The sequence below is a fragment of the Mchenga conophoros genome, linkage group LG3 (genome assembly GCF_057382185.1).
Source record: "Mchenga conophoros isolate Kocher_MC1m ecotype Shallow Benthic linkage group LG3, M_conophoros_male_GT1.1, whole genome shotgun sequence".
Taxonomy (NCBI): Eukaryota; Metazoa; Chordata; class Actinopteri; order Cichliformes; family Cichlidae; genus Mchenga; species Mchenga conophoros.
In genome coordinates, this window is record NC_140528.1 from 24,406,462 (window position 1) to 24,467,793 (window position 61,332).

Consider the following 61,332-nt stretch of genomic DNA (forward strand, 5'->3'; position numbering starts at 1 on the left):
GCATCCTTTCTCTTTCGCGAGTGCATACGTGCACATCTACAGTGCTGCATGCCAACGAACCCATTTTCTTGGAGCACCTACACAAGCTGCAATCTACAGATCGTGTTTCACAGCGCTACAGCGAGAGGCAAACACCTCCCTCTGTTTGTGCTTCATTCTAGCTTCGCCCTTCTCTTCCCAACCACACACACCAACACCTTCCTCTTGTGAATTTTATTTTAATCCTTAACATAAAGACAGCTATAAATTAGGATAATCAAACTTGATTTATTACCTCCTGCACCCCCCCACTGTGTGTTCAACAGGAAGCTAAAGACTGGTGCTGTTAAAGTGTTCAAAAAACAGCAGGAGCTCGGTGTGAGGCCACAGTGGGCCAAAAAACACAAGATGACCTCCAGCAAGGACAAAATGTATCTGGACGTCTCTGTGAGCATCTGTCTCACTGTGTAAGTGTAGCACAGTGTCTGTGTGTGCATGGCTGGGCAACAGAGACAGCACAACTGAAAGCCAGCACTCAGACGAGGACCCGGTGCATCGTCTGTCTCATCTCAGCCAGTTTACTTACAAACTCTTTAAGTTTGAATTTTAAAGCCGACAATGTGCACAGGGCAGTGATATTTAAAATGAAGGTAAACTATTCCAATCTCTGCAGCCCCAATTGTGTATCTCACACACACAGTCCTGAATTCATTACTGAAGTCTCATCCAGACATTCAATGTGCTCTGTAATTAAATTGAGATGTGGGGTCAAAATTCCCACCTAGATTGAGTGAGATGAAATAGAAATCGGCTCTCCTCTAACTGACTTTATAGAAATAATTACATAAGCTGCATTTATAACTGTTATTAAATAACAGCAGCACACGAGAACTAAAGTGTAATCCCAGCACATTTCGCTTCGCTTCCACTGATTCTTTAGAGATGACGACCGTGGTGGGTAATTAAGGGCAAACAATATACAAGTGGCGTGAAAAATGGAGGCTGCATTACCTTTCCAAAGCTTCCTTTCCCGATGGCCCGCAGTATCTGGAAGTGGTCAAAGTTTACTGTGGAGAAAATGAGAAGCAGTTAGTGAGAACGTGTCAGTTTGAGCTGAGCTATAAAACAGGGAACATGACATGTACAGCACTGTGCAAAAGTCTTGAGCCATCCCTCATTTGCTTCCAGGGATCCGGACTTCCCTGTAATCTTTAAAGTGGTATTAAGGAATAGCTCTCCAGGCTTTTTAAAGTGTTTCTGTTAAGACCCTTCACACTAATCTCTGAAACATTCAAACATAAACAGACACCTAAGTCATGGAAAGGACCAGAAAACTTAACAAAGAACCAATTTTAAATTGTATCTTTACTAGTGCTGTCAAAATTATTGCGTTAATTGTTAAGATCAACGCGAAATGTTTAATGCATTAAAAAAATTTAACGCTGATTTTTTTTTTATTAATTTCCTGTAATCTAAGACCTTTAAATTCATGAGCACCTCTGGAGGAGGGGGCAACAGTGTGCTATGCTGGCGTTTGGCCTGACAGAAATGATTAGAAGAAGAAGAAGAAGTGACACCATGCTACTATCTAGCTAACACTAGCTAACACACGCAAGCATGGACGAGGGCGGACTTTTGGGTGGAAAGTTTCTCTTTAAGAAGTTGCCTGATGGCTTGTTGGACAAAACGAGAGTAAGATGCACAATTTGCAAAGCTGAATTCAAGTACCACAGAAGCAGTTCATCACTGGCGTATCACCTGAGAGCAAAACACCCAATTGAATCCACCTCTACGGGACCTCGCCAGTCTACGCTTCAGGAGTATGGTGCTTGTGGACGAATAACAAAAAAATGTGAGAGAAAAATTAACCAATTCCTTGGTTGTTTGGATAGCTAAAAACTGCCGACCAGTTAGCATAGTAGAAGATGATGGACTGAGAGAAGTCATTCGTGCTGCATCAGGAGATGAGTGTTACAATCTGCCCTCGAGAGGAACCATTGTGTCGAGACTGCACACTTTGTATGGGGACCAGAGGGCTCAGCAGTCCAGCAAGCTTGTGCAAGTAAGGAATGTTGCTCTCACCGGAGACCACTGGACTTCGGTGAACAACGATAATTACTTGGGGGTCATGGCGCATTTTATTGATAACGACTGGACTATGCAATCGTTTGCACTAACAGTGAGTAAAACTGAAGAGAGACACTATGCTGAGGCGTGTGCTGACCATTTTCTGAATGTTCCAAACGAATGGAAAATCAAGGACAAGGTAACCACGCTTGGGACCGACAGTGCTCGTAACATGGTTGCAGCCGCCAGACTACTTCCATTTGAACACATGCCCTGCATGGCCCACATTCTGCAAAGAACGGTCACAGTTTCTCTTAATGACAGCGCATTTGAAAGGGCTCTGGCCAAATGTCGCAAGATTGTTGGACATTTTAAGCATAGTCCAGCAAACGCTCAGGAATTAAAGGCACAGCAAGCTGCACGTGGACATCAAACAGAACCGCTTGTTCAGGACGTTCCAACAAGATGGAACTCCACCCTAGAGATGATCAAGCGGATCCAGAGAAACAAATTTGGGCTGACCACCATCCTGACTCAACAAAACAGCAAGGTGACCATGTTGACTGACCAGGAGCTTGACAGACTGCACAAGCTGGAGGAACTACTGGAACCTTGCAGGTAAATCATTTTCTTTCTCATGATTGTGTGTCTATCTTTGCATTCTAGCTTTGTTTTCAAGTATGTTCTCCACCTCCACCTCTCTGTGTATTTTCACATGTTGTATTTATGTTTGTCTCTGTGTGATTAATAGAAAAATACAGACTTGATCTTTCTATTGCAGATATGTTACCGAACTGCTGGGGGGAGAGCGGTATGTCTCTTGTTCCATGGTGTTGCCAGCCTTGTGTCATTTGTTCAGGATTATGGAGCCCTCAGATGATAACCCAGTTTACGTTTTGAGGTTTAAGAAGATTTTTACCACAGACCTAGCTCAGCGGAGGGACAGCAGCAATCTCACATGGCTGAAGATCGCTACTGCCCTTGATCCCAGGTTTAAAGACCTTAAATGCCTTTCCAAAGATGAAAGAAGAGAGGTGTGGGCATCAGTACATGACCTTCTGATGTCAGAGACGGATGCACACCAACCATCTGCTCAGACAACAGAGGAACCCTCACCAAAGAAGAGCAAGATGTCCATCTGCTTGCTGGGTTCTCCTGATTCAGATACAGAGGAAGATGCTATAGACTGCTGTCTGAATCTGTACAAAGCAGAGCCCAAAATTGACATAGGAGAGTGTCCACTACAGTGGTGGTTAAAGAGAGAAGGAGCACATGCCAGGCTGGCACCTATTGCACGCAAGTACCTGTCAACCCCTGCAACCACAGTGCCTTGTGAGAGATTATTCTCACTCTCAGGTCACATCATTCAAAAGAAGCGTGCTTCTTTGTCATCAGACAATGTAAACAGAATAGTCTGCCTCAGTAACTGGCTGAGAGCAAAGAAGGACTAAGCCAGATTGCTCCTTTGAAGTGAAAAATGTTCAACATTCTGGGTTTTCAGCCGTGTCTTTTTGTGTTTTAAATACTGAGTTTTGTGCACCCTTTATTGTTATGATATTCACTTTAACCTGTAGGCCTGGGTTCAGTCACTGTTGATGGCCTTAAAGGTTTTTTGTAAGTTTTCACTGTGTTAAAGATTGATGAAAACTATTAAAATTTTCTTTGAATTTCAGCATACATTCTTTGTGTTTATTCTGCATTTACTTCATTGTGTTGCATAAATGTCTGTTACAATCTTAAAATATAAAGAACAAAAAAATGTAATTGGAGGCAGGCTATTAATAAAGTAATTGAGATAACTCTCAATTAATAACAGAAAATTGTGAGATTAGTTAGTTAATTTTTTTTAATCTATTGACAGCACTAATCTTTACACATTTACTTGCAGCCTATTGCAAAAAAACAAAAGCCCACATCATTTGTTCTCACTTCTTTAGTTGAAGAATGCAGTTAATAACACCGTTAACACAGACTGACCTGGCAAAACACGAAAAAATAAGGGGGTGGTTCAAGACTTTTGCTCGGTACTGTATGAGAAATGGAAATGTGCACTTCACAATGTATCGCTGCACTTCGGCAGTACTGTGAAGATTAAATGTTTTTTCCTTCCCGATGCATGTGAAAGGTTAAGACTTACATCTCCAAATGTACTGGAACTGATTTGAACCAGAGGACTCAGCCACACTGTTACTATGTACTGCATAAACACGTTTACCGATGAAGCTAAATCAGACGCTGTCCTGACTGTGTGGCTAAATTTTGTGCTGAAAGCATCAAATCAATTGAATATGATTAACTTGCTATGAGAGGTTTTTACTCCAAGTGTGACTTTTTCTGGCTTCATACACCTTTCAGGGTCAAATTCAAGCACTTTGTGAGCACGTTTAATGTCCATTTTCAACATTTTCCAGCACATTACCATAAAAAGGATGCATATTTCACTTCGCATCACCTGAATAAGAGCACGTGAAAGGCCAAATTAATAAGTCTTCTCATCAGATATTGATGCTTCTTTCTTATGTGACACAAAAAACAGGAGGAGACAGATCTTTGCTTGTGTTGTTTTTTAAGTTCATTCATTCAAAACTAACTGTAAGACGCTTAACTACATTGCAGTCTGTGTTATTGTTGTAGACCTAATTATCACCTTTAAAGTGTTTGTGCTAATAACATCATGTAGAGTAAGACAGGCATAGAGAACAGCACTGACTGGGAGAGGCTTTGAACAGATGACATACTCAGATCAATTCAACACTTTAGACTTTAAAAATGCACAAGCGTCTTTCAAAAACCCATTTATTTAATCTATCATCATTGATATTATTATGTACAGTTATAATGTACTGTTCATCTCCCTTAAATAAACAGGCAGCCTTAAAGTGTGAAATAGTCACTTGTCTACTGTCTCAGTGGCTGATAGTGCCCCACAGGCCTCAATGTCAGCTTGAAGCCATTATGTTTCAATTGTTTCATGATAAACAGATTTTGAATGAAAGCGAGGAAACTTCGGTAGCACAAAAAAGTGCCTATTCTTTCTTCCCATATGGTTCAGTCATATTACCGTCATTTCCCCCTAAGCTGTTCCCAAAGACACCAGGTTAATACTTGAAAAGGCTGCAGCGATACACAAAAATATCATCAATATTCTGTTTACTTGGTGACAACGTCGCTTTTAGCCTTCAATCAGAAAGCCTGACGTTGGCTAGTTAAGCATCGGGCTAACGTTTAACGCTTTCACTTGAGGGAAGTAACTCGTATTACTGCTACTGCTGTGTAATCTTGGTTCAATTCACAGCATATTCTACAAGTTACCCTGCAATAACTAACTGTTAGAATAGCGCCACCGTATTGTATCGCACTGAGTGCACTTCAATCCTTTATCCCGCGAGTTTGCTAGCTAGCAAAATAATAATACCAATTTGAAACAAATAACATGTGTAACGTACACACTCGAGAAAATTATTTACTAGTACTTACGCAAACTCCCCCGTTGTGAAAACGTACAAATCCTTCTTGTATTTTTCGTTTTCCAGCAAACACTCATTAAAACGGCCTCCAGGCACATTAGCGCACTCACCCCCGACTGATCAGGGAGGGGGTGAGGGGTCACACACTGAAACAGACTAACGTGCAGAGGTACAGCCCAGGCAGAGAAATGTTGCTTTTAGACTTTGCGACTCGTTTTATTTCTCTATCTGATAAGAAAACTATTCAATCAGATAGTTATTTGTGGTGAATGAAATACGGTTACAGTTTCAAGAAGTTTTAAGCACCAAATCCGAAATCCAAGCACTGCAATATTAAAATCCAATTCAATTTCTTGTTTGCTCCGAAATCTACGACATGACTATATACAAAAAAGCTTGACATGGTATGCAAAAAAAACCCCGAAGACAATACAAATACAAATACATGAACAAAAAAGGTTTTAACTGTCAGTTATGTCATTTTAAAATTTTCCAAAACTAACATTTTCTTTGATTGACTGATATTAAATTGATTAGGGTCAAGTTTAGTGTGAACAATATTACACAAACAAGCACGTGTGTGCGCATGCGCACATATGAGAATCCCTTCGATCGCTTCTCATATGTGCGCATGCGCACATATTAGAATCGCTTCGATCGCTTGTGACGCGGTAACTTTGCTTTGATCCTTTCTGACGTTATAACTTAGCTTTGATCCCAAAACCCATAAATAGGAGCGCTCACCTGTTACTTTATGCTTAACGGACGTTGACCTGCAGCAACTGAAACCCTTTCGAGAAGTTTTGAGAGCAATTTACGAGAGAAACCAAAACAAGTTCAGTTTTGTTTCTCACCAATCCACAGCGCAAACAGACACATTACACCATGTCAGCCAACCCATCCTTCGGCTCAGATGAGCTTGGAATATCTAAAGGGACCATTTTGGGAGATCACCACATGGTGGAGGCTTTCCTTGGAGAAGGAAGCTTTGGTGTTGTAACGAAATGTCGCGATACAAAAAACAACAAAACGGTTGCTATTAAAGTCAACAAGAGCGACCCTGAAATTCTGCTCCAGGCAAAACTGGAAATTTTCATCCTGGAGCAGCTACGACGCTTGGATCCAGACAGGTGCAACATTGTCGAATGGAACGGCTATTTCCTCGATGGAGAGCGCATTTGCTTGAATTTCGAACTCCTCGACCAAAGCCTGTCAGACTACATAGGGGACCGGAATAACCGAGGTCTCCCAATGAGAGAAATCAGGCCAATTTTGAATCAGCTCGCAAATGCTCTGTTCCACCTGGGTTCTGTGGGAATAGTGCATGCTGACCTCAAACCTGTCAACATCATGGTTGTGAACCGCAGTGAGTCTCAATTCAGAGTCAAACTTATAGACTTTGGCATCGCATGTAACACCTCTGCAGTGATTCCTGGTGACTGTGTGGGGACAATTGGTTATTGTGCACCTGAGATTATGCTTGGCACTCCATATGATGAAGCAATTGACATGTGGTCTCTGGGGCTGGTAGCTGTGGAGCTTGCTACAGGGGTGCCTCTCTATCCTGGGGAAGACGATTATGACGTTTTGAAATTCATAATTGAAACTCAGGGTCAGCTACCAGATCATCTTCTAGAGTCTGGCTTGTACACTGACAGCTATTTCATCGAGGATAACCACAACGAACAGCGCTGGACATTTAAGACCCCAGAACAATTTCAATACGAGACAGATTATCGATCCAAGGAAACTCGATCGATCAAACTTAAGTGTCTCGATGACCTCGAACAACTGCTGAAGGTTAGGCGAGGACTGGAAAATGGCCAAACATTATTTGTAAGGCTAATCAAAGAAATGTTGGCCTTGGATGCAAATCAGCGCATAACACCCTCGGAGGTTCTGAAGCATCCCTTTTTCGACCCTGGCCTCTCAAGGAGAACCCCCTGCACTGACATGAATAGTACAGGGGGAGAACTCCTTGTGCTCTCTCAGCAGCCTTCAAGCTGGAAAAGTCATGGATCGCAAAAATTCAGCTGCAGTTTCCAAAACTCAGTTGAATTTCCTCAAAAAAGAGACATCAACACCTCAGCCAACCCATCTGCCTCTGAAGATGATCTTCAAATAACGAAAGGGACCATTTTAGGAGATCACCACGTGGTAGAGGCCTTCCTTGGAGAAGGAGGCTTTGGTTTGGTAACCAGATGTCGCGATACAAAAAACAACAAAACGGTTGCTATTAAAGTCAACAAGAGCGACCCTGAAATTCTGCTCCAGGCAAAACTGGAAATTTTCATCCTGGAGCAGCTACGACGCTTGGATCCAGACAGGTGCAACATTGTCGAATGGAACGGCTATTTCCTCGATGGAGAGCGCATTTGCTTGAATTTCGAACTCCTCGACCAAAGCCTGTGGGACTACATTGGGGACCGGAATAACCAAGGTCTCCCAATGAGAGAACTCGGGCCAATTTTGCATCAGCTCGCAAATGCTCTGTTCCACCTGGGTTCTGTGGGAATAGTGCATGCTGACCTCAAACCTGGAAACATCATGGTTGTGAACCGCAGTGAGTCTCCCGTCAAAGTCAAACTCATAGACTTTGACCTCGCATGTCCTGCTTCTGCAGTGATTCCTGGTGACCGTGTGGGGACAATTGGTTATTGTGCACCTGAGGTTATGCTTGGCATTCCATACGACAAAGCAATCGACATGTGGTCTCTGGGGCTGGTAGCTGTGGAGCTTGCTACAGGGGTGCCTCTCTATCCTGGGGAAGACGATTATGATGTTTTGAAATTCATAATTGAAACCCAGGGTCAGCTACCAGATCATCTTCTAGAGTCTGGCTTGTACACTGACAGCTATTTCATCGAGGATAACCACAACGAACAGCGCTGGACATTTAAGACCCAAGAACAATTTCAATACGAGACAGATTATCGATCCAAGGAAACTCGATATATAAAACTTAAGCGTCTCGATGACCTCGAACAACTGCTGAAGGTTAGGCGAGGACCGGAAAATGGCCAAACATTATTTGTAAGGCTAATCAAAGAAATGTTGGCCTTGGATGCAAATCAGCGCATAACACCCTCAGAGGTTCTGAAGCATCCCTTTTTCGACCCTGGCCTCTCAAGGAGAACCCCCTGCACTGACATGAATAGTACAGGGGGACAAAACCTTGTGCTCTCTCAGCAGCAATCATCGTTTGGGTGGCCAGAATTCTGGGGGAGCTAGAAAATCCTTGTGGAAAAAAAGCCCAAAACAATAACATCAACAAAAACAACCAATGAATATGGTCTTAAACTTGGGCACAATTTGGCTTGAAATCCATCAACTAATCTCTCAATATTCAAAGCGGAACAGCAGACAACTTACCATCACATCAGTCCCTCAATCAGACCTACAACAAACGTCTTCCTTCTCTCACCCCAACCGGTCGCAGCAGATGGCCGCCCCGACCTGAGCCTGGTTCTGCCGGAGGTTTCTTCCTGTAAAAAGGGAGTTTTTCCTTCCCACTGCCGCCAAAGTGCTTGCTCATAGGGGGTCATATGATTGTTGGGTTCTCTGTATGTACTATTGTAGGGTCTACCTTACAATAATACATACAGCCTTGAAGTGACTGGTGATGTGATTTGCTGCTGAATGAATTGGGAACTAATTGGAAATCTGGATATTAATTAAATAAACCTGCTTTGAGCATCAATTAATTGTTGTTTGAAATTCTTTATAAATATATAAATATAGTGCCACTCTTCTACTGTTTAAATTGCAACTGTTTAAAACTGACTAATTTATTCATACACTTGAGCATAAACACACGCACAGTAAATGGCCTGTATTTGTACAGCGCTTTACTTAGTCCCCAAGGACCCCAAAGCACTTCACACTACATTCAGTCATTCACACATTCACACACTGGTGATGGCAGCTACATTGTAGCCACAGCTGCCCTGGGGCGCACTGACAGAGGCGAGGCTGCCGGACACTGGCGCCACCGGGCCCTCTGACCACCACCAGTAGGCAACGGGTGAAGTGTCTTGCCCCGGGACACAACGACCGAGACTGTCGGAGGCGGGGCTCAATCTGGCAACCTTCCAATTACAGGATGAACTGCGAACTCTTGAGCCACGATTGCCCTATATACACATATACTTTACAGTACTAGTCAGTGCTTACATACTAGTTCTTTTCCCTACTTTTTCATGCTTACTGGTACAAATGCCTGTTACTAGAGTTAAATGCTATCAATGTATTCTCACAGTTATGGAACTGTACAAATGCATACAAAATAACGCTCACGTAAACATAACTGTGCACTAGTTTGCCCTTATTGCTGCAGTTTGTTTCAAGTTGTTCTCTCTCTCTCTCACACACACACACACACACACACACACACACACACACACACACACACACACACACACACACTATGTAACGTTTCAGCAAGAAAATACCGCCCCTCCCCCCCACAGTGACACCACCACCACTAGTCTGCACAGCTGACATGAGGCAGCATGGATCCATCCTTTCATGCTATTTATGCCAAATTCTGACCCGACCATCTGCATGTCAGAGCAGAAATCAAGACTCATCAGACCAGGCAACATTTATCCAATCTTCTCATGTCAAATTTTGAGAACTGTAGCTTCAATTTCCTGTTCTTAGCTGACCAAAACGCTCTTCTGCATTCTTTGGTTGCAACAAATGGTTGTATGAGCTACGGTTGCCTTCCTATCAGACATTTTTCTCTGACCGTTGACATCAATAAGGCAGTTTTTCCAAGAGAACTGCCTTTCACTGGATATTTTCTCATTTTTGTCACCGAAAAGGGTGTCTGTGTTACTTCTTGTCTTATATATATTGTCTCTGTTTTCCTCTGTCCTTTGTCAGTGTCTGTTCACCTACCCCTGTGTCTCCATATTCCCAGTGTTCAAGGTTTCCGAGTGTTTTCCCAGTTTAGGTTTTCATGGTTGGTTCTGTTTGCTACTCAGCCAGAATAAACAGCTCGCTCTTTTTAAAAGTAGGCTCCAGAATGGATGATGGCATGTTCGCATGTCTTTATGCAACACTGAGTGTGCTGAACTAAAGGTAGGCCTAGTTTCATTTTCATGGTCATTATTATCATGACAATGATTACGCCTTATTCTGATTATTTCTCCCTTTTGGAGATGTAACATTTACATGAGGGGTGTAGGAACATTTCCCCCTAAATATTTTTAGATACATTTTTGTTGAAGTCACTGTTTTTGTCGTATTGATGATGCAGCTAGAATAAGTGCTTTTAAATAAAAGAATAACCATTCAAAGTGCTCAGTGGTGAAACTAACTCTTTCAGAGTTTGACAGCTGGACAAGTGATGCCGTATTTAAAGAAACATGAGATGAGTGCAGCATATTATCTGAACAGAGATCATTCAATGAGCAAGAATAAACACTGAAAGAGAAACACTTCACTGTTGATTATCATATGAAGTCTAATAAAAGCTGTTAATCTGTTAATATCCTGCTAATCTGCATACAGCAAATACAGAACATGCGACTTTAAAGCATCCAGCAAAGTGATAACTGTCCTCTGCCCACTAAGTAGTGACTCTACAAAAGATTATTTTCAATATCATCTTTATATTATATTTAGTTATTCTCCAGCGCAACAATGTAAGGAGCTCTGTGATTGGTTAGGAAAGGACAGACTGGCCACCTCGATTTTTCTTCACTGCACATTGATCCATAGCTTTGCTCTGTAAAGGCTAACAAAGTGCTTTTGCTTTACAAAGACATTCAGCGTCGGTATTCACTCTTTTAAAATGCCACTGAACACTGGAGTGAAATGGAGCCCTGATCCTCAGAGTTTTATTGTTGCTAACATTTCTTATAGATAGCACAGATAGTGCCCCACTGCAGTAATCACTCATGTCTAGATATTCCTGTTAAAAAGGAGTTTTTCCTCCCCACTGTAACATGGCAAACATAGCAAACGGATAATCCAGCTGAAGCTTCAGACAGCCGTCAGACAGTGAAACACTGCCATCTGCTGGACGCGAATAACAAAGACGCTGCTTTGACGGGTGAGGGAGTTTCAACAAGTCTGCAACGACTCAAGCATCAAACTACAGAACTATTCTAGCGGACATGGTGCTCTAATGACTGCTTCATTAACGCAGGTCAGAAAGGATCAAACATATCAATAAATCATAAAACACAAAACGTCTCTTATTGCCCAGGGCTCAGGAAGTGAGTGTGTTCCTTATAGCCCAACACGTTCTCACTCCCAACTCGTCAAACGTGTGACGCATGGTCAGGCTCCCTCTGCTTCACTTATGGACCATATGGACCACCAGGTAAGACCATTTAAACGGACAGCATTTATAGAATGACTATTAAAAGTCAGCGAGTGTCAGTAATGTTAATGTGGTTATGTTAGTAATACACCGAGTGCTAATATAACAGCTTTAAGATGCATTTGTAGATATTATTACGTGTTTTACCGTCTTTATGGTGCTAGCTTAAAGTTACGGTGTAAACGTTAGCTTATATTGGAGGAAAGCTGTTACTGTTTAAACGATGTTAGCACAGAAATATTAGCTTCTGTCATGACTGATGAAGTTACTAGTTAATAAAGTTTCCAGTAAAGTGTTTAATCGCAGCCACAGACTGACAGCAAATATCTCGATTAGCTTCAGTGCATCTGTAATAAATATGTGCAAGTTTCAGTGCTTCGTTTAAACTGTATGATACTTATACTGACCCAGGGTCAGTGTAAAATACAATCCTAGCTGTGTGAACAAAGCCTGGCTGCTTTAATCCTGCATGACAAACCTCAGGATGCAGGTTATTATTACTCTTTCCTGCTGGCACACCTGTCACACCTGAGAGTCAGCTAGAAACTCACAGTGACGTGGACATCATGCAAAGACTGCCAGACTCTGTAATACTGCAAATGATCAGTGACTCAGGTTATCACTAAACTTTAAACGGCACCTCTATGTCTCTGTGTGCTGAACATCTAGGATTGAGTCAGGCTGCATTGACTGTGGGACTTTAATGTGTTAAAAGCAGGTTGAAGACGGCTCAGAAACATTTGAAGATTAAAATTTAGCATTATGGCTGCTGGTGGTTTGTAAAGCCTCTACTCAGCTGTATTTTTGTTACTAATTTATGTTTGTTGTTGTTTAACACAGATTTCAGAAGAGCAAATATGCTTAATAGTTTAACTAGATTTCATTTGTCAGTGTGGGACTGCTGAGTCACCTGAAGAACTCATTTCATTCATTCTCCACATGATGTTCATTTACAGAAATGTTTCACAGGAACTGATTTCTCCCAAAGGGTGAACTAGTGTGTTTCCATAGATTACCTCTGTATGAATGTACTTCTTAAATGAAGGCAAGTGTTTGTCCTTTTTTGTTCCTCAGGTACAGTACGTGATATCAAGGGCAGGCGGTCATCACTGGGGGTAGACAAGAAGCAGACGTACTTCCAAGAGGGAGCTGCAGTGAGGTCAGAGGTCAGAATCTGAAACAGCTCAGGTTTATATTTTAGAGGTTATAAAAAATCAAAATGTATTATTTAAAGAAACCTTTAAATAATAGTCATAATTATGATTATTATAAGAAATATCAAACATTTAAGTGGATTTTCTGTTACACATATCGTGTTAGCCCTGCAATAAACTGGCAGCCTGTCTTTGTCCTGTATCAGCTGGGATAGGCTTCATCCTCCTGCAACCCTGAATTGGATACATTGTATTCCAATTATGTAATCTGATCATTTACAAACTCAAGGTATCTAATCAAAATGTAAGTGATGCCGCCCTTGACAGACAGGGAGATTTTATTCCTCAAAGACCATCATCCAGTCGAAGTACTAGTTGCCACGTGGTCAGTGTTCTCACAACCATTGATTTTATCTCACAACTTGTTTTCACCAAAGAATTTCAGTAAATATTCTTCAATCTCTTTTTCCCCCCAGTGTCTGCAGATCAGCATCAGTGTCCACGTGAAGAACCTAGTTATGTTGCCAGTGTCAACCCAACAAAAGGTACTTTACCTTCTTGTATATATTGTGATTCCTTTACTTTTATATTTGTTGTTATAGTTGAGTTAGGCAGGGCTTTTGTGCAGTCCTAAGAAACATACTGCCTAGAGTGTTTTTCACTTTGTGGAAGAGTTTCTTTATTTTTTTTCTGTTAGTGTGTGGAACTGAGGTGCTTCGTCAGGAGCTCCTTCAGTTGTTGGAGGATGGAGAAGAGGACGCAGCCATGACTTGTGAGACGTTGTCTGAGTCAGCTGCTACTCACTGGGCGATCAGAAACATGGTGTCCTTGCTAAAGTGGAAAGAGGCCAGGCTACATGTTAGCTACTCTGGATCCACAGTCACACCGTGTGTGTCAGTGTGGCAAACAAGTAGTTGTGAGGTGTCTGGACTGCCTGCCTCTTCCATTCCTTTGTGCTGACTGTGATATTGCAGTTCACACACGCTTTGTCCTGCACAGCAGAGAGGCAGTAACAGGAGGGTTTTTGCAGCCTTCATCAGAGTTTCACAATCCAATAGGTACGGTTTTTAAGTCTTATGCATTTATTGCTATGTACTATGAGTGTGTGCTGTTATTGTATATTTATTGTGTATCATTTAATTTCCAATTCTTTTTATATATATTGTGTGTTTTTAATGTTAGTTCGGCTGTTGCCTGTGCAAAGACCAGACTGTGTGTGACTGCCCAGCAGGTAACGTTGAGGTTTCACCCGGTGCAATTGTGGCTCTTGTAACCATAAATGGTAAGTTGCTCTTTTGTCACACAGTACATACACAATAGATGTGTTTGCAGGTTTTATTGCAAATTGTACATTGCTACATTGTTTTGAATTACCCTCGGCCCGCAGTATATGTGGGCACCTGTCAAAGGTCATTTGGATTTACCAGACCGCTTTGAAAACAACATGGGAAAAAATGAATGTCTTTGTTGAGCCATGACTGGATTTCTCCTTATCCTTCCTAAAGGCCGTTATAACCTTGCACTGCCAGTGGTGAGCTGCACCAGCTGTGGCCTAATGTGGTCCCCCTCAGTTAAGGACTTCCAGGGTGGTGGATATTGGCCTGGCACCTTAAATTTCTGCACCCTGTTTTCAATGGATGTCTTTCAGTCTTTCTATGACATTAAGAAGCTGCAGCAGGGATGTCACTTAAGGCCTTTGTCAAAGTGCTGGATGAACGAACAGCCCATTTTGGAAGGGTGAGTTTCTAAATTTGTCAAGTTTAAGGAAATTGTGCAAATCAATGTTTATGATGACTGTCCGTGAATATTCTGTTGTTTGTCCTCTACTTAAAAGACTGGCCGAATATCAGCTGATGCCTTCAGCAAAAGTTTCTTGGAGTGGAGTGCTGTAAAGTGTGAGGTGGACAGGATGTGCAAGGAGCCATGCTTTAGCTGCCCTGCCTGCACTCCAGACATGCTCGCCGTCTCAGTTGATGGAAACTGCAAGCTTTATCGCTTTCAATCAAATGCAAGGTACGTTATGCATTGTGTACATAAATCAAATATGGATTTGTACAAAAATTGTATTTTGATGTTTCTTTTCAAACAACTGTCACCGTGTTCGTTCAGCACTTCAGAGCAGGGGAACTTTGAAGGTGTCTTCATTGAGAAAGATGAGGAAGTTGCTGAGTTTGTGAAATACATCCAGAGACACACAAATGATGTAAGATACACATATATATCAGTGCTGTCAGCGTTAATCTTGTTAAAATGACGTTAACGCCATAACCATATACTCATACGTGTGTGTGTGTGGATACATATTTGGATGGGTGGATATTTATTTTGTTTTTCTCTTGGTGTTGTCGTAATACTATTTACTTGACTTTATCTTAATGTGTACTTCATTTTGAGTAGCTCACACTTGGATGTGCGAGGTATACTGCAGCTTGTAGGCTTGGATACGTTTAAGACATTTTGTTATAAGGTTGAATGAATTCAGCAGTCATGTATTGTGACCTCCTTTCTATAGATCAAATGGGGAGGTGCGTTTCAGGATGGGGCCGGTTCTACAGTTGGAGAAGAGGTGGAACAAGTAAACAGTTTCCTGTCTAGGGCGGCCATCACAACGAAGTACATGTCTAAAGCAGGTGTGTGTCTGTGTGTGAGATTCCACTCAGTCTCCTGCTCATTCATTCTTATTTGTATACTAACTGAAATGCAGGGCGAACAGACATGCTGAGCCTCCTGGCTTTGGGCTGGAACAAAAGGAAAGTGGAACAACTGGGCCGCACTTTGAGCCAGAGATATCTAAAGGTCATTTTTTCAACACCCATTTTAATGTGTGTGGTAATGGGGCAAAAACACCAGTACTCTAAAAATGTCCATATGAATGACATTTATTAATGTATTCTTAGATCATAAGGATCCTTAGAGAACAAGTGGAGAGCCTGAATGCGAGCAGAAATGAGCTGGGTGTGGATGACGACACACTGCAGCAATGGGCTGAAGGTGAGTCTCAATATAATGCACTCGTGTATAACAACAGGACCCACCATGGCCTCATTAAAGAACTTAGAGTTAAGATCTTTCTGACAGTGTCAACAAACAATGAAAAATAAGCTTGTAAAAGCAGAATTGATGGCAGAGTTGTTGCGTTTGATCAAATTGGATTGGACCTGGGTTGAAGTGATGTCGTACTAGTTGGTTTTATAAAGCTGAACACCAACATACTTGTTATCTCATGATAATGCAGCACATGAAGGCTCCAGATGTCTTATAATGAATATCATCAAGTCAGTGATTACAGAGTCCACTGTAGTTTGGTGACTGTTACTCATCCTGTGTTCTGATTAATATTCCTCTCACTTAGAAACGGATCAAACTGATGGCAGCCTTGGAGCGTTGCAGGCACGAGTAGAGGAGCTTGTCGTCATCATCAGAGTGCGAACACAAAGTCTTTACAGACAAAATGGTGTCACAGTTTCTTTGAAACGGACCGTTTGATGCTCAGTTTGTACAGCTTGTACAGCTACTTTGTAAACAGAATAAAATCAGATCCAGGTTTGTTTAAGCTGGATGTGATTTGTTCTAGCAAACGAATTGATGAGTGTAGATTAAAATGTAAATATATACATTATGTGAAGGTGTTCCTTTTTATGATTATTTACAGATAGCAACAAGAGGCGACACAGAATTCGCAAGGTCATCTTAGATGAGAAGAAACGCTTGGCGGCTGCTGTTGACGACTACAACAAGGAAACAAGCAACAAAGCAAATCGTATCCAGTGATGCCCTCATGCAGAGCGACGTTTGGCCCTGGCAGAGCACAAGTGAACGTAAGCTCTTGATTTCTAAATATCCTTTTTAAACAAACTCCCAGTATCTGAGCAGCAGTTGAATGTTTTGTTCTTGAATCATAATATGCTGCTATGTTTTCCCATCTGATGTTGTTAAACTGCAGCTGCTGCTGACCTCCGGACAAAGAGAAAGGTCTTTGAGAAGGTGATGGCTGTGAGGCGCCTGAGAGAGGAGGAGATGAGCCTTTGCAGGGAGATGCAGCATCACTGGACAGTGTTGCAAATGCGATCTGTGGTGTTGGGGACAATCTCCTCAGACTGTAAGCACATCTTTTATTTATTTATACATTTGGTGATGAATTGATTGAAAATAATAGCAGATGCTAAAGTCTTACTGGATCTTTTACCTATATTTGGGTTGCTAGCTAACACTGCCTTCTCTCCCTTAAAAAAAGTTTATTACATGATCCTAACTCCTTGTGTTTATGAGGTGAGTTTTTTTGTCTGTTTGTTTGTTTTACTTATATTTAATAGTTTTGTTGTTTTTACAGCCTCCCTTGTTGGCATGTCGGAGGATGCACAGAAAGGACTCCATAGCCTGGTTTAAAAACAAAGTGAACTGAAAGCTGAAACGCTCAAAGTAAAGCACGTGTACAAGAGAATCCTCAGCCACCAACCACTCCTGGAAATGGACTCAGAGGAGGAGGAGGACGTTTCAGACGATGAGAGTGATTTGAGCACTTCTGATGAAGACTGATTGTGTCATCATTGATGTTATGTTTGCTAGAATAAAAAGTTAATCACATCTGTTTAATGTGATTTTTATAATGTCTGTTTCAGAAATTGCTTATCAACACATTTTACATGTTGAGAAGAAAAATGTAATTCCCTTGGTGCAGTTGTTTACCCTGAATCATTCTTTCCCATCTAATTTAATGACTCGTGCACATGTTCAGATACAATAACATAATTGAATTCATGGGATGCTTTCTGGGCTGCTCAAATTACCACAAAATGTAAAAGCACCAGGCAGCACACTCACAAGGACATGTTTTGTTCAGTGTTTTGTTGAAGAAATCAACAAGTACAACTGAGATGTTTGCTGTAGTGGTGTGTTTGTTAAGAAGCATGCCAGCACACTGGTGAACTGACAGTCCCAGAATGCACCCGAGCCAGTGACTCGCCCCAGAACAAATGACATTAATTATCTAGAAAGACAACCGTGATCAAAGACTAAGTAAAAGAGTAGGAAACAAAAGATAAGGAAAGGTACTGTGGGGTAGGAAAGAAAGGCCAGAGCTGTGCAAAATGACCTCCAGCAGGCCACAAATATGCACGTCTGCTCAAACGGTCAGATACTGACTCCATGAGGGTGGTATGAGGGCTCGACGTCCACAGGTGGGGGTTGTGCTTACAGCCCAACACCGTGCAGGATGTTTGGCATTTGCCAGAGAACACCAAGCTTGGCAACTTTGCCACTGGTGCCCTGTGCTCTTCACAGATGAAAGCAAGTTCACACTAAGTACTTGTGACAGAGTCTGGAGACATATTGGAGAACCTTCTGCTGCCTGAAACATCCTCCAGCATGATGGTTGGGCAGTGGGTCACTAATGGTGTGGGTGGCATTTCTTTGGGGGACCGCACAGCCTCCCGTGTGCTCGGCAGAGGTAGCCTGACTGCCATTAGGTGCTGAAATTAGATCCTCAGACCCCTTGTGAGACTAAATGCTGGTGCGGGTGGCCCCGGGTTCCTCCTAATGCAAGACAGCGCTAGACCTCATGTGGCTGGAGTGTGTCAGCAGTTCCTGCAAGACGAAGGCATTGATGCTGTGGACTGGCCCGCCCATTCCCCAGATCTGAATCCATTTGAGGACATCTGGGACATCACGTCTCACTCCATCCACCAACTGCACCACAGACTGTCCAGGAGTTGGCAGATGCTTTAGTCCTGGAGTCTGGGAGGAGATCCATCAGGAGACCATCTGCCACTTCATCAGGAGCATGCCCAGGTGTTGTAGTGAGGTCATACAGGCATGTGGAGGCCACACAGACTACAGAGCCTCATTTTGACGTGTTTGAAGGACATTACATCAAACCAGATGAATGATTCTGTATTGCACTGATCAAGGAACCAACCCAATAGGAGCTAAAGGCATCCTCTTCACATTACTTAACATAGTGAGTTTATACTATGTTTAATGTGCATTTTCTTCATCAGTCTAGAACATAACATGTTAGCGCTCCCTGGTTCTTTTTGGAGACAGATCCTGAGACAGCAGGCAGCTTTGGAGAACTCATGCCAGCTGTGGTCATTAAGGAATCCTTTGATTTAATATTGATTTCATGACAACTATCCTCAGGCACATATTCCTGGATATATACAATGACACGAGTAGACACTAACCCCCAGCAGTCTGGTGCTATGACAGCATAACTAAGGGCTGACCTGAACCAGCCCCAACTATAAGCTCTATAAAGAAGTAAAGTCTTATGCCAACTCTTAAAAGTCTTGACTATGTCCACCTCCAAAACTCATAATGGACTTTGGAGGTGGACAGCTCCCAATTTAGTTTAGTCCAAATACATGAATTCAAATTGAGGTGATAACTATTTATCAACAGTATGAATGTCTGTTCCCGTCCAACAAAGTTGTTACTACATACCATGTTGAGCAGGGCTTCCACTTGACTTTAACTTCTTCTTTTTCCTGAAAAACATGATATAAACAAACAATTAATTCAGAAAGACATGCAGGTGTAACGCGGTTAAGGGACCAGGGCGCCTGACTGCAGCCTCATAGACAATGAGCAATCAGAATAAGATTCGACTATGGAGCCTGAGGGTGTGAATAAAACACAGGAAACAAAAGTAGAGCTCAAATATATATATATTATGTTTGTTATGAGAAGTGTATAGACGGATGTACAAAAGAAATAAAAACATATGCATATATATCACAAACAAAAATAATGTTGACAATACAAAACAGCTTATTAGGTTCCAAAAGGAGGTGGGATGAGGCTGCAGTCAGGCGCCCTGGTCCCTTAACCGCGTTACAAGTGGCGAACCAGCCAGGAGCCTTTGTGTGTGAATATTTTGGGGTCTTACGTACAATTTTCTTTACTTATTTACTTCGCTTTTGCTGAACATAAAATCAAAAATGGATTCAGTTGCGCTTTCTGGCATAAATATATCACAGTCTGTGATGATCTCCGGTGTGTCTAACACAAAATCCGATAATGAAATTCTTGACTACTTGCGTACTTATGGGAATCTTAGCCGTCATTTTTACGTAAATGATCCCGCAAGTACTTTCTTCAAAAACCTGATCGCTGAGTTTGTAGATACCACTGCTTTTACAACTCTAGAGCCGTTTCTGCCATACACCCACTGTTCTAAAAGTGTTGCCGACCTTGTTTTCCGCGTCACAGCTTTGGCCTGTGAGTACGCCGCCACGGAGGACAGCAGCAGTCCCCCTCCCAATTACCTCAAAGAGCTCAAGCATATTGCTGATCGCAGCGGGCACCGGTTTGAAGATGTCTTGAAGACAGTAATGAGGCAGATTGGTCAACATTTGCATGAAGCAGGAGCAGGTGATGATGGAAAAGTTGAATATGATGAGGAAAATGGAGTAGATGAGGACATTGGTGTAGAGGAAGAAGAAAGGGAACTGGAGCGGCAGCAATTGTCTTCACCTCCTGCCAGACAGGTTTCCACTGACCAGCAGGGGGCACGACCTCGTCAAAGCCAGACTGGACCAACTCCAAGAGTATCACTCACAGCCCCTGATCTCAACCCACCACAAATACAAAGGGTTGTTGTTGAGCATGTGGTCCGAAACCCAGACATAAGCACCACAACTTCACTACGTCTCCGTGCTTTTTCAGGAAGGATTCCTAAGCCAAGTAGTGAAGCAGATTTTGAATCATGGCGTTCCCAAATTGATCTACTGCTTGCTGACCCCAGTTTGTCAGCTCTATACGTCGCCAGGCGTATTATAGAGAGCCTGTTGTCACCTGCTGCTGATTTGGTTAAAGGTCTAAGTCCCAACACATTGCCTTCAGTCATACTAAGTGTACTTGACTCCGCTTTTGGAACAGTTCAAGATGGTGAAGAATTGTATGCTCAATACTTAAACATTCTTCAAAATCCAGGTGAACGACCATCCGCTTACCTCCAAAGATTGCAGCTAACCCTCAGCACTGTTGTAAAGCAAGGAGGACTTGCAGCTGCTGACATGAATAAGCATCTGCTGAAGCAGTTTTGTCGTGGGTGTTGGGATAACACTATACTAACCAAACTACAATTAGAACAGCAAAAGGACAACCCACCACCTTTCTCTGACTTGTTGTTGTCGTTACGGACAGAAGAAGACAGACAAATTGCTAAGGAGTCACTTATGAAGAAATACATCGGTTCATCAAAACAAAAAGCTAACATCCAATCCCAAAGTACTTGTTCTTGTGGGCACTCTACAGCCAATGAAGAGCTAAAAGAAATGAAAAAACAACTCCAAACCCTCCAACAGCAAATGTCCCAACTTTTGTCCCAAAAACGTCCAACCGAGCCAAAGTTTAAGCCACGACAAACCAAATCCAGTCATTCTTCACCTCAGTCAAATACCAGACCCAAGCCATGGTACTGTTTTAACTGTGGAGAAGATGGCCATGTTTCTTCCACCTGCAACAACAGAGCAAACTCCAGTCTTGTTGAACAGAAAAAGAGCCAATTAAGAAAAAAACAGCAAGAGTGGGACGCTAGAAATACTTCATCTTTAAACTAGAAGGAGTTTCTGTGGTGGGACACACAGGAGCTGCGTGCACAAACAGTCCCAGAAACCACAACAAATTTCCATTGTTGCCAAAAGGGCTTGTGGGGACCAAAAGCACAGGCCAAATTCAAATCAAAGGCAACCATTTCAACTGTCTTCTTGATTCTGGCTCTCAGGTTACTACGATTCCTTTTTCCTTCTATAATACTTACCTTTCAGACCATCCAATCAAACCACTGGATGATCTGTTGGAAGTAGAGGGAGCAAATGGACAAGCCGTACCTTACCTGGGATACATTGAGATTAACATGACGTTCCCAGCTAATTTTCTTGGTTCATCCATTAATGTTGATACACTTGCGCTTGTCGTGCCTGACGTCCAGCAATCACCCCCAATGATACTTGTTGGTACCAACACTCTTGACGTTGCGTACAGCAAACACTGTGATACCCTCTCTGAGCAGTCATTCCTGCCATCTGGTTCCGGTTACATTGCAGTTTATAAAATCCTCCAGTGTCGCCACATCCAGAATTCAAATGACCAGTATGCTCCTGTAATCTTAAAGTCAGACCAAATATGAGGTGTAGTCCAGTATGTGATTTAGTTTAGTTCCATGGACCTGTGATAGGTCATGTGTCAACAATTTGTGATTCAGTCCATAGGTTCACAATTCCTACCGCAACGTAGCGGTGGTCGGGTGGCTCGCCATCTCGCGCTGATCAGGGCAGATCGCGGGAGAACAAAAAAAAAACCTGACCTAAACAAGGTCAAAAAACAGAAATTATCATTCACAGAAGAAAATGAAACAGCATTCTACTGCTGTGACAAATACATAAATAACAAAGTCAAGTAATCAATGCCACGTTTCATACAACAATCAATAAACCATCATCTCTTATAATGAATGTCATTCTAAATACTATTATAGAAAGACATTCTCATGGGTCCCATCAAAGTATATCAGCGTTAAAGCTAATAAATATTATCCAAAGTTAATCAAATATATTTATAAAACTCATTTAATCACAGGTGTTGCGCAACAGATTCAATAATGTAAATGGAATTTAACTCAATGCAAAATCTCATAGGCCGTTTCGGCATTTCATCAGAAAAGTAACAAAAAACATCCAAAACGGACAAAACTACAAAAATCAAATCACTCGTTCAACTCTAGATACGTTAAGTCAACATTCGGCCATAATGGAATAAACAAAAACAACAATATTCAATAGATGACACTAGTAATTGCACTTACTGTCGCTAGCCTAGCATTAGCTTACCGGCATTGTAGGATGTGCGATCGCGGCTCCGCATGTACATTAATTGTGACAAAACAAAACAAACAAATAACTCACCGTTGAGTCGAGTGTGAGGTAGTGTAAAGATGAATGAATCGGCCGGGTTATTGCACGCTGTCAACTGGCCTGTAGTGCAAAATTTGTCGATATCTGACAAGTACGCCAACCACAGGGACAACAGCAGCCAGAGGAGCAGGGACATGCAGCTGATTGACCCGGAACTTATACAGGATTCATTCCCGCCACAATAAAGGGACTGGCGGAAGTGGGGTCAGAAGTTACCGTGGTTACACAGGTTGCATACAAAAAGGAGCCTACAAACATTTGTGTACTGTTGAATGGCTCAATATATTATACAGTTAGTTTACAAAAATATAAGAACCACTACAATGCTTGTACTGCCAGCATCGAGTGCATGTCAGCAAAGCAACACTGCTTACATTGTGGCTCACAAGCTCCACTCCTTTTCATCAAAACCAAAATTTTATCTACATTCTGTTTTTTACACTTTAAATCCCAGTTAGGTTAAATATTACCAGTAGCTTTTCAGATAAAACAGTAATAAAGTCCTAATGGTTTCATAAATCTTCATATTTTTTTTCATATAAGCATCGGGGACAAGGCTGTCTTGCAACTGTTGAGGTCACTAGTGTGCGCCCTATTTCTTCCAGGATCACTCTTCATTTGTAGGTTTTAGTGGACTCCTACTACTGTGAAGTGGTTTTCATGGGACAGGGGCTTGTATTCCAAGATCTGGGAGATTGTAGAAATGAGCAGTGATGCCCTTCTTGCCATCTTTCCAGAAATATCAGTGATCTGGAAGCTGTTAGGCTGACTTACAGCAGCAGCACTTTCTGCACCTGCAGAAACTCCAGGACACATTTACTAACAGTGTTTGTTGCTGAGTGTGCTGCAGCTGCAGCTTTGAATTTTTTTTGAGAGCTAATATTTTGGCTTTGGTGTCTTGTTATGAAATGTACAAGAGTAAGAGTGTTAGCATGTGTGTCAAAGCTACGTTTGACTGGGAAACTCAAAGCTCAATAACCTGTATCAACAACAATTCACTGCAGCCTGTGTAATATTTGATGCATCATAATTTATTCCAGTCTATCTTGCAAATACATGTTTGCGTTGCAATGTCATGCACAACACACACAACTATTAGAGCCTTAAGATCAAACCTGCGTCATTCTTTTGGTCCACTGCAGTGTAGCAGTCAAACAAGGAGAAGTGAAGTGGCCCCAAATGGCCAGGATAGAGATCAGAGGGTTAATGCGTAAAATGTATAAAAATATTATTGATTACAGGATAATACATTAATGTTAATATCAACAATAAGCTTTTTACTCTGAAGTTACAAGTATAAACAATGCTGTTGCATTTACACTTACATTTTTTACTATAAGTATGGAAACAAGTGAACAGCATTTTATAATAAGTTTAACTGGAATTCTGTACACTGAAAAACAAACAACAGATAAAAAACACAAACAAACAGCCAGTGCCTTCATCTGTCCATTAAATGTCAAACATCGCTTTGACCTGTAGTCTCTGCTCGTCAGCACATGCTTTTAAAAAGAGCTCCATGTCCTCTGCAAACTGAAAAACAAAGAGGAAGAAGTCCCTCTACACAAAAACACTGTGGATGACAGGCCAGGCAAACATCTATTGACCTGTTTGAATGCCTCCTCATCATGTGAGCCTTGAAGTTTTTTTGTAAGAAGACTAAGACCACAGTGAGGACGTTTCATTTTCATGGACTTTCCACAAGCCCCAGTTTCATTTAGCACAGAGGGTGGAGCACATGAATGTTCTACCCAAGATTCAGGAAATGGTTTAGATGCTGGAGACGAGACATGGAGAGGGAGACGAGGCTCCACGGAGAGTTCAGTGGGGAGCAGTCCTGAATGCTGACATGACAATAATTGCCTTGCCATATCCCCACGCTGTATGACTGTCATGTTACAGAAGGGCAGTGAAAGTGCACCGGCACATCATTTTGTCTGTAAGAGAGAAAAAAAGAAAAAACATGTAATTTAAATGTAGTTGTATAGAATGCAGTCAGTTTATCTAACAATCAGATTGTACATATTAACAAAAATATCCAAGCCGTCCTCAATAATGAAAGCAAAATGGTGTGGATCACAAGAGCTGTCAGGAAATGTGGTGAACAGGAAAAATATTTAATGAAAACACTTTTTTCTCTCGCTGATGAATGAACTGAACTGTACAATGTGAAAAATAACTTTTAAGTCAACAAAGACCTGCAGAGGTGCTGAAAAGAAGTGCATATTTATGACTTTAACTATGAGGTATATTTAATACCAACATACCTTTGAAAGGCAAAGCACTTTGAATGTGTCCATTTATATGCTGCTCAATCTTTGCCCTGACAGCAGGGCTGAGAGTGGGGCACAGAGGGCAGTGAAACAGCCAACACGTGGTGCATTCCTGCAATTCTGGCCTGGAGGCAGAACTCCAATTTGATATTTGCATCTAAAACAGAGAGAAAAACAGATAAACACCATATACACATTTAAGTTCAGGTTTTAGCAGAAATAACACGTTACAGTTAGCATGTAAGAGATTTGGGAGAAAATTCTTTACAAAAACATAATTTACAAGAAACTTTTATTTGTGACATACGTATCTATTGACATATAAAAGACAATTGAACAAAGGCTAACTAACATCTTGGCAATAAAACAGAATAAATAGAGAATATTAGTATTTATACATATATAAAACTCTCTGTGACGACCTTTACAATGTTTTTGCAGGTGGAATGAGAGACATGAATAAAGTGCAATATGCAGTAAATGGAACAATGTGCATTGATGTTACAGATCGTGACATGCCGCCCTCTGCTGGACAGATATCGAGTTGTCCCTGAGTCCTTCTGATCCTCAGCACTTTCTATCAGGAGACAACGCACCCAGGTCCCATCTGACGTTGTTCACTTGATGTTCTGAAGCCCAGTACGGACCTTAACACGGGCTCCATGTGGACACATTAGATTAACTGTTTTTAAGACCAGTTTCTTAAATTACATGACGGTGTGGTTTTTATTTTGTGCTTTTAGTGCAGAGAGAGTCTCTGTGGAGGTTGGATGTTCTCCCCGTGTTTGTGTGGGTCCTCTCAGGGGACTCTGGCTTCCTCCCACAGTTCACAGACATTCAGGTAGTGGGGTTAGGTTAACTGGTGAATAAGTGTGAGCGTGAACGGTCTTCTGTCTCCTCACCCTGTGTTAGCTGGGATCCACTCCAGCTCGTACATGCCCGTCAGGCACCGTCCTCATACCTGTTCTGGTAAATCCAGTCCTGGAGGACACAGCTCACCTGGAATCTGTGTTCATGTTATAAAATGTTACATTTCATTAGAAGTTGGTTGTATTCCAGTTTTATGTTGCAGTTTTCACTTTTGAAAGGGAAGGTTAGTCCAGCTCAGTCAGATGCTGAATGCTCTCTTTCAGTACGTTGTTGTATTAAACGATGACTCAGCAGACGACACATTGTAGCCATGTTAAAAATCATGCAACAGACCCTTGGTCACGATGTCGTTGTGGGGATGTCTAAAGGCTGGGTTCCTTCTAAAAACCGTAACAAGTGTTTATGGCGCTCCTTGTGATGCTGGGTCAAAGTTCAGCCTCTGAAGACCTCGACGTGTTTGAAGTTATCCACAGGGTGCGAGGTCCACTTCAAAGGTGTTCTATGTTAGATGTTGGTCAGGTTAATCAAAATGGAAACTGTGGAACGTTTCAGAAGTTTACACATTAACCAACATGGTCCAGCACTAAACATCGTAAAGCCTTTAGTTTATGGAGAGAGGATGCTGCCATCAAATTCAAAATGGGCTAATATTTTTCTTTAAATGTTTCATTTTCTCACTTTGTTTAAAATACTGGTTTATAGGATTTGCAAATGATTGCATTCTGTTCTTAATCATATTTAACACAGCGGATCAAACGTGGGGAAGTGGGTGTTATATTCAGATTGTGGGATACATTTAGGAAATGTAAAACTTTTGATGTTAATGTTGTTTATTTGCAGGCAGTGGCGGTCCTAGCCTGTTTGGCACCCTGGGCGAACAATCCCTCTGGCGCCCCCCCCCCCCCCCCCCACACACACACACAGACACAAATCCTTACACACATTAACATAAAGCTGCTGCACACACACACACACACACACACACAGAGAGAGAGAGAGTATGCATTGTATGCAGACGGCTACCAAACAGCCATCATAATTCGTCATACAATGAGAACAGGACAAATCAACAATTGACAAGGACTAATTAATATTTAAATCTGTAACATAATGTATTGTTCGGAGTTTAGTCTGTTACTGTTTGTTTTTTTACCATTTCTTCTTGGAGCAACTGTAACGCACATAATTTCTGACTCACTCTGATTCTGATAGTTTCAGGATGACCTGCCATTATCCAATCACACATCTGCTTACCTGCATCTTTTGCTCGTTTCTCCTCCTCTTCTTTTCTATTTTTTCTAAGTTGAGCACCATGATGGCTTTGAACTTTTCTTGTCCATCTTCCATTGGTTTTAATTTTGCACTCCAGTATGAACACAAATCCCCCAACACAAGGATCACCACAACATGATCTAATAGACCTACACCTTAGTTCACAGATTCACTTCATCTAGGGTGCATTTCTGAGATTTCACACAACCCAGGATTCAAATCATGAATACATAATGGACTTGGATTTACAACATTATAAATGAAATGTGCTCTTTTTGGAAGCAGCAGGGGCCCCCTCCCCTCAAACTGTAAATTTAAATTGTTATTGATCCTTTACCCCTGGTCCTAAAGTGTATATTTATTTTCTTACTCTTCTTATTGTTTGTTTACTTGCACTGCTGTAACTGGAGCCTCGTCATCTCATATCTCTGTATACTGGACTGTCTGTAGCAGAGATGACAATAAAGTTTACTTTGACTTTGGCAGCGAGCAGGCGCACCGAGGGCTCTCGCGCTCACTTTCGTGTATAGAATTTCGAAAAAACATTGGTGCAAATTATAAGTCTGTATCATGATGCCTGGTGTTTTTGTGTTTGTTTGTTGGTTTGTTTTTATTTTTCTTTATTTTGTGAGTTGGTTATTAGATGCTGCTCCAGCCGGTCAGACTCATCTGGCTAACCTAACAGCAGTCCTGGCCAGGCTAGAAAATATGGATTGAGAGCAAACAAAAACAAATGTGAGTTCTTCAAGGATGCCATTGAGTATTGTGGACACAAGATCGACAGACATGGGCTCCACAAAACCGAGGACAAAGTTGAAGCAGTCCTGAAGGCACCAGACACTAAAAATGTGAGTCAGCTACGTTCATTCTTGGGCTTAATTAATTATTACCACAAGTTTCTACCAAACCTTTCAACAGTCCTGCACCCGCTGAACTCTCTGCTGCAACAAAATGTCAAATGGAAATGGACAAACTATGAAGAGGCATTTAATTTAGTTAAGTTAAACAGCTCATTACATCAGAGGAGGTTCTGACACACTTTGACCCCAAGCTACCACTTCGCCTCGCCTGTGATGCCTCACCATATGGCATTGGTGCCGTGCTATCTCACAAAATGCCTGATCGATCCGAACGACTACTTGCCTTTGCCTCAAGGTCCCTAAATGCAGCCGAGCGCAACTATACGCAGATAGACAGAGAAACACTCAGTCTAGTGTGGGGAGTGAAGAAGTTTAATCAGTATTTATATGGACGACACTTCACCCTGATCACAGACCACCGACTGCTGGTGTCCATCTTTAACCCTCAGAAAGGTATTCCAACCATGGCTTGCGTACGCTTGCTTGGGCTTTGTTCCTGGGTGCACACACCTACACCATTGAGTTCAAAGGGACAAAGCTACATGGAAATGCAGATGGACTTTCACGTCTTCCACACATGCAACCCACCGAAGAAATGACTGCTCCAGCTACTGTGTTTCATGTTACACAAATGGAACCCCTACCTGTCACAAGTGCTCAGGTGAAAAGAGAAACGAGCCAAAACACAATCTTGTCAAACGATCTTACTGTGAATGGTTGGCCGTCCTGTAGTGACACTCAGTTCTCTGCGTACTCCACCCACAAAGACCAACTATCCGTTTGCCAAGGATGTGTCATGTGGGGAACTCGTGTCATCTGCCACCCAAACTACGTACAAAGGTACTGGACTCACTGCACGATGGACATTTGGGTGTTAAGATGAAAGGTCTTGCTAGAAGCTATGTTTGGTGGCCAGGCACTGATTGTGAAATGGAGAATATGGCTAAATCCTGCATTGTTTGCCAGCAGACGCTGCGCCAGCCTCAAACAGCACCTGTACACGCGTGGGAGTGGCCATCCGCTCCATGGCAACGCATTCATATAGACTATGCTGGCCCATTTATGGACTAAATGTTCCAGGTTGTGGTTGATGCCCACTCAAAGTGGCCAGAAATCTTCCCCGTAAAGCAAGCAACAGCTGCCAGCACGATCAATAGTCTTTGGTCACCGTTTGCACGCACAGGTCCGCCACAACAGCTCGTAAGTGACAATGGTCATCAGTTTACTGGAGAGGAGTTCCAGTGTTTCCTTGGGAGTAACGGCATACGACATATCACTTCAGCTCATCATCATCCTGCAACAAAGCTGAACCAGCCAGTCGCACAGAGGGGAAACCGCTACAACAGAAAATTGACAATTTTTTTACTGTCTTACCACTCATGCAACAACTGGACACACACCTGCAATGCTCTTCATGGGATGAGATCTGAGATCACATCTAGATTTGCTGAAACCAGACATTCGCAAGGATGTCCAAGATAAACAGTCTTCCATGGTGGAAGCAACAAGAAACAAAACCAGATTCTTCAATGTTGGACAAAGAGTTCTCGCCAGAGACTACAGAGACCCAAGTCAGAAATGGCATTCTGGCACGATTCGTTCACGGACCGGACCGCTGATATACACCATAAATGTTGGAGCCAACTTAGTCTGGCGTAGACATGTTGATCAGATTCTAGATGCAGAATGTCACGTGGTTCCAGAGCAACCCGAGAGGACACATCTACACCTCAAGATTCAGAAGAGTTTGCCCTCGCTTCACCACCTGAGGTTCAGGGTTTACGTGAAACCACCAATGTTCAAACACCTGAACTTTCCACACAGAGCACTATGGACTCTGACCAAACAGGCAGACGTTACCCTGAGAGAAATCGCAGAGCACCTCAGAGACTGAACTTATAGGTTTCCAGTTCATTTTGTAAGGAAAGCAGTTAAAATGTTTAAGAGGAAACAACCTACCTCTATGTTGTAAATCACTGAGTAGGTGTCATATTTCAGTTTAAGTACAATTATTGGGTTACGGCATTTACCTGAAAATATCTTGATTGTTTGATACTTATGTTCATCAAAGCTGGATGGGAGGAGCTGTGATGTATTTAGTAAAATCAGTCTATATTTTGTGGTAAAGTAGAGAACACCAAGCGTGGTGCATGTGCGCATTGATATGCCTGTGCCGTTCCACAACATGGTTAATAAAGTAAGTTACTAACAACCAAAAATGTGTTGTTACTTTACCAGTTGAGTTATAAGAGAGAACATAACAAACTGGTTGAGATCCTGGATTAAAGAGGGAATGGGAAGGGAAGAGGAGTACAGAGGACTGATTGGTCGGTTCGTGAGGTGGTGTGAGGAGAATCACCTGAAACTGAATGTGGCCAAAACAAAGGTGCTGGTGGTGGACTAATTGTAATTTAAAATGTGAAAATTTTAGCTGTCCTCCATCATTCTCCCTGAGGAGTCGGGTTACGGTGACTTTGTATCTTCTACAAGAGACGCACAAGAGCAAGTTTGAAAAAAAACTGTAGAGGAAAATATGGCAAAGTCCCAAGACTTACAAAAGGAAGCTTATGCTAGACGAGTCCAGAAGAAGTACAGAAACCTTGTGTACAGCGTTGGAGATGAAGTTCTTCTCTTGAACATGAAACGTGGAAGGAAGGGAGGAAGACTTGATCCAGATTTTTCAGGACCCTACACCATTCAAGACATCGCTGGCAAATGTGTGAGATTAAAAAAACACGGAAGGAGCAACTTTAAGAAATCACTACAGCATTGACCATATCAAGCCATACAGAAGAAGCCACCATGTAAATATCAGTGACAATTAAAAATACCCAACTCGCAGTCAGACGGTGAACAGCAGCACAGACCTGAAGATGCCTCCCTGCCATCCTACTGCTAACCCTCAGTGCCAGCAAAGTCCAGAGGATTCATTATGCACCCAAAACGGCTGACACAAGGAGTTTAATTGTGTTCCAGGACCAGAAACGCGTGAACAAGAACTTCCCTCCCGGAAACAAAGCTTAGAAAATGAAGGTGACATAGTGAACAACTCTTTTTGACCAGTTGGTCATTTGTTGCCAGTTTGGCGTTGCAACTTAATTGACTGTTGCATGACTTTGTTTGCATTTTGAAGTCTTCAACTCATATTGGATATAAAGAAACATGCAACGTGCACTGAGCTTGTGGAAGTCTGGAAATGGATCTGCCTGTCAGTAATTTTCTATTTTGCCCACCCGCTGTACCTTTCCTATTTCTCTGCGTGTAAATGCATGCCTATTGTATTGACTTTTTTCCTGTTGTGGCCCGTTGGCCTTTACCAAGCTTATCCACTACAAATCTCATGCATGCCTGAGCTAACTTATCATATTTTTCTTTTAGTAAAGAGGCTATGGCGTGCAAAGGATACTGGGCGCTTGGAGGCAGCTGTTGGACCATACAAGTTATTGGATTCCTCTTTTCGAACACTGCAGGGGTCACGGTGGTTTCTGATGAGGTAAGAGAACTTATCATTATTGAGTCTGATTTCGAGGTTCTGCTCCTTCTGAAGCATTTGCAGTGCAGAGACCATTAATAGTTTAAAATGTGCGGGTAGGTCGGGGGGTTTATATTGCAAAACTCTGATAAGGTTTCACCCATTCACTTCAACAGGAAAAAATGTTATCAACCACAACACAGATGTTGTGACATCTGTGACATCATAATACCCAGTTTCAGTATATGCAGAAAGAACCTTTATCAGCAATTCTATTCCTTTAGATGTTTTTGTGTACAGCACTCAGTTACTTAAAAAATTGTTGCTGTTGTTGTATAAACTCAGATTTTTCAAAACAGGTCATTGATGCATATCTGCACCATGTTATTGACAGACGAAAGGTAAGTAAGAAATGTCATTTACCTACTAATTTTGAAATAAAAAAAAAACCTATTTACTGTTCTCTAACATTTTTGTATACTTGTGCAGAATGCTGCACACCTGCTCTGTTCAGTAGTTGCAAGCTCGTTGTTTTCTGGGCAGTTCAGATGCCTCAACTGGTATGTTGAAAGCTCAGAAGTGGTCCAAACAGTTGACTCCTTTCTGTTGCTGAGGAAAGAGTTCGGTTCCTTTAAAGAAGACTATATTTGAAAACACCCTGAGACGCATGGTACCTAAGTAAATCCAAATTACTCTGCACTTCCAATCCCACAGATGAAGTTCCCAGTTGAAGACGTGGCTGTGCCCTGTGAACTTTGGTACACACTGGATTCTTGTGGTATGTGTTCATTTTGTTATTAATTTGCATAATTTGTTGTGAAGCAGTTTCTTGCACAAAGTGTTATTTTTAAATAAGTTTTCAGTGGCACAAACTATTGTAATTTTTAATTTAACTTTTTCTTTAGATTGTCAACATTTCTGCACAGAAAATACTGCTCATAGACCCCATGGGAATGAAGGTGTTTATGACAGGAAAATTCTGCGCAACTGGAGGTATGTATGATACTGAGGTGTTATTCTTAGATTAAAAAAAAAAAAAATCTTGTTTCATTACAAACACTTTTGTTCAACTAGGAATTTTCTGAGGATGAGAGGGCATGAAGACACCATGGAGTGGCAGTTACAGACTATGCAACACAACAAGCGACAGGATTCCTGCAGTTGTGGAGTTTTACTGTTAAAGGTAACCCGTATTCAAATGATTCAGTTTCTTGTTAGCTAGAATTAAGACTTTAAGTGAATTTAAGTGAAGTGAAAGTTATTTCGGTCAACAACAACAAAGATGATCATTTTACATAGAAGTACTTAATCATACAGTAACTGAAAAAGGAATAGGCTGAAGTAGAGCTGGGCGATATATCGAGTTTTTAAAACATATCGATATATTTTTATACGAGATATAAGATGTGACAATATCCTTTATATCGATATAGTCTATGTTACGTTATAATTATAGTTGTGGAGCCGCAAGTTTGCCTCTCTTTCGTCCACTTTTGTCTCTACGCAACGTTACTCCGCCTCGCCTTCACTGAAGACAACTCCCCCTCCTACCCCATCGCTTCACGTGCAGGCAGCGACAAGACGGACACGGCAAATCTCCGTTAACGAGTTACTGCGCATCGCCCCATGCGTGGGGCTGGACGGCGTCAACGTGCTAACAAGCTAAACATGCTAACGAGCTAACCGCGCTAACGAGCTAACAGCGCTAACCCTAAAATCCTTTCATTCTCTCAAAAGTTGATAGCGCGCCTTATGTATGAATTCTGGTTGTGCTTGATGGCCGCGAACCGATTTTATGTGGTACACGGCGCTCAGCAATCTGTCAAAAAATGTTTTAGTACGACTTTGGTAAGCTACGGAGCTGCACCGCTTGATAGATTGTCGGCGCATTACGGCTACCGAGGAGCTTCGCGGAGTGATACGTACTGTGCATCAACGTAATATTACCGTATTGTGTGTGTATAAGGACCATAAATGGCACCTGTAAGAGACGTGGTTATGAAGTGGATTTCAAACTCCAGGCTATCAGTCACACAGTAAAACTTGGGAACAGAGCAGCTGTGAAATCTGTCTGTCTTTGTTATTACGCTCAGCGTCTTTTAGTTTACATTTTGACTGCACAATTGTGAGCTCTTTGTTTAGCACAAAAACAACCTTGTTTTCTTTTATTTATGGAGCATTATTATTTAATGAATGCTCATAATTTAATTTTGAGTAATTTTTCATGTACATCTGTGCTGTATGTTAATAAAAGTGCCTGTGTGACATCTGGGACACAGCTTTGACTAAGAACTCTCTTTTTGTTCTTAACTTATGGCTTAAAAAAAAAAATTCGAGATATATATCTTATATCGCCATCCAGCTAAAAAATATCGAGATATGAATTTTGGGTCATATCGCCCAGCCCTAGGCTGAAGCCTTGTGGCTTATAATTATCCTATCCTTTACCTAATTAAGACTTTACATTCTAATTATGATCAATCTCACAGTTTGCAGAACACTACCTTGATTTTGGAGAGGTCGGTGAGGTGTCAACCACTACAGAGCCAGTTGTGCTGGAGCGAATGCAGATAGCTTGCACCCTACTTGAAAATCGAGGTAAGTCCAGTAAAGTCATTATCACGTTAGTGCGTACTTCCAATTTAAATAGTGCTTTTCAAACAGCACAGTACAAATAGTGCTCTTCAAACACTTTCAGATAAGACCCTTCTCAAAGTCTAATTTAGACTAATTTTCCAGGAAGTATATTTGGAAAAAATGTACTATTATTTTTTAATTATTCAATAAATAATGTTTGATTAAAACCTAACTATGATTGTGTTTCAGGGAACGCTGAGGACTACTGCATTGTTTTCTCCATGTTAGATGCTAACGCTGACCGCAGCATGATTGAAATGGTAAAACAAAACAAAACAAAAGAAACACATAAGTCTTAGTATCATTACTTGCCAATCATAATTAAAATGTTGAGTAATAGTATTCACCAAACAGAATATGAGCCATTTATTTTTCCTTTCCAGGTGCAGTGTGAATCTTGCCAAAGATGGGCACATTTTGCATGTGAAAAATATAAAGAGAGCAACCAAGAATATAAATGCCAAAAATGTAGCCAGAGTCAGACAGAGACTGTGCAGAGACTGTAGAAGGACAGAGCAGCAGCAGAGCAGTCCAGATACACTGATGATCCTCTGTCAGATCCAGAGGGACACACAGGGATGATGCTGGACTCTACATTGTGTCTGACAGTGGAGCTGTTCTCAGAGCAGTTCACTCTGCAGCACTGACAGTCATCTGCACTTCTTCTCATTCCTCTGTCAGTCACTGCTGGATGAAGCTCTCCTCTCCACCTCCCAGTAACATGGCCCAGTCAGAGCGTCTCTACACACAAGCTGCTGCTGCTTCAACCTCTCTGGATCATCAGGACACAGCTCCTCCTCTCTCAGCACACACACCGTCCTGTTTACCATCATCGCCTCCACCTGCAGAGAGAAGAAGGAAGAGCAGAGGAGATAAACGAGTGTTTCCAGAGACTCTTCATCAGCTGTCAGTCAGTGATGCAGCACATCCAGTATAAAGAGCAGCAGGGACTTCAGTGCTGGGACTGTACTAGGACTCATTGTTGCTTCACTTTTTCTAATCTTTGGATTTTTATTGAAGTTGATGAAGATGTTTTTCCCTCCTAGTTTGAGTTTGGACTTTCATTCATTAGAAGAACCTTGGTGTGTCCACTCTGAGCTCTGTAGGAACCCCAACAACAAGCCCAACAATCCAGATGGACGGTTCCAGCTGTTAACTGGAGGAATTCCATCCAAACATCTGCTCTCACTAAATTCTTCCTCACCTACAGACTGTGTTCTTCACTGCTTTAAACTTGGAAACGAATGCAGTCATTGGTCTGCGTGCTGCTTTGTTCAGAGAGCTGATTGGCTGTTGACAGTGTTTGATCAGAGCGTGTCAGCCGTTACCATGGTGACCATAAAGGTCAGAAACAGGAAGTGTTTGTGTCCAATCCTGAAGCCTGTCACCATTCTCCTCTCACAGCTTCACTGAGAAGCTGCAGCTTTACAGGAAACACTGGATCTTTGTTTCATACTGACTGTGTTTAGTACAATACTGCTGACAGCACCACCCACTCACTCCATCACTCTACTTACACCAGAGTCTCCAGTCTGTAGTCTGGACTCTGCTGAAGATCAGACAGCTGCTTCACATCTGGATCCTTCAGGTTGTTTCCCCACAGGTTCAGCTGTCTCAGATGGGAGGGGTTGGACTTCAGTGCTGCTGCCAGATAATCACAGCTGATCTTTGACAAACCACAGCTCTCCAATCTGTATAAAGAATGAAAGATGTAAGTTTATTAGACAAAGTGCTTGAAATCATTCAGTGTTTCATCATCTGTTCAGAGCTGAAGAAGGTTCAGAATGTAGAAGTTTAGAAAATGGAAACGCCAAACAGCTGAAGCCAACAGGAAGCAGCTTCAAACAGGAAACTGTGCAGAGTTTCAGACTATATGTCCTGATGCAGCCAGTTGGATTTTGGAGATTTGAATCTCTGTTCTGTGACTAAGTCCTTGAATCATTTCTTCCAGTTGGTCCAACAAGACAGACTAAGTGTTGGACATGTGTTGTGGCTCCATTAGGGGAGCTTCTAAATGTGATGTGATGGCCCCTCTGGGTCTGTCATAGGGCTGGGCGATATGACCCAAAATTCATATCTCGATATTTTTTAGCTGGATGGCGATATAAGATATATATCTCGATTTTTTTTTTTAAGCCATAAGTTAAGAACAAAAAGAGAGTTCTTAGTCACACTGTGTCCCAGATGTCACACGGGCACTTTTATTTACATACAGCGTAGATGTACATGAAGAAATTACTCAAAAATAAATTATCAGCATTTATTAAATAATCATGGTCCATAAATAAAAGAAAACAATGTTGTTTTTGTGCATAAAAAAAAGCTCACAATTGTGCAGTCAAAATGTAAACTAATAGACGCTGAGCACAATAACAAAGAGACAGATTTCACAGCTGCACCACGTCTCTAAACAGGTGCCATTTGTGGTCCTTATACACACACAGTACGTATCACTCCGCGAGGCTCCTCCCCGGTAGCCGTAATCCTCCGACATCAAGCCGTGCAGCTCCGTAGCTTAGCAAAGTCATATTAAAAATTTTTTGACAGATTGCTGAGCGCTGTGTACCACATAAAATCGGTTCGCGGTCAGTAAGCACAACCAGAATTCATACATAAGGCGCACTGTCGAGTTTTGAGAAAATGAAAGGGTTTTAGGCCGTGCAGCCCCTCCGAGCTGCATGTCGTTAGCGCGGTTAGCTCGCTAACACGTTGACGCCGTCCAGCCCCACGCACGGGGCCATCCGCGGTAACTCGCTAACGGAGATTTTCCGCTTTCATCTTGTCATTGCCTGCAGGTGAAGCTATGGGGGAGGCGGAGTTGTGTTCAGTGAAGGAGAGGCGAGGCCGAGTAACGTTGCGTAGAGACAAAAGTGGACGAAAGAGAGGCAAACCTGCGGCTCCACAAGTATAATTAGAACGTAACATAGGCTATATCGATATAAACGATATTGTCACATCTTATATCTCGTATGAAAATATATCGATATTTTTAAAAAACTCGATATATCGCCCAGCCCTAGTCTGTCAGGTCACAGGACTGAAGAGAGCTCAAACTGGGCACACAGTTGTTCCAGTCTGGACCAAAGACTATATACTGGGACTGAGGGACTGCTTTGACTGCACCCACTGGGACTTTTTAAAGGCTCATGTTCTCACTTAGATCATCGATTTCTACTTACATTTCTTTCTGGGAAAAATGGGGATTACTTTGGAAACAGGAAGTATTTTCCCCAATAAGCAGCCCTGGATTAGTAAATCACTCCAACATGTTCTCAGGCAGAAGAAGCTGTCTTGTTATGAGGGAGAGAAGAAAAAGATTGAGGCACAGAAACTTGTTGAAAGAGAGATAAAGCAGCTAAAATCAGGTGTAAAAGTAAAGCAGAGGATGAGCTGAATAAAAGACACTCAAGGCTGGCTTGGAAAGGAATGAAGTCCATGGTGGGGATGCAGAACAAGGAGCAAAGATGAATGTGATGCTGAATCAGCAGAAGACTTGGACTCATTTGATTCCAGCTTTGATATCATTGATTTCAATGAAGAGCTTTGTGATTGTAGCAAAGGGCTGGTAGCTCTGAGAGTCCCACTGATGAGGTGTTTGTGTGGAAATCTCTTAGTGGGACCAAAGAGAGAAAAAGCCCTGGTCCTGATGCTGTGGGAGGGAAATGATTGAAGTGTGCTGTGAGGAACTGACTGGGAGATTTTCACACATTTTCCAGTCCTCCCTGGAACAACAGGAAGTTCCCAGCACATGGAAACAAAGGTTAAGTGTCCTATGGCACTCAGTGATGATGGTGCTGTGGCCCCACCACCTCCACCTCTTTGTAAAGGAACTAACTGTAATCTGAAGCTTCAAATGGAACTAAGACTTCCTCCACTAGGTGGCAGTGTCTGATGAGAAAGTGTTAGTGGAGCTGGCCTGGAGTCAGAAACAGGAAGATGCAGGATTTGGGCTGAAATGGGGAAAAGTGGTTCGCACTAGTGCCTTAAAGCAAGAAGGTTGTAGGTTGAAGCTTGTTGGCCTTTCTGTGGAGGTTGGATGTTCTCCCACAGTATAATGAAATGCTGCTTAGGTTCATTGGTGCTTCTAAATTGGCTGTAGGTGTGGATGTGAGAGAGTGCTTCTCTGTCTCTCTCTGTTGGCCCTGTGATGGACTGCTCACCTGTGCAGGTGGACCACGCCTCTTGCCCTATGACAGCTAGGGCACAGGCTGCAGCCCTGTGAGCCTAAGCTGAATAAACAGTTAGCAAAAATGATCCATAGATGGCCTGAAATCCCCCAGTTAGCAGTTTGGTAGATAGCTATAACATGCTAATCCCATCCAGCAGCTGTATTCTACCTGTAAGCTGATCCCTGCTGAGCCAAAGCACTTTTTCATATACAAATTACAACCTTTAATAGAAACCTATTGGTCAGCATCTTATTAGCCTGCTGTTAGCTTCATTCCACAGAAAACTGAGAGAAACTAACAGAGTTGATAAAGAATAAAGAGAAATGTGCTGATTTAAAGCCTTTGAAGTGCTTCAGATGATCTCTGTCCACTTCTGTCCACTCATTCATTCATGTAAGCTTTCTAATGCAGCTTTGATCTTCACAGTCTGCTTCATGAAACTCATTCTAACCCTGAATGTCAGAGTGTTCCTCCTTCTCTTTCCCATCATTCATGCTGGCAGTGGAGGAGATTTGGATGTTGGACTGTGTTTTGGATGATGTGTGTATGTTTGTGTTGGACTGCTGTCTGTAAAGCAAACGCACATTTTGCTTTGGATTTCAGTGTCAGACAGACTTTAAGGTGGAATGAAGAGTTGGAGAGTTTCACAGTGAATTATCCAGTGGAGGATTTTTCTTCTTCTTTGAAGGTTTGAAATGTGAACATTGTTCTGCTGCAGTTAATGGACTAAACCAGAGAAGAAGAAAACAGACTTTACCATGAAGATCCTCAGTGTGGATCAGTATAATATCAGCCTGATGTCTGCAGTTTAGTGTCAGCACAACTTTCACATCATATTCATCTCAGCACAACTAAAACATGCTGACTGACCTCAGAGTTTCAAGTCTACATCCTGGACTCTCCAGGAAACCACACAGATGCTTCACTCCTGAATCCTGCAGCTTGTTGTTGTAGCTCAGGTCCAGCTCTCTCAGATGGGAGGGGTTGGACTTCAGTGCTGCTGCCAGATAATCACAGCTGATCTCTGACAAACCACAGCCCCACAATCTGTATAAAGAATGAAAGATGTAAGTCTATTAGACAAAGTGTGAGCTTGAAATCATTCAGTGTTTCATCATCTGTTCAGAGCTGAAGAAGGTTCAGAATGTAGAAGTTTAGAAAATGGAAACTCCAAACAGCTGACAGAGTTCATACACCTTTGTCAGGGTCAAATTCAAGCAAGACCATGTGAAAATTAAAACACATCATCCTAGGTGAACTTAAACACCTTTGTTCCCCTTTTGTTAAGACATAGAAAAGTACACCACACAAAAATACTGCAAAAGGAAACGGTCGCCTTATATACATAGTGTATAAACTCAAAATGCACATTTCACTTCAAATTAAGATTAAGGCTTTGAACAGATCACATAGTTCAGTTCAACATATAAGACTTTAAGAATGCACAAGCATCTACTTAAAATCCATTTAATTTATCATCCATGATATTATTTTGTACAATTCCAATGTATTTTGTTCATCTCCCTTAAATAAACAGGCAGCCTTAAAGTATGAAATATTCATATACAAACACATATAAATGTGTGTACTGTCTCAGTGGCTGATAGTACCCCACAGGCCTCAGTGTGAGCTTGAAGACATTTATAATGTTTAAGTAGTTTAATGTGCAGGTGCTGACGATAAACACATTTTGAATGAAAGCCGGGGAACTTTGGTAGCACAGAAACAAGTGGCTATTCTTTGTGACTATATGGATCACTCACAATACCATTATTTCACACAAAGGCACCAAATTAATACTCAAAAAAGCTGCAGCAATACACACAAATATAAACAGTACTTGGTGACAACTTTGCTTTTAGCCTTTAACCCTTCTTGACTACTTTTGATGTGGCCTCTATATTTTACCTTTAAAAACAGTTTATCTTGCCAATCTGTTATTTTCTCATTTTGACCAACTGTATCAGCACAATTTATCTAAATTCAGACAAAATTTAAAATACACATAGAAAGTGATATTTTGACTGTAAAAACCACACACATGTTTAACGAATCATCTTCATAACTTGAAATGCAAATAGAGATTGTACATTTTTAAAAATACGCACACGTTTTGCAAACAACAAAGTTATATGGTACTATTTACCAAAAAATGCAGCCAAGGCTCAGACGTTTTTCATATAATCATTTCAAACTATTTACAGAACAATCAGGTGTCAAACAATAGTTTGTGTCACTCTAACACATATGAGAACAGCACAGGGATAAACCTGCAGGTCTGACAGCAGGTGTGTCACTCAGCGTTTACACTGCAATCTGCCTTTGTTGGCTTTAAGGCAGCAACTGTGACGATCACTAGTAGAACTGACACACAAAACAAAACAACAGCTACACACTAAATACACAAGACAACAAACTAACTTGAGACCAAACACGGTAAACGTCACAAATCTCTCACGTATCAAAACTCTCTCTCTCTTTCGCTCACTCGCTCTCTCTTGCCGGTCACTCCTAAAACTTCCCCCTTTTGCTAAACAACCAAATGTCATGTTTCCATATCATTTTTGATTGGTCGACATGGTACATTTTCCCACCTATAGGGCTTTGGAGCGTGATGTCACGGGAGATGGGCCATGCCCCCTTCCGCCATGACAGTAGGCCAGCCAAAGGATACCATTTCAGCTATGGATCGTACGTGTTGTGTTGTCGGTTGCAACGTTAGATCACACGATCGTGAAGGCAAGAAGCTGGATAACGGGCTCTCTTTTCATCGTTTTCCATCCTGGAGGCAACGTGAGGGATCCCATGTATCCGATATTACTAAACAAAGACATCAGGCTTGGATTGCAGCGGTGAGACGAGCGGATATCGAGTTCTCTGCAATCCCCAGCTTTTTGTTGGTTTGCTCACGGCATTTTCTTTCCGGTGAGTTCTAAATTAATTCATATCACTCTTGAAAGGCTTTTAGTGTGATTTTCAACGTGCTGCGGTCATAGATAATGAGATAAAACATGCTAATGTGTGATGCTGCAGAACCACATCATGTCGACTGAGTAGCTTATGATTTGGCATTATTGCAGGCAAACCAGCATATGAAATGGATGTAACAAATCCAGACTGGGCACCAACACTGCACATGGGGCATGACAACATACCTGTATCAGACTCGGACCGGCACTCAAGGCGTACGCAACGGAAGCGAAAAAGAGCACCCATCGGAGGTAAACAACCCCCCCCCCTCTAAAAACATACTAAATTGCTATCACTGTACACTAATCCGCACATAACTTCCAGATGAATCACACACCTGTCATTGGAATATTGGTGTACATTTACCTTATGTCTAATTTTATCTTACAGGCTTTCGTTATGCAGCTGCAGAGTCTGAAGGTGTGCCCCGTGCAGAAGTGATTGATGAAGATCTGACAGAAGACCAACAGCAAAACCACAATGTCATGGAGGCAGTGGACAGCAGTTGTGTTGGACAAGTGGAGGTTGAGGTAGCAGCTGCAAATGTGGATATACTGAAGAAATGTAAACCTTTTAAAATGATGACAGATTACAAACTCTCAGCTGTGTCTGTAATCAAACCTCTGTAACTTTGCTTCACTTCAGCAGCATCAGCTCATGTTCACATGTTGATTCATGGTTTGCTTCAGTTTTTGATGGACTGCAGAATATTTTGAAGGTTATCTGCTATAAAAAGCCAGAACAGGAAAATCTGCTTCATGTGTTTCTGTTTGATCCTCAGTGACTTTGACACAAAGGCCTCTGCTGTGATGATCACACCTCTGATCAAGTCTCACAGTGTCAGCTTTGTTTTTATACATATGGATATGTGCTGATAAATGATCAGAATTATAATATTTCCCACTGTCTGCTGTGTGCCGTGACCTTTGACCTGCTAAAGACAGTCAGCTGTGGATTATTCATTGTTGTGTCTGATACTTAGAACTGTGAGGAAGAACACTACACAGTTAATCAGGGTCCCCTCTCTCTGAATCAGGAAAGGTGGGCAGGCCGCGTGTGGGCCGCGGGCCATACGTTGAGTCTCACTGTTTGAAATGTGAACATTGTTCTGCTGCAGTCAATGGACTAAACCAGAGAAGAAGAAAACAGACTTTACCATGAAGATCCTCAGTGTGGATCAGTATAATATTAGCCTGATGTCTGCAGTTTAGTGTCAGCACAACTTTCACATCATATTCATCTCAGCACAACTAAAACATGCTGACTGACCTCAGAGTTTCAAGTCCACATCCTGGACTCTCCAGGAAACCACACAGATGCTTCACTCCTGAATCCTGCAGGTTGTTGTTGTAGCTCAGGTCCAGCTCTCTCAGATGGGAGGGGTTGGACTTCAGTGCTGCTGCCAGATAATCACAGCTGATCTTTGACAAACCACAGAGCCTCAATCTGTATAAAGAATGAAAGATGTAAGTTTATTAGACAAAGTGTGAGCTTGAAATCATTCAGTGTTTCATCATCTGTTCAGAGCTGAAGAAGGTTCAGAATGTAGAAGTTTAGAAAATGGAAACTCCAAACAGCTGAAGCCAACAGGAAGCAGCTTCAAACAAACACAACAAGAGAAAAAACTCTGAATGTTTCACATTAAAGTCGTACATTTCTCATAAAAACAGGACAAAGACTTGAAAAAGTCATGTTTTTCCTTCCAGGAACCACAAGGCTTCACTTTTAAAGGTGAAGTGTGAAAGAAATGGACATATTTGAAGTCCAACACCTTTTTCCAGTCACATTATTAAAGCAGACAAACTACAAGCTCATTTTCATTCCAACAAGTCATCTTCTGACCTGGACTAACAACACTGGTCTCTATGTGCAGCTGGCTGTGAGACCAGTGCTCAGGGACCGTCTACAAAGTGCAACACTGAAAGAACATCACACACTAGCTGTGTCCCAAAACGTCGGCTGCATCCTTCGGAGGACCCGGTATTCGCGGTCTACGTGGGCCGGGTCCTTCAAAGACCGAAAAGGCTGGAAGTGCGAGGCTGTGAAATGGGACGGTCTAGCCTTCAGATTTGCGTCACCGCTGTCTTTGTGGAGTTTAATAAACTCGGCCGTCTGCTCCTTGCTATCTAAAATATAACAGGACACTGGCGTAAATTCTCGACCGTCTCACACTTCTGTTTAATCAGTTTCCTGTTTAACGTTTATTCAGCTGTGTGAAAATCCCGGAGGAACTTTGATCTCAGCCAAACCGATTTACTCCGGAACAAATAAAACACAGAAAAAAGGCAAACAATTACATTTTTAAGTTATCCGGGTGACTTATATATCATGTTTAACCTGAGTAGTGAAAGAGCGGGGTCTGAAAACGATGAAGCCGGGCGTCCGCTGCTCTCGCCGGCTGGAGTGACCATTGAACCCCCCGGCTTGCTAGCGAGCGGGTGGGTAACAGACGTCTCCGAAAACGTCGGCACACTTTTGCAAATATGTGATGTCTTGATAAACCAAGCAGATATTTGAAGTTTACACAGCTACTTTCTCGCCTGAAAATATGTTAAAAGTTTATTTTGTGACCCAGAAAGATTAATAAGAGTAATTTGAAAACTTAGTAGCTGCCGCCATTGTTGGCAGCTGAAATTTGGCTGGGCCGCGCTATGAATTCTGGGATATGGTGGGCCACGAAGGACACACCCGACGAATCCTTCAAATTCGGGGAAATGAAGGACGCATTTGTCGGGCACATTTGAAGGAGTCGACAAATACGGACAGCCTTCATCGCCTGGCTGTGACGTAATCGGCCTTCAAATGCAGCCTCTGGAGGATGCAGCCGACGTTTTGGGACACAGCTACTAATTTGCTTCCATCATCCAACCTGAAGAGGAAACAGAGACGCCTTCCCTTCAAAGTAAAAGCTGCTCCTTTTGGACACAGTATCAAAGAAAGTCTACAGTATAACATAGAAAAGACAGAACAAAGTTTTGGTTGTTTTTAAATTGTGCAGAAATGAAACTACACTAAGCTCAATTATGTGACAGACATTTCATCCCATGTCAGTTTGGCCTCATCCTGGGCCGGATTATCCAGCACACACTCTGACCACAGGTCCATGTTGAGCAGGATGAGCTGCTGGCTAATCTGGAGGCTGTAGCAGCAGCTCACAGTCACAGTGGATTTCCACTCATGAAAAAGCTCTGGCTGCTTCATTTCTCATCTCATATCAGAGACTTTAAAGCTTCACTGAAGCTGTACTGTGATGCTTCCATATTCCAGTGAGGCCTCCATAATGATTTCAGCTGTTCTGTACACACACTGTGTGCCCTGTATGGCTCAAAGTCTCTGCAGCCTGTTTTTATCTGCTATCATCAGATCTTCATCATCCTCATTCACATCCCTCACACACTCTACAGCCTCATCAGCACTGACTTCATCTTCACTGACTGATGGAGCACAACATGAACCTGTGGAGGCTGAAACACTGTCCTGTCAAACATCTCCCCGTCACCACTCCACTTCTGTCAGCCTTTAAATGAACCCTGCTCAAGTCTGTCACTTCTGTTTGGAGCCAAAAGAGGTTAAAGATTACGCCACTACATTCTTGTCTAGAAAATATTAAAGTGTATTTGGTGACACACAAAAAAGGGTAAAAGTATAGTTTGGGTCCACACATGTCCAAACCCTGGTGTGTAGGCCTACTTAGTATTGAGAAAAGCCCACTAAAAGAACGCCCACCAGACCAAAGCAATGGTTTTGACTTGATCAGCATTAACCCCGCCCCCTGACTTTGATGGGTGAAGCTGACAAATAAAATGTATTTATGAACAGCGATGCAGGGCCAGGAGTAGCAACGTGAATTAAATAAATACATCATTAAATAATTCATTAAATGTGTCAGTAAAATAATTAAAATAGAAAACAAACCAACAAAATATGTAATTAACTAATTTGAATTGTACATAAATACTTAATGAATTATTTTAAATGAAATTAACCGATAATTCATTGTGATTTTGTTTTGTGTTTTGATGAGCTAATAATCAGCTCTCTTTTTCTCATTGTTGTTCTAAGCCGCTTATCCAAAGGTAAGGCACTACCTGTTGAATTATTTCCAAAGTGTGCCAAATTGGACATTACAAATTAAAGTCTACTCACTGAAATTACTGGGGAATGTCTGCTTTGATTTTGATGAGAATCTCATGACAGTACTGAGGATTTAATGCAGTTGGACTGCTAAAAATGATTGAATGCGGTTGGACCGCTAAAGGATTTAATACGGTTGGACCGTGGAAAGCAGTTGGACTGCTGAGTGATTTTAGTATATTAGGGAATTTGGTTATTGTTTGGGGTGGAGCCCGTATTGGTTATAAGGTTGGACCTGCTTCAGTCTTACACTTTTTTGGCTGTTTTACTGTTGTTCCAAAGTATTATAAATTATTCAAGAACGTCAGTTGGACTGATAGGAAGCACAGTGCTCAGAGGTAACGCTTGCCAATGCCAAGGACGCTTAGGCATTGTCCTCGAAGAGGGATAGTCAGTTGGTCACTGTGGAGCTTGGGGCACTCCAGAATAACTAGGAGTTAGAGTCTCCTTACCGTTTGGAACGGTAGTCTGCGCTTTTTTGGCCAGCAGAAGTTGGACTTCGGGCGTGTAACTTTAACTTAAAACTTCGGGGTAAGCCTTGGCTGTGAAATGCCAAAAATAGAGCTTCAGGCAAAGTTTGGGTTGGTTGACGCTTTTAAATTGAGTTAGGGATTTTAGAGATGAGGCCAGAAACTGTTGGACAGATACTGGTTAATTGATCACAAAAAAGTTGGACTTTATCGGTTGGACCGTTAACTTAAATTTGTCGAAATTGTTTAGGCGCTAAAGCTGACAGATGTGACAGTGGTTGTAAATATAAGACGTCTTTGTAATATAAAATAAGAGATCTCTGTGTGAAAGGAGTCTGAGGCAGTGCTGGAGCTATTTTTAGACTGTGTGTGTGTGAGTGTGAAAATGCAAATTAGTCAGCAGTGAACTGTTTAAACCACAGTTGGTTTTACAAATACTGCTGCAAACATTGTTGAGTGTGTGTTTAAGACGCCATTTATGTTCATTAGAGGGCTATAAATAAAGTTTTGAGTTGCCGTAGTGGATGTATAGTAATTGACTGAGTTTTGATATATAAATATAGTGAATGCACTGTATATATTTAAGACTAACATATTACTTTTAGGAGTAACCTCTCATCAGCAATAAATGCTGGTGTGTTTTATTTTTTCTATTCTATGTGTGTGCTGTGAGAATTAATAGAGGTTTCAATTGTTTTCTTTGACTTGCTCTTTCTGATTATGAAAGGCATGTCTGAAATACTCTTAGGAAAGCGTGTTGTGAGTATATTCCTCAACTCTTGTCACAGTTTAAGTGTGTGAATGCTGTGAGTAGCAGGTTTTGAGTGATTGGGTGTGATTTGTACAAAATAATAAATAATAATAACACTATGAAAGTTGATAGTAGAGTGAGTGCAGAAGTGGAAGTGTGAGAGAAAAGGCGGTGTGTGTGTGAGACGATCTGACAAACGCAAAGAATTTAGTATATTTAGAAGTGTGTGCGTGAAATAAGGGTGAATTGTTTTAGATCAAGACTTAGTAAAACAAGAGTTTTATTAGCCTGTAAAAAAAACAAAACAGGAGAGATAGAAACAGAAAATATGGTTCTGAGCAGCTGCAAGGTTGACAGGAAATGGTGTGTGTGACAGGAACTTTGCATGCCCATAAAAGGAACTGACTGTGACAAGTGAGCACACAGAGAGAGAAACATACGAGTTAAACTCCAGGCAGATGAAGCAAATGGAGGTTTTAAGAAAAGAAATGAAAAGGATATTAATTGTATGCTTTAGTGTGTCAATACAGGTGGACTTCTTTCAACCTAGAATCTTGAGTACAAAACCATTGATTAACAGAATTGGGAGGAAAACAGGCCAGATTTTGGCTTAAAATTTTACAGCTTGACCTCCCACTTGTCCCGATCCTGAGAAGAAGCTCATAGGACAGTTAATCTCCTGATGAAGACCGACAGAACATCGTGGACTTCAAGAATTAACAGCAGGCAAAAGACAGTGCAACTGAAACTACACTGACGATACCAGCAGCAGCATGGAAGAAAAGCACGTGATGGAAAATGCACGGTGAACTGCAGGCTGGTAAGAACAGTGTGACATAACTGTTTAAAGACACTGAATGGGATATTTTGCCAGGCTGGGATTTAATCTAAAAGGAAAATACTGAAAAGAGCAACGGAAACAGAGAAGAAACAGACTGTGTTTGCTGGGGATCACAAGACAACAAAGGACACTAAGAGAAGGGCACAGGGGCCAGTGGGAAGGTGAAGCCCAGACGAGTTCGACTGCGAGAATAGAGGGTACAATTGGGTTGAAATTGAAGCCGGAACTCAGGATGGTTTAGGGATGTCCACGTCACAAACAAAGAGGTAAACAAAAAGAAGGTAAAATAAAGAGAGAAAATAACTGACAATTACATTAATGAATAGAAGACACACATACAGATATTACATAGATTTATTTTTAGGATAAAGGGGAGAGCTTATACGTAGAAATGACTTTTTATACATATTGCATTTTGTGCCTTTAAGGGAGTTGTGGCTCAATTCGTCTCTTGTGGGTCACGAGCCTTTGGCTAGCGCTATGATTAGCCAATCTACTGTGAGGATGATATGAGTTATTGAAGGATTGCACACGCTCACAGACATATAGAGTCCATAAACACACATGACAGTATTGATTCCAGGCAAAAGGCCTCAAATTAATTTAGCGTTTAACTGAACTTGAGCTGGCCCTGTAACAAGTGACAGAAAAGAGGAACTGAATAGGAGTTTCTTGCTTTAGAGAAGGACCAAAGGAAGGAAAGCATATATTTTGGTTAAGTCTGATAAACTAGAATGAGAAGGTATTGTTACATCAAAGGAGCAAGATGAAATAAAAAGGCTGTACCAAAAACAGGTTATAACATAGGAAATGTGAGTTTTAAAATCAAGTTAGTGTTAACACACAGGAGTTGTTTCAAGGCAGCGTTTAGCTGTGATAAAATGTATGCAGGAGTAATTGCTTATATGTTTAAACTTAATTGATTAAAGTGGTTGTTTTTTTGGATCTTTTAGTAGAATAGGCGCTTATAATGATTTTCTTGTGAAAGGAGATTCTAGGTCAGAGTGGAGGCCTTGCAGCAGCGAGACTTCTGTGTACAGGATGTTGATGATTAGATAAGGCAAGCGACAGGAAACGCATGCAGGGACGTGAAAGCAGCGTTTTAAGAGTTTTAAAATGATGAGTAACGTTGAAGAATATATATAAATACAAGTCAATAAGTCAAGAAGATAATTAGGATCAGGCTTTTGATTAAAGAGTCCCAAAGATGATAAGTTAGGGAGGTGCAGGAAAAGGTGTTTGGTTTGCTTTACAGAAGATCTCGGCGACCACAGGGGGGTGAGGATCCTGGAGGCCCGAGGCATGATGGACCACAAGAGAGGGACGCAGAAAAAACCTAATCTTACGCATGGAGTGTTCTCGAGGGGGAGCTGGTGTTTATTACTGGACCACTTAGATGACATGAGGTTGTCTGATTTGCTGAGCCAGAGGACGGCTAGAGAGGGTCAGAGCGGGAGTGGTGACCCCGATGTCCATGATGCCATGGATGGACATGGAAGCAGCTGAGTGGGCCGAGGAGTGACCCAACACAATGTATTGTGACCTCTGGTGTTCCAGAGGTCGAGAGAGGGAGTATTGAGATTGGAGAGATATTTTGCTGCTATTGTTAAAGGCTCATGTTCTCACTTAGATCATCGATTTCTACTTACATTTCTTTCTGGGAAAAATGGGGATTACTTTGGAAACAGGAAGTATTTTCCCCAATAAGCAGCCCTGGATTAGTAAATCACTCCAACATGTTCTCAGGCAGAAGAAGCTGTCTTGTTATGAGGGAGAGAAGAAAAAGATTGAGGCACAGAAACTTGTTGAAAGAGAGATAAAGCAGCTAAAATCAGGTGTAAAAGTAAAGCAGAGGATGAGCTGAATAAAGGACACTCAAGGCTGGCTTGGAAAGGAATGAAGTCCATGGTGGGGATGCAGAACAAGGAGCAAAGATGAATGTGATGCTGAATCAGCAGAAGACTTGGACTCATTTGATTCCAGCTTTGATATCATTGATTTCAATGAAGAGCTTTGTGATTGTAGCAAAGGGCTGGTAGCTCTGAGAGTCCCACTGATGAGGTGTTTGTGTGGAAATCTCTTAGTGGGAGCAAAGAGAGAAAAAGCCCTGGTCCTGATGCTGTGGGAGGGAAATGATTGAAGTGTGCTGTGAGGAACTGACTGGGAGATCTTCACACATTTTCCAGTCCTCCTTGGAACAACAGGAAGTTCCCAGCATATGGAAACAAAGGTTAAGTGTCCTATGGCACTCAGTGATGATGGTGCTGTGGCCCCACCACCTCCACCTCTTTGTAAAGGAACTAACTGTAATCTGAAGCTTCAAATGGAACTAAGACTTCCTCCACTAGGTGGCAGTGTCTGATGAGAAAGTGTTAGTGGAGCTGGCCTGGAGTCAGAAACAGGAAGATGCAGGATTTGGGCTGAAATGGGGAAAAGTGGTTCGCACTAGTGCCTTAAAGCAAGAAGGTTGTAGGTTGAAGCTTGTTGGCCTTTCTGTGGAGGTTGGATGTTCTCCCACAGTCCAATGAAATGCTGCTTAGGTTCATTGGTGCTTCTAAATTGGCTGTAGGTGTGGATGTGAGAGAGTGCTTCTCTGTCTCTCTCTGTTGGCCCTGTGATGGACTGCTCACCTGTGCAGGTGGACCACGCCTCTTGCCCTATGACAGCTAGGGCACAGGCTGCAGCCCTGTGAGCCTAAGCTGAATAAACAGTTAGCAAAAATGATCCATAGATGGCCTGAAATCCCCCAGTTAGCAGTTTGGTAGATAGCTATGACATGCTAATCCCATCCAGCAGCTGTATTCTACCTGTAAGCTGATCCCTGCTGAGCCAAAGCACTTTTTCATATACAAATTACAACCTTTAATAGAAACCTATTGGTCAGCATCTTATTAGCCTGCTGTTAGCTTCATTCCACAGAAAACTGAGAGAAACTAACAGAGTTGATAAAGAATAAAGAGAAATGTGCTGATTTAAAGCCTTTGAAGTGCTTCAGATGATCTCTGTCCACTTCTGTCCACTCATTCATTCATGTAAGCTTTCTAATGCAGCTTTGATCTTCACAGTCTGCTTCATGAAACTCATTCTAACCCTGAATGTCAGAGTGTTCCTCCTTCTCTTACCCATCATTCATGCTGGCAGTGGAGGAGATTTGGATGTTGGACTGTGTTTTGGATGATGTGTGTATGTTTGTGTTGGACTGCTGTCTGTAAAGCAAACGCACATTTTGCTTTGGATTTCAGTGTCAGACAGACTTTAAGGTGGAATGAAGAGTTGGAGAGTTTCACAGTGAATTATCCAGTGGAGGATTTTTCTTCTTCTTTGAAGGTTTGAAATGTGAACATTGTTCTGCTGCAGTCAATGGACTAAACCAGAGAAGAAGAAAACAGACTTTACCATGAAGATCCTCAGTGTGGATCAGTATAATATCAGCCTGATGTCTGCAGTTTAGTGTCAGCACAACTTTCACATCACATTCATCTCAGCACAACTAAAACATGCTGACTGACCCCAGAGTTTCAAGTCCACATCCTGGACTCTCCAGGAAACCACACAGATGCTTCACTCCTGAATCCTGCAGCTTGTTGTTCCTACTCAGGTCCAGCTCTCTCAGATGGGAGGGGTTGGACTTCAGTGCTGCTGCCAGATAATCACAGCTGATCTCTGACAAACCACAGTCCATCAATCTGTATAAAGAATGAAACATGTAAGTTTATTAGACAAAGTGTGAGCTTGAAATCATTCAGTGTTTCATCATCTGTTCAGAGCTGAAGAAGGTTCAGAATGTAGAAGTTTAGAAAATGGAAACTCCAAACAGCTGAAGCCAACAGGAAGCAGCTTCAAACAAACACAACAAGAGAAAAAACTCTGAATGTTTCACATTAAAGTCGTACATTTCTCATAAAAACAGGACAAAGACTTGAAAAAGTCGTGTTTTTCCTTCCAGGAACCACAAGGCTTCACTTTTAAAGGTGAAGTGTGAAAGAAATGGACATATTTGAAGTCCAACACCTTTTTCCAGTCACATTATTAAAGCAGACAAACTACAAGCTCATTTTCATTCCAACAAGTCATCTTCTGACCTGGACTAACAACACTGGTCTCTATGTGCAGCTGGCTGTGAGACCAGTGCTCAGGGACCGTCTACAAAGTGCAACACTGAAAGAACATCACACACTAGCTGTGTCCCAAAACGTCGGCTGCATCCTTCGGAGGACCCGGTATTCGCGGTCTACGTGGGCCGGGTCCTTCAAAGACCGAAAAGGCTGGAAGTGCGAGGCTGTGAAATGGGACGGTCTAGCCTTCAGATTTGCGTCACCGCTGTGTTGGTGGAGTTTAATAAACTCGGCCGTCTGCTCCTTGCTATCTAAAATATAACAGGACACTGGCGTAAATTCTCGACCGTCTCACACTTCTGTTTAACCAGTTTCCTGTTTAACGTTTATTCAGCTGTGTGAAAATCCCGGAGGAACTTTGATCTCAGCCAAACCGATTTACTCCGGAACAAATAAAACACAGAAAAAAGGCAAACAATTACATTTTTAAGTTATCCGAGTGACTTATATATCGTGTTTCACCTGAGTAGTGAAAGAGCGGGGTCTGAAAACGATGAAGCCGGGCGTCCGCTGCTCTCGCCGGCTGGAGTGACCATTGAACCCCCCGGCTTGCTAGCGAGCGGGTGGGGAACAGACGTCTCCGAAAACGTCGGCACACTTTTGCAAATATGCGATGTCTTGATAAACCGAGCAGATATTTGAAGTTTACACAGCTACTTTCTCGCCTGAAAATATGTTAAAAGTTTATTTTGTGACCCAGAAAGATTAATAAGAGTAATTTGAAAACTTAGTAGCAGCCGCCATTGTTGGCAGCTGAAATTTGGCTGGGCCGCGCTATGAATTCTGGGATATGGTGGGCCACGAAGGACACACCCGACGAATCCTTCAAATTCGGGGAAATGAAGGACGCATTTGTGCATTTGCATGCGCAAAAGAAGACGTCACACACAACGCGCTCTGTTTAGACCCAGAGCAAAGAATATTGTTTGACAGATGACCCTTAATATGAAGACTTCGGACTTTACGTTTCCCAATTTTTGCTTTAAGTTATTTTGTTATTTACATAATAATGTAAATAACCTAATAATGATCCTTATTGCTGTTTTAGAGGAGCGGTGCTTCAAAGGATAGCTGCAGATTTCTGTCAGAATCTGCAGATTATACAGTACAAATAAAATGTTCACGTTTCTCCAACGTTGTCTTCCCAACAGTTTCACTGACATCTACACGGGATGGCCAGGAAGCGTTCGCGATGTCTTATCGGGCGCTGATAATTGGCGTCTGTATTGTGTTGGTGACGTAAAAGACGGATTTAATGCGACATGACCGTTCAAGCAGCAGTCGCTTTCTAAAACATCGGATATGTATCGGATTCAGTACCACATACGAAAGTGACCCAGGTCGGATTTGAAAATATCGGATTCGCGACGTTCACACTGTCATAGCATGATCGGATATGGGTCGCATAGGGTCAAAAAAGTCAGATTTATAAAGGTCAGAAAAATCGGATTTGATGCGCTTTCGCCTGCAGTGTGAACGTAGCCTTACTCTCAAATCCTCCCTAATAACAATAACATAATTACACTTTAGCCACAAGAGGGCAGCAGCATTAATACAAGTCACATGTATATAAAGGTACAGTGATTATATTACAGTGATTTTGACAAAAACAAAACAGAGGTTCATGGCAGTGTGTTTTCCATAACATACCAACCAAATTAAATAATAAAAACTTTATAACTTACAGAGCTTTTTTAGAGGCTTTGACCACTGGCAGCAGCCTCAGAAGAGCCTCCTCTGAAGCAAAGTATTTCTTCAGGTCAAACACATCCAGATCTTTTTCTGATGACAGTAAGATGAAGACCAGAGCTGACCACTGAGCAGGAGACAGTTTATCTGTGGAGAGACGTCCTGATCTCAGGGACTGTTGGATCTCCTCCACTAGAGAACGATCATTCAGTTCATTCAGACAGTGAAACAGATTGATGCTTTTCTCTGCAGACAGATTCTCACTGAGCTTCTTCTTGATGTACTGAACTGCTTCTTGATTGGTCTGTGAGCTACTTCCTGTTTGTGTCATCAGGCCTTGCAAACGAGTTTGATTAGTCTTCAGACCCAAGAGAAAACGAAGGAACAAGTCCAGGTGTCCATTGGGGCTCTGTAAGGCCTTGTCCACAGCACACTGGTAGAAGTATTTCTTTGAAGATTTTCTTGTTTGAAACACCTTCCAAGTTGTTTCTTGCTCTTCCAGCAGATTGAGTCCAGAGTTGATGAAGGTCAGGTGGACATGAAGAGCAGCCAGAAACTCCTGAACACTGAGATGAACAAAGCAGAACACCTTGTTCTGGTACAGTTGTTTCTCCTCTTTAAAGATCTGTGTGAACACTCCTGAGTACACTGAGGCTGCTCTGATATCGATGCCACACTCTGTCAGGTCTGGTTCATAGAAGATCAGGTTTCCTTTCTGCAGCTGATCAAAAGCCAGTTTTCCCAGTGACTCAATCATCTTCCTGCTCTCTGGACTCCAGTGTGGATCTGTCTCAGCTCCTCCATCATATTTGATCCTCTTGACTTTGGCCTGAACCACCAGGAAGTGGATGTACATCTCAGTCAGGGTCTTGGGCAGCTCTCCTCCCTCTCTGGTTTCCAGCACATCCTCCAGAACTGTAGCAGTGATCCAGCAGAAGACTGGGATGTGACACATGATGTGGAGGCTTCGAGCTTTCTTGATGTGGGAGATGATCCTGCTGGCCTGCTCCTCATCTCTGAATCTCTTCCTGAAGTACTCCTCCTTCTGTGGGTCAGTGAACCCTCTGACCTCTGTCACCATGTCGACACACTGAGGAGGGATCTGATTGGCTGCTGCAGGTCGTGTTGTTATCCAAAGGCGAGCAGAAGGGAGCAGGTTCCCTCTGATGAGGTTTGTCAGCAGCTCATCCAATGAGGTGGACTTTCTTGTTTCAGTCAGGATTTTAGTTTTGTTGAAGTCCAAATTAAGTCGACACTCATCCAGACCATCAAGTATGAACACAACCTGGAAGTCTTCAAGCCTGCAGATTCCTGATTCGTTAGTTTGATTAAAGAAGTGATGAACAAGCTCCACCAAGCTTAACTTTTCCTCTTTCAGCACATTCAGCTCTCTGAAAGTGAATGGAAATATGAACTGGATGTCCTGGTTGGCTTTGTCTTCAGCCCAGTCCAGGCTGTATTTCTGTGTTAAGACTGTTTTCCCAATGCCAGCCACTCCCTTTGTGAGCACTGTTCTGATTGGTTCGTCTCTTCCTGGTGAGGCTTTAAAGATGTCTTCTTGTCTGATTGTTGTTTCTGGTCTGTCTGGTTTCCTGGATGCTGTTTCAATCTGTCTGACCTCATGTTCACCATTGACCTCTGCAGTCCCTCCCTCTGTGATGTAGAGCTCTGTGTAGATCTGATTCAGGAGGGTTGGGCTTCCTGCTTTAGCGATGCCCTCAAACACACACTGGAACTTCTTCTTCAGTTGGGCTTTAAGTTCTCGTTTACAGAGTGGAGCAAATATTTCTGAAGGTAAGAAATTCAGAAACAAATATTATATAATAAATATCATAGCCTTTCAGTACCCTGAAAGGATGAATGTCTATTGGTCCATTTCTTGAGCTATTAGGAAAGATCAATATTCAGTCTTTAGAGAAATTCTCTTACTGCTCTGCAGATGGTCAGCCATCTCATGCTGCTTAAGTCTCCTCAAGAAGTGGAGTGTGATCTTCAGAAATGCTTCTCTGCAGCTCTTTCTTTCATCTTCATCCTCTCCTTCAAACATCTCCTCATCCTCCATCTGGCTCTTTAAAGTTTCTGGGTGATCTGGACTCAGAAGCTTCTGGATCTTCTTCAGCTCGTTCTTCACAAACATGGTGATGTTGTCCTCCAGCCGCTGGAAAAGAAGACTATATGAATTACCCAGTGGTAAATGGACTGGTTCTTATATAGCTCTCTTTGATACTCTGTGCACACAAAGCATTTTATGCAACATGCCTCATTCAACCAAGCACATTGTTCTATGCTTAAATACTTTCTTTCACACTCTGATGGATGCATCAGAGGGCAGCTTGGGTTTAGTACGTTACCCAGTACATTTGCCAGCCAGGGTTTGATTCACAAACCTTCTGACTAGTAGCTGACCTGCTCCCCTCCTGAGCTACAGTCACCCCAATCTGACTGAAACCATGGAGCCCAAACTCTGACTTATGTTGGACACACTGACAATCCTCTGGTCCACAAAGTGCAGCATAGAGGTGACTGAAAAGAACAAATGTAAACGTAGTACTACAAACCATAACCACAGAGTCCAGGTGTGTTTGATGTTGCTGTGCAGACTGACCAGTGGAAACCTCTGCTCTCTGCTGGTCCACTCTGTGGAGGAGTAATGTATAATTAGCTCGTGTTATGTCTGTCCACACACAGACACAAGCTAAAGGTCCATGAAGTGATGTTTGGATGGGTTCAGTCAATCAGATGACTGTCATGGTGAAGCTTTGCTAGTCCTGCTGATCCCACTGAGAATTAACAACTCAGTTTCCAGATGTCTGTAGTTTTCTGCTCAGTTTCTTTAGTCCCAACAGCTCTTACCATCTCCTGCATAAAGCTTTCCCTCCATGCTCAGATGCCCTGGAACAAGGTGCTCTCTTTATATCAGTGACTGGTTTAAAGGGACAACTTGCAGTGCTCGCCAACCTTTGTGTCAGCAAAAGTAGTTCTAATGTTTCTTACATTTATTACATTTTTACATTTTTACACACACAAATCAATGAACGCAAAAACATAAACTTTCCAGATATTTTGTTTTACAATGTTACAAAACTCAGTTCACAACTACACAGTCTGATTTACAAGTACAAAATATTTATGACCACAGTTTGAGCCGATGTATGTCCCGAGTCTGTGGACTCAGTGGTTTTGTTTTGATTGTTATTGTCTTTTGTTACAATTTCATTCTGATTAAGATTTTCTAGTTCTGAGGTTTTGGTTTCTGTGTTCCCTCTGTACTGTGTTAGTATTGTGTCTCTGTGTTCACTTCCTGTTTTATTTTGACAGTGCCATGTCCTACGTTAGTGTGTCTACTTTTGCTTCCCCTTGTCTGGTTATGTCCAATGAATCCTGCTGTGTCTCCCTTTTCTCATTCCCTGATGGCTCTTTTGTGTATATGAGCCCTTTGTTTTCTCCTGCTTGTTGCTGGTTCGTCTGTGTTATCTCCCCGTGTCTCCGTTTAAGGTTTCAGGTTAGTTTTGTAGTTTTTTCAGTAGAGGTTATCTTAGCTTCTGCACAGGCCATCTCCACTGCACTTCACCGTTTCAATAAAGCTCACTCACTTCACAGCAGTGTCGGCATCTTGGGTCCTTTATTAAATTCAACATTGCTCGCCCCGCTAGCCGTGACATAAGATGTGAAAACAATATCCAAAAAACATGAGGGACAAACAGGGAATAGTTTTAAGGTGCAGGGCCAACAAACTGAGTCTAGCCATGAACTCAGAGTTGATTGAATTAGCATTTTGAATTGGCTGATCTGAGTTACTTCAATCAAGTCTATGTTCACTTTGAGTTAAGATTATACGTGATTGATGGAAAAGAAAAAAGCCGTCATCAGCAACTGATTCTGATTTAGCAGGTTTTCAAATCTAAACGGTACCCATCGCTAGCTGGCTGTAGTTAAACCTTTACTTAAAAAGCATCCCTAGACCCAGCTGTCTTAGCTAATTATAGGCCGATCTCCAACCTGACAATCCTTGAAAGAGTAGTTGGGGGGAGTCAATCAGAGGGGCAGTGTGATAATCTTAGGTTACAAACTACCGCAGTCAAGTCATTAAGGGAGACGGGATCAAACTGCTCTAAGACAGCTGAGCACACAGGAGAAAGACTCTGATCTGAGGCAGCAGTCGGCGAGACAAGAGCCCTAATAGACAGAACCTTGTTGTTAAAAAATGCTAAAAAGAGTGACGCTGAAAAACTAGTTCATGCATTTATTACTTCCAGACTGGACGACTGTAATTCATTATTATCAGGATGTCCTAAAAACTCAGTGAAAAGCCTTCAGCTGATCCAAAATGCTGCAGCAAGAGTCCTGACAGGGACTAGAAAGAGAGAGCAGATTTCTCCTGTTTTGGCTTCCCTTCATTGGCTGCTCCTCACATACAAGGTCTTAAATAATCAGGCCCCATCTTATCTTAATGCTGCACCACAACACCTGATCTCTGGTTTCCTGACCTCTTCAATCCCACTTTAATACTTGACTAAACTCATTTTCCTGTTTAGGTGTTGAGGCAAAGCCGTCCATCTACAATGCAGGCAACAGCAAACGGAGCTATTTTTGATTCCCTTTGGGTTTTTTCTACTTTTGTGCTACAAAATGTTCAAGCTGATTAAATTCATTAGAATAAAAGTTCAGATAATTTTCTCATATTAATGTTGGAGGTAGAAATTCAGGGAACTTTGCACAAAAACTGGCAGAAATTTCCTTCAAAGATGGCGTTTTTACTTTAATACTGTGAGTACATTTCAGAGCCTGTACTCTTTTACCTTTACTTGAGTAAAGAAGTTGAATCAGTATTTCAGCTTTAAGAGGGTATTTTAACACAAACATCAGTCCTTCTACTTAAGTATGTTTGACACTTTGTTTAATCATCATTTTTAATGATCAAATATAATTATGTTTGTTATTTGTGGATTTTAAATGTCCTTGACAGAGACAGATGATGATCATTATCCTGCACTGTGGTCTCAGGTTTGGTCGAGCTAGCACAAAGAATGGCTATGTTGAACTTCCTCCTGGGATCTACACTAAGAAGTGAGTCCAACATTAGCAGGGTCTCTTTCCTTTATCTGATTCACTTTAGCATTCACAGTCACGTGAAGCTTGTTATTAACTCGATAAGTCAAACCAGGGTTTCAGCTGAGCGCTCACATGAAACACATGGTGTTGACAGCATCTGATCAATCATATTCATGGAGACGTGTATCAGCAACAGAGCAGCTGAGTTTGCAGAAGGAAGTCAAACTAAACCACAGGAACAATATGAGGAGATTACACACATAATAAAATACTAGCAGTAACACAGCTGCTGCAGACAAATCAGTCGTGTGATCGTGTGTGAGAGGAGAAGGACTGTAAAGGAGTTTGGTGTTAAAAGCTCTGTATGAATGTGGGAGACTTTGAAGGGCTTTAAAAAGGCCAATATAAAATAAAAGGCAGCAAAATTGCTGAGTGTGAAAGTCACCAGACTTATCAGAGCTCTGTGATTAAGACCTGTAAGAACACCTGTTTGTACTTGTTGGCATTATATCAAACACACACGTATATTAAGCCTTTGTTTGAACTCTGGTTGAATTTGTTACTTTCAGACTGTGAAACATCACAGAGGCTGCAGCTGCAGATCTTTTATTCACCTGGAAATTTACTTTAAATGTTAGATGGAAAATGTATTGCTCAGTTTCACGAAAGTAAGAACAATAATCCATAAACCTTCATAAAGACAAACATCTCCCAGAACATTGAGCTGCTGAAGTGTCACTGAAGGGAAAAACTATTTGTCCTCCTCCATCCAGCAACACCTGAAACACCTGAGTGGAAGCTCCTCCCTACACTGTGTTTGAAGCAAAGCACAAAGGAGACACCTGCTGGAGCAGCTGGAGTCCTACAGACACTCAGCCTCTTCACTACACAAACACCTCCTACAACATCCACTCTTTCCACTCTGACTGCTGTGTTTGTGGAAACACTCCAACACACACCGCTTCACATACCAACATAGAAATGTGTGAAAAAGAGCTGAGCTGATATTAAACATGAGGATTTATTCAGAAATACAGAGTCAGGAACAACATCTAGACACAGATTACCTCTCAGCAGCAGAAGAACAGCCTTTAAAGTCTATAAAAGCACCCTTCGACTCGTTGCTCTTTAAGGAAACACAGCTGGGTTCAGGTCCAGGAGATTCTGGCCTCTTATTGATCCTAAAAGAAAAACAATAAATGTCACAGCTTCATGAGACAGGAAGGAAAAACTGGAAATATTAAATTAAAGACATGATGAACAATCTCATAAAAATAATGTACTTACTCTTTGTCACATAACAGTCTTTTGTTAAAGTTTGCACCAATATACTTCGACACGTTGCTCTTTAAAGAAACACAGCTGGGTTCAGGTCCAGGCTCTGGATTAGTTTCAGGGTTATGTCCAGCTGAGCCTGGTACGCCCCACAGCTCTGGGCTTTAAAACAACACACACAGAGGTATGAGTGTGAATAATGATGGAGCAGTGATGTGAGTGCTGAGCTGTGACATGGAGAAGAGTCATGGACAGTTAGAGATGGTCATCTCACCTCTGAGCTTTGGTCTGGCTCTCATGTTCCCCACACAGAGTGCTTTTAGAGGGAGGGACTCCCTCCTCTCTGTCCTCACACTGATCCATGCTGCTCAGTTCACATCAGCTCACACACACTTTCTACCTTCACCTGCAGAGGAAACACAAATCATTCATGTGCACATCAACTGAGAGCTGCAGAGGTCGTGTCTGATGTGTTGGACTAACATCCATCTGAGACGCAGCTTTCATCAGTTCACTACAAAAAGTGTCACAGAGCCCAGTTCAGCCTCCAAATCCTCCATTACTGTAGTCCTACAAAGCAGCAGGTCAAACATGGCTGCAGAGAGCAGCTTTATGTCAGTAACCATGCCCAGGACCGAGCTGACTGCTTACAGAGTTCATACTCTAACTGCTAGCTGCTCTGCTAGCTAAGCTAACTCAGTAACAGTGACTCTGACAGCAGTTACTGTGGAACAGCGGCCGAGCTCAGGACACATTCAGTGTGTTTAGTCTGAGTCCTGGACTCTGATTCAATGGATTCAATCCAGCTCAGAGTTTCATGTGTTCATCAGAATAAAATACATGTACTAATATAACAGAAGTAATGCTCTGAATGCAGGACTGTAATGGAGGATAAATAAGGTTTTTACAGCCTGAAAGAAACATTCAGTTCATATATTTGTAGACAGTGAAGCAGTTTTTAATACTGCAGCTGTTTCCTTCACCTGTGTGTGTGTGAGCCACACCTTCATGTGCTGCTTTAGAAATATGTGGTCTGACTGCTCAGACTGAGTCTAGGAGGAAAGTTCACACGCTGGAGAAAGTTTTGTTCCTAACTTTGTCAGAGTTCGGCTCCAAAGACAAAGAAGACGGAGCTCACAGTCTGTAGATGGTCCTCAGTGTGTGTGTGAAGCACACAGGAGTGTGTTTATGTCAGCAAATCAGTGTGTGTGAAGAGTCTGAGGGAGTGTGTGAATGAGACTAAACACTGAAACCAACAGTCCAAGAAAAGCGTCTGGATTTCTTTAAGTTTAACTTAAAGAAGTCCAGACGCTTTTCTTTTTGTCTCCATAATGTCTCCATAATGCTGCAATGTTATCTGCCCCAGAAACACTGTGCAGAAGCTCTGATGGTGACACAGAAAAGTCACAGTGGAGATACTTCTGTCCACCTTTGATTAGACTCATTATAAAAAGGAAACAAAGTTTGAACACAGTCATGTTTCCTGTTCACTGACTTACATTTATTCCATGGACACTCACTCTAACCTGAAGCACAGCTACAACCCAACATTGTTGAGGCCTCATCT

The 61,332-nt window shown here is 42.0% G+C and overlaps 4 protein-coding genes and 1 long non-coding RNA gene across 5 annotated transcripts; 3 read left to right on the plus strand and 2 right to left on the minus strand.

Moving 5' to 3' along the window:
- Positions 1-1,447: 1,447 nt before the first annotated feature.
- LOC146577778 (E3 SUMO-protein ligase ZBED1-like) lies at positions 1,448-3,497 on the plus strand. Its single transcript, XM_085268344.1, has 3 exons — positions 1,448-1,799; positions 1,837-2,664; positions 2,828-3,497. The coding sequence occupies exons 1-3, from the start codon at positions 1,597-1,599 to the stop codon at positions 3,495-3,497; spliced, it is 1,701 nt and encodes a 566-aa protein (XP_085124470.1). The 5' UTR covers positions 1,448-1,596.
- Positions 3,498-6,398: 2,901 nt separating this feature from the next.
- Positions 6,399-8,744, plus strand: LOC146577779 (homeodomain-interacting protein kinase 3-like). Its single transcript, XM_085267710.1, has 2 exons — positions 6,399-7,524; positions 7,660-8,744. The coding sequence occupies exons 1-2, from the start codon at positions 6,399-6,401 to the stop codon at positions 8,742-8,744; spliced, it is 2,211 nt and encodes a 736-aa protein (XP_085123836.1).
- A 6,098-nt stretch (positions 8,745-14,842) lies between these two features.
- On the plus strand, positions 14,843-16,813 carry LOC146577780 (uncharacterized). Its single transcript, XR_014891417.1, has 3 exons — positions 14,843-15,797; positions 15,899-16,455; positions 16,654-16,813. It is a non-coding gene; the product is annotated as an uncharacterized LOC146577780 (long non-coding RNA).
- A 17,837-nt stretch (positions 16,814-34,650) lies between these two features.
- On the minus strand, positions 34,651-49,110 carry LOC146577781 (ribonuclease inhibitor-like). The gene is made up of 4 exons (XM_085267711.1): positions 49,036-49,110; positions 39,339-39,541; positions 35,817-35,990; positions 34,651-35,141 (listed from the first exon to the last, which is right to left on the minus strand). The coding sequence occupies exons 1-4, from the start codon at positions 49,108-49,110 to the stop codon at positions 35,129-35,131; spliced, it is 465 nt and encodes a 154-aa protein (XP_085123837.1). The 3' UTR covers positions 34,651-35,128.
- A 2,014-nt stretch (positions 49,111-51,124) lies between these two features.
- LOC146577782 (protein NLRC3-like) lies at positions 51,125-60,128 on the minus strand. The gene is made up of 7 exons (XM_085268263.1): positions 60,059-60,128; positions 59,778-59,871; positions 59,558-59,671; positions 55,997-56,075; positions 55,368-55,596; positions 53,435-55,226; positions 51,125-51,320 (listed from the first exon to the last, which is right to left on the minus strand). The coding sequence occupies exons 1-7, from the start codon at positions 60,126-60,128 to the stop codon at positions 51,125-51,127; spliced, it is 2,574 nt and encodes an 857-aa protein (XP_085124389.1).
- Positions 60,129-61,332: the final 1,204 nt, after the last annotated feature.

What these genes read in the sequence shown, in the direction of transcription:
- LOC146577778 (XM_085268344.1), top strand. Translation starts at nt 1,597, where the DNA reads ATGGACGAGGGCGGACTTTTGGGTGGAAAGTTTCTCTTTAAGAAGTTG. An exon ending in CGCCAGTCTACGCTTCAGGA is followed by an intron (nt 1,800 to 1,836) that starts GTATGGTGCTTG and finishes AAAAAATGTGAG; the next exon opens with AGAAAAATTAACCAATTCCT. An exon ending in GAACTACTGGAACCTTGCAG is followed by an intron (nt 2,665 to 2,827) that starts GTAAATCATTTT and finishes TTTCTATTGCAG; the next exon opens with ATATGTTACCGAACTGCTGG.
- LOC146577779 (XM_085267710.1), top strand. Translation starts at nt 6,399, where the DNA reads ATGTCAGCCAACCCATCCTTCGGCTCAGATGAGCTTGGAATATCTAAA. An exon ending in GCAGCCTTCAAGCTGGAAAA is followed by an intron (nt 7,525 to 7,659) that starts GTCATGGATCGC and finishes CCATTTTAGGAG; the next exon opens with ATCACCACGTGGTAGAGGCC.
- LOC146577782 (XM_085268263.1), bottom strand. Translation starts at nt 60,128, where the DNA reads ATGGATCAGTGTGAGGACAGAGAGGAGGGAGTCCCTCCCTCTAAAAGC. An exon ending in TGTTCTTCTGCTGCTGAGAG is followed by an intron (nt 56,076 to 59,557) that starts GTAATCTGTGTC and finishes ACTCCTCCACAG; the next exon opens with AGTGGACCAGCAGAGAGCAG. An exon ending in AAAGCCTCTAAAAAAGCTCT is followed by an intron (nt 51,321 to 53,434) that starts GTAAGTTATAAA and finishes TTCTTTATACAG; the next exon opens with ATTGATGGACTGTGGTTTGT.
- LOC146577781 (XM_085267711.1), bottom strand. Translation starts at nt 49,110, where the DNA reads ATGGACATCGGGGTCACCACTCCCGCTCTGACCCTCTCTAGCCGTCCT. An exon ending in AGCAAATCAGACAACCTCAT is followed by an intron (nt 39,542 to 49,035) that starts GTCATCTAAGTG and finishes TTTGTCTAATAG; the next exon opens with ACTTACATCTTTCATTCTTT. An exon ending in TGTAGACTTGAAACTCTGAG is followed by an intron (nt 35,991 to 39,338) that starts GTCAGTCAGCAT and finishes TTCTTTATACAG; the next exon opens with ATTGGAGAGCTGTGGTTTGT.